The sequence below is a fragment of the Nelusetta ayraudi genome, unplaced genomic scaffold (assembly GCF_046127955.1).
Source record: "Nelusetta ayraudi isolate G7.1 ecotype Tasmania unplaced genomic scaffold, CSIRO-AGI_Nayr_v1 ptg000057l, whole genome shotgun sequence".
Taxonomy (NCBI): domain Eukaryota; kingdom Metazoa; phylum Chordata; class Actinopteri; order Tetraodontiformes; family Monacanthidae; genus Nelusetta; species Nelusetta ayraudi.
In genome coordinates, this window is record NW_027466107.1 from 1,598,387 (window position 1) to 1,666,830 (window position 68,444).

General features: G+C 46.9%; 6 protein-coding genes across 14 annotated transcripts in view; 4 read left to right on the plus strand and 2 right to left on the minus strand.

Annotated features, from left to right (window-relative positions):
• Positions 1 to 6,762: 6,762 nt before the first annotated feature.
• Positions 6,763 to 8,721, plus strand: LOC142896816 (uncharacterized). The gene is made up of 3 exons (XM_076038738.1): positions 6,763 to 6,906; positions 7,189 to 7,297; positions 8,175 to 8,721. The coding sequence occupies exons 2-3, from the start codon at positions 7,194 to 7,196 to the stop codon at positions 8,596 to 8,598; spliced, it is 528 nt and encodes a 175-aa protein (XP_075894853.1). The 5' UTR covers positions 6,763 to 6,906; positions 7,189 to 7,193; the 3' UTR covers positions 8,599 to 8,721.
• A 1,291-nt stretch (positions 8,722 to 10,012) lies between these two features.
• On the plus strand, positions 10,013 to 12,288 carry apnl (actinoporin-like protein). The gene is made up of 3 exons (XM_076038731.1): positions 10,013 to 10,169; positions 11,215 to 11,335; positions 11,444 to 12,288. Exons 2-3 carry the CDS (start codon positions 11,232 to 11,234, stop codon positions 11,901 to 11,903), a joined length of 564 nt encoding a protein of 187 aa, XP_075894846.1. The 5' UTR covers positions 10,013 to 10,169; positions 11,215 to 11,231; the 3' UTR covers positions 11,904 to 12,288.
• A 6,624-nt stretch (positions 12,289 to 18,912) lies between these two features.
• On the minus strand, positions 18,913 to 24,196 carry ramp2 (receptor (G protein-coupled) activity modifying protein 2). 3 transcript variants are annotated; one of them, XM_076038793.1, is made up of 6 exons: positions 23,984 to 24,196; positions 23,159 to 23,221; positions 23,045 to 23,074; positions 21,110 to 21,142; positions 20,778 to 20,952; positions 18,913 to 20,669 (listed from the first exon to the last, which is right to left on the minus strand). In XM_076038793.1, exons 1-6 carry the CDS (start codon positions 24,033 to 24,035, stop codon positions 20,420 to 20,422), a joined length of 603 nt encoding a protein of 200 aa, XP_075894908.1. In that variant the 5' UTR covers positions 24,036 to 24,196; the 3' UTR covers positions 18,913 to 20,419. The 3 variants fall into 3 exon arrangements, with proteins under 3 accessions (XP_075894908.1, XP_075894910.1, XP_075894909.1); XM_076038795.1 differs by lacking the exon at positions 23,984 to 24,196 and adding an exon at positions 21,407 to 21,931 and having other exon boundaries at positions 23,159 to 23,210; XM_076038794.1 differs by lacking the exons at positions 23,045 to 23,074; positions 23,159 to 23,221; positions 23,984 to 24,196 and adding an exon at positions 21,407 to 22,389.
• Positions 24,197 to 26,830: 2,634 nt separating this feature from the next.
• On the plus strand, positions 26,831 to 40,534 carry ezh1 (enhancer of zeste 1 polycomb repressive complex 2 subunit). 7 transcript variants are annotated; one of them, XM_076038786.1, is made up of 21 exons: positions 26,831 to 27,182; positions 28,320 to 28,512; positions 28,616 to 28,741; positions 29,007 to 29,129; positions 29,218 to 29,335; positions 29,546 to 29,812; positions 30,862 to 30,964; positions 31,256 to 31,419; positions 31,703 to 31,794; positions 31,887 to 31,950; positions 31,993 to 32,103; positions 33,626 to 33,816; positions 35,244 to 35,335; positions 35,620 to 35,648; positions 35,738 to 35,863; positions 36,846 to 37,024; positions 37,319 to 37,414; positions 37,501 to 37,582; positions 37,694 to 37,777; positions 37,866 to 37,950; positions 38,455 to 40,534. In XM_076038786.1, exons 1-21 carry the CDS (start codon positions 27,172 to 27,174, stop codon positions 38,513 to 38,515), a joined length of 2,397 nt encoding a protein of 798 aa, XP_075894901.1. In that variant the 5' UTR covers positions 26,831 to 27,171; the 3' UTR covers positions 38,516 to 40,534. The 7 variants fall into 7 exon arrangements, with proteins under 7 accessions (XP_075894901.1, XP_075894902.1, XP_075894903.1 ...); XM_076038787.1 differs by having other exon boundaries at positions 31,996 to 32,103; XM_076038788.1 differs by having other exon boundaries at positions 31,999 to 32,103.
• A 2,679-nt stretch (positions 40,535 to 43,213) lies between these two features.
• On the minus strand, positions 43,214 to 56,429 carry cntnap1 (contactin associated protein 1). The gene is made up of 24 exons (XM_076038737.1): positions 55,742 to 56,429; positions 51,873 to 51,974; positions 51,491 to 51,684; positions 51,044 to 51,197; positions 50,242 to 50,445; positions 49,972 to 50,156; positions 49,723 to 49,872; positions 49,343 to 49,604; positions 49,100 to 49,249; positions 48,836 to 49,010; positions 48,640 to 48,746; positions 48,431 to 48,553; positions 47,621 to 47,824; positions 47,365 to 47,521; positions 47,140 to 47,267; positions 46,887 to 47,060; positions 46,586 to 46,804; positions 46,236 to 46,475; positions 45,852 to 46,091; positions 45,637 to 45,764; positions 45,445 to 45,538; positions 45,129 to 45,359; positions 45,005 to 45,049; positions 43,214 to 43,424 (listed from the first exon to the last, which is right to left on the minus strand). The coding sequence occupies exons 1-24, from the start codon at positions 55,800 to 55,802 to the stop codon at positions 43,225 to 43,227; spliced, it is 3,927 nt and encodes a 1,308-aa protein (XP_075894852.1). The 5' UTR covers positions 55,803 to 56,429; the 3' UTR covers positions 43,214 to 43,224.
• A 10,755-nt stretch (positions 56,430 to 67,184) lies between these two features.
• The window catches only part of plekhh3 (pleckstrin homology, MyTH4 and FERM domain containing H3), a 31,886-nt gene continuing 30,626 nt past the window's right edge, over positions 67,185 to 68,444 (plus strand). The window contains exon 1 of the mRNA XM_076038514.1: positions 67,185 to 67,939. Within this exon, the coding sequence (XP_075894629.1) occupies positions 67,805 to 67,939 (135 nt within the window). The 5' untranslated portion in view covers positions 67,185 to 67,804. The remainder of the gene's footprint in view (positions 67,940 to 68,444) is intronic.

Genomic DNA, 68,444 nt, shown 5'->3' on the forward strand with positions numbered 1-68,444 from the left:
CAGGATCGACGGCACCGTCTAACTGTAGCGCTGGCTTTACAGGCCATTAGCAGGAATGTGCCTTTGACCTCAAGGCTTCTGTTGGTTGTCGGGGACTGTTGCGATCGATTGCGCTGTGTGTGTGTCTGTGTGTGTTGGGGGGGGGTGCGTGGCCGCGAATGTGTCGATGCACGAGTGTAGATCAATCTTGTCAGCAGCCTTCGCCGTTGTTTTCTGCGACCATTTCGCCTCAAAAAAAAATGACGTTTTCAAGACCGTTCATCAAAGCGCTGTGTTCTATCTTTTCCCACGAATGGAGTATTTTACAAACAGGGACGGAAAATAGAGCAAAGTTTCTTTGTGTTTTTTATCCTACCTGATGGAAAGTCCACAACAAAAGAGCGACCACCAGAAGTGATTGCTGCTTTTGATGTTTCTTTCTTTGTGTCCCGTCACCTGTGGCGAGTGCACAAAACTGTTTAACCTCTGAATTCATGGAAAGCCAAATCTCGTATTGAGGTGGCGAAAAAACGCCATTGTCGCCCGAAAAAAAAACCTCTCCAAATCAAAAAAAGGGGTCGGAGTCCCTCAATCGATGTGGGCCTGTGAAAACGCAAAAGATGACGCCGGTGAAGAAACTGTGTTTGTCTTAATCAGCCCCAAAATGGCCCTGGCACAGAGGTAGAAGAAAATACAGCAACAGCCCGCTCACTTTATCAAAAACAGAAAAAGAGAAATGGGGGGGGGAAGAGAACAAAAAAATGAAATAACCATGGAAACAAGGTGTTTGAAGATCCGCGACCAATTTCTTTTGTGCCCTTTTAAACTGTCAAGTGATTGTTGAGGATGAGGTGGCAAACTCCCTCACAGCTCAGCACCCATCACCTCACAGAAAAGGCAAAAAAATAAAAAAAGACTGAGGAGGAGGAGGTGTGTGTGTGGGCATAAATGGGAGAAAATAAAACATTTAAAAAAAATCCACATTCTCGCCTGGATGCGCCCGTGCGGCCCGTCGCTCCCGATTCCCCGTCAGTCTGCGGCAGAATGTCGCACCTTTCGCCCTCCGCACCCCCCACTCGCCCTGAGCCACGACTTTTAATTGCGCCGGTGGCTCGCGTGGTTTCACCGCAGCAGCCCTTCCCGGCCCGGCCCGGCTCGGCCCGGCCAGGTGAGGCCTAATAGCAGCCTGAGAAAAAAAAGCAATAAATCTGATAAATGATGCCAAGTCGCAGAGACTGGACCACCGCCAACTCTGTCAGTCTGTCTCACTGGTACACTTCTCTCAACCAGCCAACAGTGCAAGCAGCACCCACTCACCCCCCACCCCCAACCCCCACCCACCGCTCCCACCCAGCCCTCCCCCTCCCCCACCACCACGCCTGCCCGACTCCTCTTTGGAGGACTGGCCAGCGACTATCGAGCGCTCGTCTGTTTACAGATCAGCGCTTCTCATCGGGTTTTCAGATCGATCGGGATTATATTTCTTATAAAGTGGGACGGAGCAGATGAAGGTGGGTGGTTGGTTGGGTTGGGGGAAGGCGGGCGAGAGAATGAGGCGGAAGGGGGCCAGGTGGCCCCGCCCACCACTGAGCCTGCTGTGCCGGGTCTTGCTGGGCGGACAGGATGACCTGCAAGTGGCATCTTTTTTTTTCTTTTTTTTTTGTATTTTATTTGCTGGGAGGATGGGGTGAGGCGGGGGAGGATTGAACGGAACAAAAGCCAATGCCTGCAGATAGGAGGTAGGGGGCGGGGGGGTTATTCGGGAGGGGGGGGGGGGCTTGGGGGGCTTATCGATCTGCTGTCTGTCTCCTCTTCAGAAGATCGGCGGCAAACAGAGGCCCTGGTGTTTATAGAAGTCAATGCAGGGACGAGGGCACTCCGTCTGGGGGCGAGGGAGGGGGAGGAGGGATGGTGGTGTGTGTGTGTGTGGGGGGGGGGGGGGTTCTGGCAAACTCTGCAGCATTTTTGAGATCTTGAGAAACGCACGTGTCATTTTCCCATCTCTGAAGGGAAGGAAGGCTCGGAGCCAAAAGTGGCAGTTTTCCTGGCGAGCTGCTACCAGGCTGAATATTCATGCTGGTCAATTAGCGGCAACGGCGGCAGATTGAGACCCACAATCAGGACGACACGTTTGCTTTGGCTTCACTCCTGTTCGCTGCTGTTCATCACGTGGAAAAATAACACGTTGGGTACTCCTTTTTTTTTTTTTTTAAATTACAATCTCTCTTCTCCACGGCGTCCTGACAGAGCGTTTCAGCCGCGTTTCCCAGCACCTGGAAACAAACAAACAAAAAATGAAAGTCATGCTAAACAACCCAGTCCCTCAACGACTCCTCTTCCTCAGGATTCCCGCTACAAAGGTCAAAGCGGCGGGCGAGCGCAATGCCAACTGGAGCGGCGGAGGATCTGTCTTTAACATGAATGATGAATGCCGTGCATACATTTGCATGTTTTGACTGATCAAATGCCCGAGCTTCAAAAGTGCGAGATTATGCAAGTGCTATTTTGGAGAAAGCGTATTTAAATCAAATTGAGCTGCGGAGACGGTGGAGGGAGAGAGACGCGGGGACTCCTTAATTACAGGCAGCCCTGCACAACTACTCGTCTAACCGGCTCGGCTGATGGCTCGCTTTTTAATCACTTTGATGTGTTTTGTCTCGACCCGCTTCCGAGCCGTGTTTTCATTGTCCCCGCGAGGTGACACAAATGTATTCCGATGCTATTGATTTTTTTTTTCTTTTTTTTTTCTCAGAGGTCGGAGAATTAATCCACGTTGAGCACAAATCATCTTTGAAGCGGGCATTTATTCTCGCTCACCTCTAGCGCGACACCTGAGACAAGGTTTTTTTTTTTCCTTTTTTTGTCGGCCAGTAATTTAGGCGCTGGGATGCGCTGGCATGCTCTGTCAACTTAAAGCCCTCATCTTCAGTCTCGGCCCTCTTGAAAAAAGCTACCCGGCTCCACATAAACATGCACACTTGAACCCAGCTCACAGATTAATGTCAAGGACTTTCCAATTTAGGATTCTGAAACATCACACATGCAGATTAAAGGCACGTTCCACCTGCTCTGTTCGGACTTTTATTTCCTGTCCTCTTCTCTCACGCAGTGGCGCCCGCATGTAATCCCCCCCTTAATGGATGTGTAATATTTACACTTTTACCATAATCGCTTCGACGTTCATTTAAAGAGCCATTTTTGCTTGTTCGCCGCCCTGACAGCCTATTTATCAAAAAGTAAATGTGCAGAAGCCAACGGCTCCTGCTGCAATCAATCAATATGCTCCTCTCCGGGCTACCATCAGCCAAGATACGTCCGGGGCTAAAATTAATCACTGTGAGCTTTGCATAATCCCCTCCCTTCACCAAACCCATTACCCTACGATTGAGAACCTTTACCTTTGAAGACCACTGTGATGACAAAAGGGATTAATCAAAATCTCTGTTTTACTTTTTCCGTATTTTTTCCAAGGGTAGCGAAAACGTGTAACATAGTGCAGGGGTCATGTACTGTTTTTATATCCACTGATTGGACGCCTTGTTTGAACAATGGAAAGTTTGTTCAGTCTTAGGCAGGGGGATTATCTCAGGAATTTTAAAGAGGTCACGTTATACAAGAAGGATGTCAAACACTTCTGACTTTATACCAGCTTAGCTTTCTCTGTTGTTGTACATCAGAGGTTAAGATCTGACAGGTTTTGTCCTGAAACAATAAAGGACCGAGAAGTGAACCCTGAGGAACTCCAGATGAAATTGCTTTCAAATTAATGCCTTTTTGTTTGTTTTTTGTTCATAATGAGGAGGAATTCTAAAGGTAAGAGCAACAAAAATATGCATCCAATTATCAGAGCACAAGCGTTCTTCACGTAAATCAGACAAGACAGAAGATTCTCCAAGAAGTCCAATCTACCATAATTTGACAAACTTTTTTTGTTATTTTGTTTGCTGTATCTGCTCTGCATTTTACTGTAACAAATGCGATTTTTTTTTTTTTTTAGTGGCGTCAAGCTATACCTCGCTCTTTGTAAAGCACAGAAATGTCTCCTCTGCCGCTGGTAAGATCACATGTTTTTCCATTAAGTATGTTTACTGTATGTAAAGTATGTGCCACTACATACATAAGTAAATGTGTGCACAAAACAGCTGCTGAGTGCAGAGTAATTCAAAAGCAGCAAACATCTTTTCACATGACAAGAATGCAGTGTATGCAAATCTGCAAGCAGCCTGGAATGGGAAGCACTATGTGCAGTGATTGGACTAAAAACTAAAGACATTAAAATGTGGAAGACCGGGGGGAAAGAAGTCTGCCCTCAAAAGTAGTTTCAAAAGTTATTGTGACTGTGAATTAGTGTGATTACTAAATAAATGATTGAAACAAATTAGAAACAACATTTCAGCCTCGTGTTCTGATATTGTTTCAAATGCAATGGTGGGATTCGAGGGGTACAGATTTTCTATTTGCACTCCGTCCATCTATGGACGGCAGCAGCCTTCCAGGAATAATTGCCAAACATTACCAATGTCCTAAAAAATAATAGATTTTAACCTTTCCTAACATCCTCCTCCTGGGCTTTCCTGCTCTTGGTCTATCGGTGACCCTTGTGACATCACAAAGGGCTGATTTTGAGTGTTTCACCATAGGCAAGTAGTAGTGGTAGTGCTGGCAAAAGTAACAGGGTGAACTTTTCCAATTTCTCTACAGTTTGTTCACATATTGATGGAAAGCAGTGATTCTCACATCGCATAACACCTTCAGGTAGAGCTGAGACTGACTCACAGCAGCCCGGCGGGCACTTCAGCGGATGGAGCAATTATTTTACAGAGGTGTGTTGTGTTTTTATTCTGCTGTCTATAAAAAGGAAAAAAAAAAGAAAATGACTCCAGCGCTATTTTTAGTGCAGCTTTAGCGGCACTGCACGCTGATCTGACATTTGACTTCACCGCCCGAATGGATTAATTAAGAGATCCGATGGGAACCAAGTGTTCAGGGATATTTATTAAATATTTGCTCAGATTTGAGATGACTCCCGCAATCCAAAATGTGATACGGGCAAAAATATATCCGTGTCGTTAAAGTGACATTGGCTCTCCCTTGCAAGACCTAACTTGAACCGGGTGACGCGGAGGTGAAGATCCAGACAGCGCGGCCGCCGTAATTAAATGAGAGTCCACTTAGCGCGCATTTATCTCTGTCATCACCAAACTTCAATCCGCCAGCAAACTATGAATATATATCACTGACATTCCTGCCTTTTATCACCTTATTAATAGCTTCTCCCTGATCTCAGATGACTGTCGTGATTTCATTTAACAGCGCTGCTTTGTAAATTAGGCGGAAAATACGCAACTGCCAACAAAGTGAATTATGATTGAAGATGTCAATCCTACTGTGTGTGTTAGTGTGTGTGTGTGTGTGTGTGTGTGTGTGTGTGTGTGTGTGTGTGTGTGTGTGTGTTTTTTTATTTATATTAAAAAAATGATGATGTACATACATACATACATACATACATATTAAAAGTGCAGAGCTCTGTTTTCTTTGTCAGTTATACTCAGAGATTTTGCATGTTCAGTTTTCCCGACTCCTGTGTGGTCACAGCTTACAGCATCTAGTACAAATCCTGGACTTTTAATGAGAGACTCAACTGACTGTCTAAACTGCAGCAGGACTTCTGTTTGTGTGATACATCATAATTTCAATGAAACATCAGGACACCAGAGGTCACTGCAGATGCAGGTAAAAGCCTCTTGTCTCCTAACGAGTTGAAGAATACGTTATGTCAGACAAAGTAGAGATTACTTCCCCTTGGAATTTTACCACTGTGTTCCTGAAAATGATGCAAACTTTGGCCTAAAATGCGACTTTCTACTCACCACACTGAGTCACTTTATTTCAGCGTCTCCAATCTTCACTTGATTGCCTATTTTTGACCACCACAACTCTCTAAACGTCATTTCATGGCCTTTTCTCAGGACATAACAACGTGCCTGCTGAATCTGAATTTCTGTGAGAGGTTTTCTCTCATGGTCACTGGCCAACCATCAGAAAGCAAGCGCTGAGTGGGATTGGGAGGAAGGGGGAAAAATAAAGTCTGTGTAGTGTAAATGTATTTTTACAAATGCATGTTTGGTGCCATCTGGTGACTTCAAGCGCTGAAGTTGAAGGATTTTCCAGCGCCTGATGTATGAAACAGAACAGCTGCCATAATCTAACTTGACTTGACTGGTGAGATAATGAAGGCGTCTGAAAGCACGCTGCACATCTGCAAAACACACATTTGTCAAGACCTCTTTTTGCGAGGCCCGACACACTGTCATGTTTTTTTTTTGTTTTTTTTTTCAGCTCTTAAGCCGGTCTTTCTAACTGACGCGTTCATGTCGAAACAAAGCAAACGGTGACTGAATACGTGACTGAATAGTTGGGGGGTGACTCCCACAGGAATCCGTCGCCAGTCATCACCTGTAGTTCCAGCAGCCAACGCCTTGCAAAACGCCAGAGTGGGTTGGGATTTGTTCAAGACCCAGCATGAAGCCCTTGAGAAAAAAAGATGATGATGAACTTATCTGGAACGCAGTCATTAATAAAAAAAATAATAATTCTGAATGACAGAGTAGACGATTCAACGGGAATCTGTGAGGACACACAGGTGGTGTCAACACTTTGAACTGACATTAAAGGGGGGAAAAATGTTGACTGAGATGTTTAATCAGCCTGTAATTCATTCGAGTTAGCGCTGTTTGCGCCTCATTGTTTTTGAAACACACCAGGTTGTCCTGAGGGATTGAACACAACCGAGGGGTGGAGGAAGCTGAGGACACGCCCATCTGCTCACTGGGGTTGCAGCAATCAAGACTCCTCCCTCCACCTCTCTGCAGGGTCTGACACACAGACACTGTCGGCTGGAACTCAGCGTCGGTTAAACTCCAAACGGTAAATATACACACACACATACATGCACACAAACACACACAAAGGTTTATTTCTGACGTATCAGCATGTATGTATGTATGTATGTATGTATGTATGTATGTATGTGTGAGACGTTTCACTTGACCTCAGGCAGGTAGCGTAGACTTGTGATGGGAAGTAGAAGTTGACAGGAATGAATGCTCATGTAAGAAAAGGTGCGCAGTAACAGCACAACTGGTTGTGTGTGTGTGTGTGTGTGTGTGTGTGTGCTGCGTGCGCGTGTGTGTGTTTGCCCACTTGCAGTCAACATGCCGGGAAAAGCGGAGGCCGTGTCGGCCACTCTCGAAACCAACAGGAACTGCACCATGGAAATGATCAACGTCACCTCGGGCTACTGCCTCATCAACCCCAAGTAAGTGTGCAAAGGCTGTTGTTTTGCACCTCCTCTCTGTTTGTGTGTGTGTGTGCATCTGCCATTGTTGCTTTGCTGTTTACAAGGTGCATCTGTCAGTTGGAGGTCGTTGCAGATCACTGTTCGTTCGCCGCCTCGTTTCTTTGAAATTCCTGCTAACATCTGCGTGACTGAAAGATAAAAAATAATAAAGGGAGTGTGAACAAGAAGGATTTCTGTATTAAAGGCCCGGCAGTGTAAGGCTTATTACCTCTTACTGGTCAGAGACCATATTGCAAGCGGTGCTAAAGTGGATCCATATTTCCCTGATGGATCTTCCCATTGCAGCCGTGACGTCAGAGTAAAATCACCAAACCCTGAGCAGAGTCACAATCCCGGGCTAAAAACAACAAACATACACACTTTCAATGTGAGACTATGGGCTTTGCGTGTGTGACTTCTCTTTGTTTTTCATAACTTGACACAAGCAAAAATACCGCAATGAAATAAATATTTTTATGTTTTCGTGATTTTTAAAAAAAAAAAAAGCCTTGAGTCTCTAGGAATCCCTGCCACGCCTCCACATTTATCTTGCCGTGGCAGGACAAGCCGTTATATTGGATGTGTGGTTTTCATGTGTGACATCACTTTGCTGAGAACATCCACCTATCCATCACGCCTTGACACGCACTGCCTCATTGCACACCCGGCGCAGGTACACCCGGCGTCACTTAGAAGTCCGCAGCGGCGCTCGTACAGTCACACTCCATCCATCAGCATAAGATATCTGGGCTCCACCGGAGATACCCGCTGCTCTCGAAAGTCGCACTGACAATCTCCGGAAAACTTCGAAAACTCTTTTTTTTTTTCTTTCTTTTTTTCATCCCTATCCATGAAGGGTTTACATGAACAGCGGCTTCTCCCAGCACCCGCCGCAGCCGACCGTGCACAGCGCCGAGCCGGTGGTGTGCTCCTTCATCAAGGACGACCACACGGCCACGGGCGCCGTGGGCCTGCTGACCTACGACCTCTTCCACAAGGCCAGCAGTGTGTGCAGCAAGCGCATAGCCATCATGTTCTCGGTGCCCTACGACCGCAACCTGTACAAGAACCAGCTGGCCGTGGGCGTGTTCGACCAGTCGCAGGCCTGCGACAAGAACCTGTACCAGCAGATGTACGACGGGAAGGACCAGAGCTGCTTCAAACGCTCCGAGGGCAGCGGCTCGTGCCTGGAATACCAGGCAGAGTACGTCACCTTGAAGGCCACCATGTCCAGCATCGGAAAAGCCATCGTTAAAGTAGAGCTTTTCGACAAAATGTGAAATCTGAGTGTGTCTGTGTGCTTGTAGTTGCCTCGACCTGCAGAATAAATTTAAGAAACTTCGTCCTATTGGACCTCTGTTGCATGTTGTCTTCTAAATAAAATGGTCTTAGTGTCACATTTATTTTGTGTTCACGTAAAATTTAAAATATCATGCATTTGTGGCTTTTCTCATGCTGGTAATCATTCGCAGAAGCAAAGAATTCCACACAGTTCCGGTACAAAGACGGCCAATGTGGGCCATAGATTCCAAGGAGTAAATCTAGAATTAATAAATAAAGAGGATGCGCAGTGGTTGCCGCTGCCGCCTCACAGCAAGAAGGTTGTGGGTTCGATTCCGGGCCTGGGGCCTTTCTGTGTGGAGTTTGCACGTTCTCCCTGTGTCTGCGTGGAGACACAGGGAGTCTAAAACCATGCAAGTGAGGTCAATGGAACACTCTAAATTGTCCGTAGGTGTGCAGGTGAGTGTGAATGGTTGTTTGTCTCTATGTATGAACTGGCGACTTGCCTTCGCCCTATGACAGCTGGGATAGGCTCCAGCAGACCCCCGTGACCCTGAGCTCAGGAAGAATGAAAATAAACACAGAACCAGGCAGTATTATGTCCTCATGTCAGCTCAAACACAGCCAGTTTCAGCAACCTGATGCATCAGTGGAGAAAATGTCAATTTTGAGCGTACCGTCTCTGTAATATCATCCAGGCGGCTCACTGTTGACTCTGTGAACGCTTTTTTTTTCTTTTTTTTTAATAATTTTTTTTTTGGACATGGTGCATTCCCGGCACCCTGTTCTGTGATTATGGCAATAAAATGTTTTAGAGCCCCAACGTCTGTTGTTTGCTTTGGGTTTTTGTTTCCACTCGGTTCGCCTTGCGAATGAACAGTAATCATTTTTTAATCTGCTCGCCGGATCCATCCAGTTCTTATGAGTGGCAACAGATGGACGAGATGTTTTTTTAATTGGCGCGTTCACAATATTGGTCCTCGCTGACTGAGAGATTCTCAGTCTCGCTCTGAAGAATTTCTTTTTATCACTATTATTTTTTTCGTTATCAATAGCCGTGTGGGAATCCAGGAGGTCGAACAGGCAGAGGAGTGAAAAAAAAAAACACACACAAACACAGAGTTAAGGCGTCGCTGCAGACCAGGTCTGTCTTAACTTGCCTAGTAGCTGTTGCATAAAATTCCACTCAGCGTGAGCTCAAAAGACCACCTCAGACAAAACTGTGGCCGTGATTGAGTAAGATTGCAAGTAAATATTGACGTTGTCCTATAGGAACGTGTCAAGAACGCCGCCCGGCAACAGGGTGTGGTGCAAAGTGGGGAATCCAGGGGCATTCGTTCTCACGGGGTATTTTTTTGTTTTGTTTTTTCAAGTGTGTTGAAAGAGGATGTGGGCTGTTGGACTGGTTTTATGTCGCAAGAGGGGGAGGAGGAAGAGGAGGAGGAGGAGGAGGAAGAGCGCGTCTGGAGCATCTTTGAAGTTTTTTTTCACTGCCGGCACCTCCCTTCCTATCCAGGTAACTCTCCCCACTTCGGGACGCGAACGCACCGACTGAAGTTCGTAGCAGCAGGTAAGTCACCTGAAAGAATTGAATCTGCTGAAGACCTGAAATGATTTTAAGGCTTGAATAACAGGCAGCAGAGTAAGTGGCTCATTATCTCGTGACTCTGGAAGAGAAAAGAGTCATTTGCACAAGCCTGATGGGGCATTCGTTTGATTTGTATCTTATGTCCGTTGATAAAATGGGTGATAATAATCTGTGTGTGTGTGTGTGTGTGTGTGTGTGTGTGTGTGTGTGTGTGTGTGTGTGAGAGACAGAGTGAGTTTTTATCCTCCTAACTTCATTACCCCCACGCTGCTTAGTGCTGTAATTGAAGAGGTACCCTTCCTAATGAGTCTGCAGCTATTCTCTGATTGTTCACAACATTTTGCAAATCTCATTAGTCGCTGGAAAAGCATCATTCACGGCTTCTGCCAGCCGATGTGCACTCTGGTGAAGGTCAGTCGTGGCATCGATGCAGCGGGGATGTCTTAACCCTTCTCAATCCCCACGTTGTTTGTCGTCCACACTTCTGGCACGGAGACGCAGTTGGTCAAAGGGAAGGACGACCAAACAGAACATTTAGCCCTCTTTTTTTAGCCTCCTTCGGTGCTGCTAACACTGAGGATTTGTTGCGCCCAAATTGGCAGAAGCTGCCTGGCAGCCTGGGTGTGTTGTCACCAAACTGTGCCCTTTGTGACATCATTAAGAGCTGGGTCCTATCACAGTATGCTTCAGCATAAAATGGAGTGCGTTAAAGAGTTTATTAATTTGATCATCTGAAAAAGCACCGTCAAGGGAATTTATTATTTAGTGCATTTTCATCTCATGTTGACGTCATTGTCAGTGGTGGGGACGCCAGCACCCCCACCTGGCCAGACATCGTACTGCATAACTTTGGTTGCCTGCCCAGCACCTTTCTCCTTCTCCTTATTCACACAGAGGCCAGTTGGCTGGCTTCTTGTAGCTCAGCAGGACGCGCCCTTATTGTTGGTGTGTCGCCGTGAAGCGAGACACGTGAAGCCATAAGTTGTTGGTTTGTTCATAGACGGATAAGTCACCTCTGTTGCCACAGACAGCAGCCACTCCAACATGACTGAGTCAGCAGAAGCCATTGCAGCCGATGTGGACAGCAAGAGAAGCGTGACCATAGAAATCTCAAACCGCACGAACAACTGGTGCCTGATGAACCCCAAGTGAGTCCCAACTGTGCCGGATCTCCTCAGGTTTTGTGCGATACCCACTTATAACTAAATGCTTGTTTTGTTTTGTTTTTATTACCAACACCGCTCTCCCCTTACCAGGGTTTACCTGGAAAACGGAGAGACTTACAACCCGCCTCAGCCCTCAGTGCGCCCCCTGATGACCGAATGCTGCACTTTCACAAAGTCGAGCAGCTCGGCAACGGGCACCATTGGCGTCCTAATGTTCGACCTCATCGGGAGGTCGAACACTGGGCCGCCGGAGAGCTTGGCCATCATGTTCTCGGTCCCCTGGGACTACAACCTCTACAAGAACTGGTTCGGGGTGGGCATCTACAAGACGGACCGCAGCTGCGACAAGGAGCTGTACAAAGAGATGTACTACGAGAAGAAGCAGAGGGAGCACGGCTTTGTGCGGGAGGAAGCCGTTGGGTCGGGGATCAACTACATAGGTGCGCATCACGATATCAAGGCCACCATGACTCCGCTCGCCAAGGCCATCATGAAGGTGGAGGTGTGGGACAAGCTCTTCACCCCAATGGGCCAGCAGTCTTTCCACTAGACAAACCTCACCTGTTTCTTTACATATCGTGAATTCGCTACCAGTCAAAAGGAGTGATTGGACAGGTGTACTGTTGCTGATGTGTGTGCGCGCATAGCCGAGCATTATCCTCGAGAAAATCAGCTTAAGATCAGAGTTTAGCTTGTTTAGAAATACAGGCGGAAATAACCCCCATTTGTCGCCGCAGGCTCTGTCTGTTTCAATAGCGTCACGTTTTTGTTGTTGTTGTTGTTTTTTTTTAAATGCCATCCTTAGAAATGAAAATGAAAGGATGGCTCACAGGAGCGTGAGGCCACAGAGCTTAAAAAACACACTGAGAGCTCGGCTGCATTTACCTTGACACTATCACCAGAGGAATAAAATAAACCTGTTTCTGCTAAAGCCATTTTTTTTGTGTGTGTCTCCTGACTGACTTTGTACAAAAAAAAACACACACACACACAACGTGTTTCAAAAGAAATAAGACTGCACTTTTTCTTTTTTTTTCTTTTAGAGAAAATGTGCTTGTGTGTATGCAGGAATTTCCAGTGTGGCCCTACTTGTTTGCAGCGGATTCAGAAGGCTTCAGCGAGGCGAAACAGTGAAATCTGTTTGTTTTTTTTGTGTGTTTTGTTTTTTTTGTTTGTTTTTTTCAGAGAGGACAGAGTTGTGACTAAGAGCATCATAAAGGGAAACGCCCTCTTCTTGTTGTCTAGCATCAGGTCTCTGTGTTTACAGTGCATTTTTGTTTTATGAAAAAAATAAGGAAACACTTTGTTTATAATGTAATTCTTTGATTCCTTCCATGGGTTGCTTTTGTGATGCTGAGTTGACCCTATTTCTCTTATGTATAGACGACTCGAGCCAAATTACAGAATTTACAGAAAAACCAACAGCACTTGAAGGGAAAGAAATAATCCCCCCAAAAAAAGATGTCAAAATAACTTTTATAAAACTCATTTGCTAACTGTAAATCGAAAAGGCACTTAAATTGGTCATTACTGATTCTAAAATGCTTTTCGCCGTGACAAAATATTGCCAAGTAAATGATACAATTTAGCAACAAAAAGAAATGCTGTGTTTTTAATCTAAAAATGTACATTCACCAAAGGAAAAAAATATGAAAAGAAAACCTTGATGTATATAGTCAATTTGATATTTTTACTTTTATTGCAAATGAGGTGTTGCCAGTTGTAGGGGCATCAGGTCCAAGTAAGAAAGGGAACCCTAACGTGTTACATTCTCAACATCTTGCAAATCAAATACAAAAGCTTCACACATCCTTGATTGTGGGGGAGGGACGGGGACATTAGAAATTTGAGGCGCTATCTCGTCCTCAGACAACTTGTCTCGGAACGGCGGCACGGCAATCCCTCGCAGCCACAACCATTAACCCGAGGTGAATGCGGCTGTCTCGGGCCGAGGAGGAGGCGCGTCAGCTGCAAATTCACCTTCCGAGCGACGTTGACAGGTTTTCTGCTCCCGATTCCATCACAATCCCCCCTAGATTCTCCGCCTCAGCCCTCAGAATGCGGCGCGCTCGCCCTGCAACAGAAGGAAGCCCGGATCAAAGGTTCACTCGCTGTCACCGCGGCATTTGCATAAAGGCAATGAGACATTATCGAGGCCTCAAAAAAAAAAAAAAAAAGAGAAAGAAAGAAAGAAAGAAAGAAAAAATACTGCGCCTGTTTACGCTCAATCCCCAGAGCATTGTTGAGGACTGTATCGCAGATGTGACACACGGTCCCTGTAAACAGACAGATACTGCGAGGCGGCAACTTTTGTCAACGAGCTTTAGAGAACGCTGATAAGTTTTCTCCACTTTTCATTTGAATAGCCCCTCTGTGCTTATACCTCACCTGCACATAAGTCTCCTTTCATGCTGCGCATTAGCCACCTTGCGGGAGAAGCTCCTGCACGCCTGACATGTATCCGCACATACCGAGCTGGATATTTCACATCAAATGCATTCTTTTGTGTGCGTGATTTTGTATTGTGTGTTGCAGCTCTGAAAGAATTCCCTTTCTTCTTCTTCTTCTTCTTCTTCTTCTTCTTCTTTTTTTTTTTAGGGTGGAGGGTGGGATGAGACGTCTTAAACAGGAAACAAAAGGAAAGATAAACTTAAGCAGCTCTGCGTTTGAGGATCGGCTCATTTGTGAGTGAATTTAGCTTTGTTTTGTGTCAGGAAAAGCTTTGGTTTAAAATATTGATGGTGGGTATTAAAGGGGAATAACTCAGGTTCTCCAGCTGGTATGTTCTCTGTAGAGAAATGAAAATCTGCTAAACAAACAGGAAAGTTAAGCTTTATTTAAACAGCCAGTAAAGAGACAGAGCGGTAAACATAGTGGGGGAAATGTAAACGAAACCACAATAAGATAGAGCCAGCACTCTGAAATCATAATTAGTGTAGGCTACTTAGTTCAACATAATTATCTGCAGTGACTCAGAGAATAATTAAAGAGGAACATTAAAATTGTTTATTTTCTTTTTTTTTTATTTCTGAAAGCATCTGCAGCTGATCCAGTGCGTCTCGTCAGGACAGTCTGCTCTCAAGTGTTGCATCAAAGGGGTTTGGATTCCGCGGTCTCGAACGGGCTGAGGGGTCATAAAACCGCTTTGTGTGTTGAACCCACAGAAGGGCGTGTCCACACGGAGGCATCAAATACATCTTAAGGCCAGAGGTTGTGCCGAAATGCAACACATTAAGCCTCCGCGTGGCAGTGACAATCAGGGATCAAATGAACGTGACGTTGCAAAAGGGAGGAGAAATGTGAGCAGGCGCTCTGATACTGTATTATGCGCTCTCAAAGACTGCCATCTAGAGGCCAGGCTTGGTATGAAGCGCAGCTATTCTGTTCAGCCAGTTATCGAGCGTCGATTTTTCATCTTGATAGACAGATAGATAGATAGATAGATAGATAGATAGACCTGTGTTTGCAGGCTGTATTTGCAAATAAAATAAAGTCACATCCAGAAATAAAAAATGCAAGCGAGACAAAGACAGCAGTTTTAAATGCACAGTCACAGTCATTACTTAAAGATACAACGGGTGTAGTTCTGTATCTTGTAAGTATCATCATTAAAAATATTATTTTCACCCTGCCTTGATGTGTCAGGCTGCTAACAGGCGCCTGCAGCCCTGTCATGTAAGCTTAGTGACAGGCCTCATTCAGGTTTCCTTCTGGAGGGGAGGAGGGGTTAGTAAATAGGGAGGGATGGTGATATTAATAAAGTCAGGCATTTTTACAGGGTCTTCAGGAGATGCATTGCTCTATGCGTTTAGTTTTCAAAATTTCTTTAGGGTCTTCATTTTGCAGTCTGGTAAAAGGTCATCTTGTGTCCCTGGCAGGCAACAGATACTGTCTCTTCATGTTTAGCTGTTTGTTTTTGAGACTTGCCATCGTTCAGAGTGACGCAGATGTGTGCCATGTAGCAATTACAAAAAAGAAAATCTTGAGGGCGTGAACTCAAAAGACTTAGACTTTCTTTATTGTCATTATGAAGAAAAACACAGCAGTGGTTCAATTCACAACGAAATGTCATTGCCCAGTTCCAGAAATACAATACTAAAAAATCTATATACAAGCTGAGATAAAAATATAAAAACATGGGAAATATGGGAAAATCTTGAGGTAGAATGTTGGTGGTACATAAATAAATAGGGTAATGTACATTATCAACAGTATAAACAGCATAAACAGCGACGTGCGAGTATAAACAATATGAACAGTATGAACAGAGTATACAGAATAACAGTGACCAAGTGGAGGGGTGTGTACGTATGTTCCAGATAGTCCTGGAATAGTCCCCCAAATTATGAAACCTGTTCTTGTCATGTTCTGGATGGGCATTGGAATAAAAACACCTGCCTAATTAAGATCTGTTTATATGATAACAAACCAAAATGTTTGCGTAACCCAATAGAGTTCCGAGAACAACTGGATTGAGTTATAGAGGTACAGTTTGTTACACTCAACAACATTTTGCCTCCCAAGTTATTCGATCACGGGGTACAGGGCAGTAATTTGATGCGGAGCTAAATTATTTCATATTCACATAATCGATTACACACATCGTCAGCGAATGGCAAGTGTACTTTTTCACAGTCACATCATGTGTTGGCTTTAATGGAATCTGTTTTTGACGTCATAGAAAAGTCAGAGCGCGCCCTCCAGTGGTAACATCAGTAAATTGTATCCATGGACCGTGCAGAACTCACATTTATGTTTTCTAACGATAATGACCTGATGTTAAATAGTTTTCTAAAAAAACAATCGACTAACTCACACTTTTCGTGCACTTTAAATTCTTTTAAATCACTACTAAACAGTGCTGCAGCTGCATACTACTATTTTTAAGTACATTTCCAACACACTCATTACCTACAGTGATAATCACCACCTGCTGCTCATAACACTTCACTAGATTTGCGGTGTCACTCATTTACAACAATAGAGTCAAAAAAAAAGAATTATTTTTTTTTTTTTAACTTTTGATGTCAAACCTGTCCAGAGGCACCACCATGGTCTGCCAGCTAGGTGTCACCTGGCCCACGGGTCATCTCTGGTCACGGCCGTGGCAGCCACCTGGATCTCAAGTGGCGGCGTAATCACTCATGTCACACCTGGCGACTTGCTTCAGCGAGCGCAGTCTTTTTAATTTTCTTCAAGCCTGGCAAAGCCTCAGTGAAACCCCACAAACTTGGAGAGGAGACAAATAAGCATGTGGCACAAACAGATGAATGAAGGCATCTGATGACCAGTCAATAAGTCATCAATAGCTAGAGTCCAAGATGAGGGGCCTCCTCTGGCCAGCTGTGGAGGTCGACCAACTGTCAGCGACGCTCCCCGCAGCCTTAATCATTTCCTCAGCCAAAGTCAGAGGCAGCGGAGTCTGCCAGAGAGGCAGCGGTTGATGTACAGATGCCTTTACCTTCTGTCCTTCCAACCTCTCTGCCAGCTCGTCCGGGACATAAAAGTCATCAGTTCCCTGGGTGAGACGACCCAGGGGCCCTCGGGTTGAGGCCCCCGACCCAGAACCTGCCGCAAACCGAAGTCACAGCTGCTTCTTGGGAGTGAGATCATTACTGAAAAGAAAGGAGAGTCTTTGGTGTCTTTTCTAAAAAATATACATGCAGGTATCCTAGGGTGTGTCATATATTTTCATCCAATAACTAGCAAGTCGCTGGACCCAGGGCTACCCATTTTTAGACCTTTATCATTTCACACTGGACTCTGGTGGAAGAGCCTTCCTTGATTACTTATGCGGAAAGCTCTTCATAAAAACTCCATATTTAGCCCCTTGTTTACAGCCGCCTACAAAATTTGTCGTCTCCTTTCACATGTTTAAAGATGGACCAGTAGGTCTCAAACAGCAGAGGTGGAGATGTTGCCACTCACCTCTCGCAGGTATTGGTCGAGTACCAATTTCCTAAATGACATCACAAAGGGATGATTTGAAAAGTGGAGCAAGACAAAAGCATTTATTGTATGGATATTACCTAAGTTGGGGCCTTTAAAAGTTTCCACTTTGTCCATTTTTTATTTTTTTAACAATTTCATTTTATTAACTTTGCAGTGAATAAAAGCTTCAAATGTTTCAGTCATTTGATAAGTTTTTTTCTCTTTTCTTCAAAACTTTTTTGACTTTTTGTCACAGCTCCTATTTCAATGGTTTTGCTCTTCCTTTACAATCAAACTGCTTGTCAACATTTTATGCTAGGATTATGCTGCTGTCATTTTGTGCTGACAGCAAATAAGGTTGACGCCCGGGTCGTTATCGACCAGAGGCTTTAGTCAATGGGGATTTTAGGGGTGTCTGATTTTTTACATAACAGAATATTCCTGGAGCTCCGCGGGCTTACTGCCTCGTCTCCGGGAACATATCCGCTGCCCCGCAGGATCCCACCTCGGTGTCAGCACAGATCACTGAAACCGAGGCCCATGCTATTGTGTTCGGATCAGGTGATTTAAACTCGAGCTCAGGCATCTTATGCAACCGCGCCGCGGGATGGAGAAAACAACCTCCTGGGCTCCGATCAGCTGCGCAGGGACCCTGGTGGTGAAAGCAAACTTCTGCAGTTCTGTGCCAAAGAGTTCTCTGGAAGCGTCCAAGCACACCCGGACTGACACGATCATACTGACACTCACGTAGCTTTACAGCTTTGACTTGGCTCTACATTTATGAATTCACCACCATCGATTCACCTAAGCCACTTCCTGAGTTTGTTTACTCTTTTTTCGTTTTGTTTTTTTTCTCTTCTTGCCTCAAACGGGGCCGACAATGTGAGGCTGAACAGAGGCAGAGGTCAGCTGGGAGCAGCAATTTCCCAGATATAGATATAAAAAAAATATAAAATGTATTTTATAGAAATAAAAGTCCTGCTGTGAAGGAAAACATGAGTCACAAAGCAAACGTCCGGCAGGAGAAACAGGGGAAGGTTTCTGAGTAGCATCAAGCTTGTTGACTGCCGACACAATGGGTTTGTGTTATTGCTGCGCATTGAAACACTATCATCCGTGTGATCCGACGGACATGGGCGATAAAATATATTCGGCTAACAGTAAACTTTTTTTGTTTATGTTGTCTTACAACTTTGCCATTTTACACAAATGCATCATAAAAGATTAATGGCCTTTTGGTAGTTGGAGTTGCGTTGCTAATGGATGAGATCAGATTGTGGGGTGGGGGAAGTGCCGATGACCCCAACATCTAGAGAGGAAAAAGGTCACCAAACACAGTTTCCCACCCAACCCTGCCGCACGCACACACAGAGCGAGGCCCACCCTGCACCGGTGCCTTTGCCAGATGACGGTGTGATGCACGATCGCTGTCACTGATTCCTACAGCCACAAAAAAAAAGGCTAAAAACACACAGCGGCTGTCTGAGGACACAATAAAAAGCAACCAGAGCCAAAAAAAAAAAAAGAAGAAGAAAGAAAGCAGTGCTCCCTCTGTGCATTACGTCCACAGATAGAAGAGTTTTTAATTGTGTTTCAATCAGGGACAAGAAAAACCATCCAAATCCATGAAGTGTTGTTTTCTTTTATTATTATTTATTATTATTGTTATTATTATTATTATTTGCTGTATATGGCCTTGATTAAAAAAAAATGTGGATAATAAAATATTGCTGAGAATAAAATTAAAATACGTACAGTACATGGTGTAAGAGGAAGGGGGGAAACTTCTTCCCTCAAACCATACAGTAAATTTCATTGTGCACGAAAAACAGATACAAAGTTCATCCACATTTCCAAGCCGTGACAACGGCCTCGTCGTCGTTTAGTCAACGCTACATGCGGACTGTGTTATGATCCAGGCGAAAGATAAACCTCGGTTATCTTCTTGTCTTTGTTCAGCTTTCATTACTTCATGTAAGTAAAAAAATAAAATAAAATATATATTTTTTTTAATTCTCTCCGTCAGTATTAAATGAAGGCAATGGCTGTTTTTCCAATGGAATGTTAGAGCTTGGTAATCAACGGGTTTCCCTTTAAAAAAAAAAAAAAAAGACAATGCCAGGAAAGAGATCCTCTTTTCTGGGTGTAACCCACTCTGTCCCACCTGTGACTTCTGACCCTGAGCCTTACACATCCTGTGCTTTCAGTTACTTTAACCAAACCCATGCATCACACTGTACTCATTTCCTTCTCCTCCCTTTAAACATATGAGAGGGGGTTGGTAGGTGGGCGGTGGTGGGGTCGCTTTCAAACATCAAACATGGACACCTGCATCCAATTCAGACGTTGACAATTTGGCCGTACTTGGCCTCTGCGTGTGCGCCCTAACAATAATTAGCCTTAAAAGCAGAGTTTAGTGGTGGTAAAAACACAGTAGACGGAAGAAGAACAGATAAAAAATCAGCAATTTTATGGGGGGAAAATTGCCTTGTCTGTCATTGTTATAGCTGCTGTCCAACGTAATAGGACGCGTCAATAAAAATAGATAGTGTCTTTATTTTTGCAAGCCCCATATGGCTCTTGTTACCACGATCCTCAAACACTGTATGAACTACACCAAAAAACAAACAACAAACAAAACACCAATCACGGCCACAGTTGAGAAAGCTCAGGCTTGTGTGGATTGGCCCTGGACTCACACAGCCATTGGCTCCGCGGGGGAACGTGAGTGCCAGCATCATCAGGTTTCTCTGCAGAGTTTTGCACCCACATCTTGTCACTGGCTTCCTTGTTTCCGCTAAATTAGAATCTTCACACGTGATCTCATAAGGGAAACAACAAATATAATAATAATTTGTCACAGTGTGAAATGGAGAAGACTTGGTCACAGTCGGGCTGGTCGGGTTGATCAGGCTGTTATCAAACAATCTCAACAACAGTCTTTAGACTCAATTCTCTCACAGGTTCTTCTCAATGTGCTGAGGCCCAGGCAAGAGCAGATGTTGAACTATGCGCAGTCACCAAGGAGATGAAAGCAGTGCAGCGGCGATGAGTCCAAAAAAACAGACAACAAAAGCTTTGAGTCCTGAAACGTTTGACACCGCTGAAGGCAAACAAACGGGCACGTGTGGCTCTTCAGGAGCTGCCGTCTCCGTTCTTGGTCTTGAGCACAACGAGGCCGACCATGATGGGGATGAGACATATGGGGGTGATCACCAGGGCGAGGATGATGGCCGCCGGCGGGTCGCTCAGCTCCTCGATGGGGCAGTCCATGAAGAACTTCTCGTGGAGTTCCACAAACCGTCTCTCCACCAGCGGGTTGGGCCACGGGATCAGCAGGCAGTCGGATATCTCCTCCGTGCAGTGGCTCAAGTTACTGTAAAAGCTGCCGGGGGGGGGGGACACAATCGTGCGGTCAGATATCTTCATGCGCTTGTTGCCCAAAAGAAGACTATTCTCCTTCGTGCGCGCACCAGCAGCAGGAACAACTCACCCATTCACGTTACGCCATTCGCAGTGGTCGGTGCTGTTGAGCTGCTCCATCGAGTTCATAAATTTGTTGAAACACGTGAAGTTGAGCAGAAAGTCGAGACAGCCCATTGGGTTTTTACCGCCAAACTCGAGACAAAAAGTGCAATAAGTCAAGCAGTTGTTGCCTTTCCGACACTCTGCATAAAATGAGAGAGTTAAGAAAGATAGAAAGAGAGAGAGTGAACCAAGGTTTGAAAAAAAAAACACACTCTAACAACACTGAGGCCTTGGTTGACCCGTTTGAAACTAAGGGGAGCGTCACACTGTATAAGTTTACAGAGCTATGTCACTTACCGGAAGGCAGAGGAGTCTGTCCATAAGCTGTATCTAAAACAGCGAGAAGGAGGAAAAATGGAAAAGTCATTAAATGAAACACCAGCGCAGCGCCTCCTTGACACAAACCGCTCAGTCAAATCTGCAAAGTCAACGCGCGCGCGCGCATACATCCTCGCAAAAACACCCGGACAATGACTGCGGCTCCTCCAACATGTGCGGCACTGCTGCAGGCATTTGCAGCTGCGAGAGAGAGCAGGAGTGAGCGAGGGAGGGAGGGAGAGAGGGAGGGAAGAGGGGGGAGACCACACAACTCACCGAGGAGGAAGGAGAGGAACACCCCGACCAAACCCAGCGCTCCCTTCATGTCAGAGACGGCCGATAACGGTGCGTCTCTGCCGGCGCGGCTGACGAGCATGTACGACACGTCTGAACTGCTCCGAGTGGGAGGCGGCGGGGCATAACAGGAAACCCCGGCAGGACCGGAAGCGTAACCCTCCCGGTGAGCAGATGTCCAAACAGGGTTACCCACGGTTAGCAGATGTTCGGCAGGAGATCCGTCTTGCGGGGCCCGGTCGCGTTTGGCAGCAGCTCCTCGTCCCCCCTCTCAGACACACGTTGCTTTGGGATTTTCTTCCGTCTTTAAAGGGGTGGAGGCAGCCGAGATTGTCCTCTCCATTCTTCCCCCAAATAAAAAGGGGAGCACACCCAAGCTGGGCTGGACTCACATCTGAAAACCCTTTAGTCTTTAACTCTTGTTCTGCTCTTTAGTCTCAGTTTCTCACAGTTTCTCAAGGGCCGGGCCGGCTCACAGCACGTGATTTATTTGCCTTTCGGGGCTGCCTTCGCCAAATAGGAAACATAAGTAAACATTTAGAGGCTCGGCTTTTGTGGGGTGGATGTAGTCATGACTCTGCGGGGCGCACTCCTTGAGATTGTCATATCTGGGTTAATTCGAGCGCGTCTGGGAGAGGCTGTTAGTCAGAGTCCGTCAGCTGTTTTCAAAGGCCGACCTCATGGGGCAGTAAAAGAAAGAAAAAAACGCAAGAAAGCTCAGACTTGTCACAAGGAGCTCGTCTGTACGAGAAAAAGAGACAAAGCGAGGAATCGCAGCGTGTGCCTCAGATTTTTTTTTTTCGGTTTGGTTTGGTTTTTTCCGCATGAGCAAGCACCCGCAAATTTCCACCAGCGAGTCCGCATGCATGCAGGGGCCTCGCACAACATCTGTTTGCAGCGGGGCAGGATTTTGATTTAGTAATGACATCAGGAAATGTGTCTTTTCAGCAGAGGAGGAGCCATCGGGTGAGGGGGACGAGAGGGGAGTGGAGGAGAGAGGAGTGGAGGGGAAGGAAGGGAGACAGTCAAGAGAGACGAGGAAGGGGCGGGAGGGGGGGGTGGGTGTGAGGGTGGGGGTGGGGGTGGGGAGAGGCAGCAGGATGAGGAACAGCGAGAGGGGCTCCAGAGCTCCAGCGGTTTCACAACACCGGGGTTCATGTGTTGATCGCAGACGCTGCATGGGGCCGATGACGATCAGATCCAGGGAGTCGGACCAGGTGGGGGCCGCTTGTAATGAGGTTTGAGTTAACCTTCAACCCCCCCTTCCCTGCCCCCCTTCCCCCTCCTGCTCACCCACCCACCCTTCCCTCCAACCATCGCAGGGCCTGATGTCTACTGCCGTTGACCCCACACGGCTCGGGACCTCCCCCAGAGTTTGTCTTGGATTCTCATGGCACCACACACACACACACACACAAACACACAGACACACACACAGGACCTCAGCACTCGTTCAGTTCCAGGCCAAGGAGTTGAGAAACGTTTTGTGGGCACAGATAATATTTTGTGTAACACTGAGATTTGTTTTCATGTGCAAGTGGATTATTCAACAAAAACAACAATGAAATGACGGCGGTCTAAAGAGAAAAAAAACAAAGAAACATCAATTGTTCAACTTACTGGCAGTGGCCGTCACCGTTGGATAATACCCTGTGCAGGAAACAAGATCAGGTGAGTCTCAGTTTCTCGGGGGTTCATGCATGAGACAGACGCGCAGTATTTTTCTTTACGTACCCGCAGTCGTCGCAGGTTGCGCCGCCAAGTTCTCGGACAGCAAACAAACCACCGCTGAGCATCCTGTGTGAGGGTAAAAATAACACACACACACACTGATAGAGTTAAAAAAAGAAAAACTGGCGGGAAACACACATGTAAAAGCCATAAAAGCACCATGATGCTCTTTACATGTACACAACATCACTCATCAACATCACTTACACACATCAATCACAGAAAAACGAAGTAATACATTTTAGTTTTATTCATAAAGCACTTTTCATTATAAAATCTCAAAGTGGTACAGAAAGAGAAAAGAAAAGAATAAAAAACACGTAAATCAACACAATTAAAACCATTAAAACTTAATCATCACTCAGAGACGGAGAAGCGGCAACAAACATGCCAACGTATCTCTTCTCCTTCACCTTGAACACTCAAAAGCCTTTATGAAAAGTTCTGCTAGTCTTAAAGTAAGGAGCCTGAGGAGGCAGAACCGCTAATGGAAATAACAAGGACAGATTGTGTGGGCAGTAAACAGGCCGGTGCATCCTCCCTTTGTCCGCCCCCACTCGGAAATTAAATCTCAAGTATGTGCAAAACATATTTTTAGATTTCCCCCGTAACGTGATTAGCAGAAACCCGAGAATGCGAAACTGTTAAATTGTCTAAAACTCGGTCATGGGACCAGCTAAGCTCCCCTTCCAGGAGTCACCCCATCACCGAGAGCCCCCCCACAACATTCCTCATGAGAGGTGAGACAGAGGCCAAGTAAAGAAGCTCTATCACCGCGGCGAGCAACAACAGGGCCGAGCCGTCACATTGGATTCAAAGTGGACTTACCCCAGATGAGAAGAGTCATGAAACAGCCAGAGAACATTTCGCTGAGAGTCATGGCTGTCACTTTGGGTTGACAGTGCTGCGTCCGTCTTCCCCCTTCGGCTAGGGATTACATATCTCGACCTTTCTGTAGGAAGGCTCTATGAAACAACAGGAAGCGCCCATTTCCTAGTATGGGCGTACTCACACAATAGTGCAGAGAGAGAGAGACTCTGATAAGGAACTCCTGTGGCCCACTGGTGCAGAATCATCACACTCCCACCACTCTCCTCCGGCTGTGTGTGTGTGTGTGTGTGTGTGTGTGTGTGTGTGTGTGTGTGTGTGTGCGTGCGTGCGTGCGTGCGTGCGTGCGTGCGTGCATGCGTGCGTGTTTATCTTCACTCATCCCAGCCTGGAAGTAGCTCCACCCTCTAACTTTTCTCTCTTGCTCTGTCGTGACTCTTACCTTTATTAAGGTTTCCATCCAAACAAGCAAATAACACAGGATTTAAAAATAGTATACACATTCCCATTTCATTCATTGTTGCTGACCAACCTCTGAGCCTCACTCTCAGGTAAAGAGCCCACTGATGGAACGTCTGTTTTTTAATCTCAAGTCTCATCTCACTGGCTTTTTGCCTTCTTCTTTTGCTTTTAAAAACCAGAGGTAACATGTTGCTCCCTGATTTCTTCTAAAAAATATTTTATAAATTCTATTCAGAGGACCCCTCCGTGTCGTGACCCCGGGCCTACATCACCCACAATTCAGCTCAACAGCACAGAGATTCAGGTGCTGCTTGTGGTAGCTGGTGTCGGAGTCGTTTCTGGCTCATGGCTCGGAGCAGCGATGAGAAGTTACAGATGTCTGCTGAAGCTTCTCCGAGGACCAACGCGGACTGAAATGACGTTACTCGGGGCACATCATCAGGTTGCAGGCAGCTCCCTGCGGAGCCACAAAAAGGATTTACGTAACAACGCTGACTTGTGTGGCGAGATTCTGCAAGACCTGTAAATACACTCACATGTGTTTTTTTTCCTGCTCTTACTCTTCGACGTGTCATTATTTCATTGATCAGACAACATATGAGTAAGTTAGTCTGCTGAGTCAATCAGTGGGTCAATTAACATGATAGATGACAGCGATTTTCTATCAGAACTTGACGTCAGGCCGCGCGCCGGTGATGGACGGAGCAAGGAGGCAGCAGGGATCTCCAGTGTGAACTGGATGCAACTGTGCACGTCACCGTCGGACGATATCTCCTCCTCAGCTGCCGGATTTGGGACGGAGCCACGGCATTGCGCAGGGGCCAAAACTCCTTCCACTATTTATTTCAGACGGGGGAGGGCCACTCTTACATAACAGGCCTAATTGGAAAAATCTCACAAACACACAAGCCAAGAGATCTGAATTGGACATTTCAGAGTGTCTTGGGTTAAAAAAGGCCAACGGCGGATTTGAAATGAAAAGTGGAGAAGCACGGTGGAGGTACAACATGCCCCTCCTTGATTTGCAGTAAATTGTGCATAACTTAGTGATTTTTTTTTCCCCCTTTGAATTTAAAGGCCATCAAGACAAAGATGAAGACATTAAGCGGCGCCGAGACCAGCACACAGTTTGAGTTTACTTGAAACTTCCTGTTTTCAACCCCTGACTCAGCGAGCTTTTCAGACTGTGTGTTTGCTTTTGTTTGACATCTCACTAACAACACAGCGCCGGCTGTGATACTTTTAGTCACCAAATACTGGCTTAAAATTAGCAGACAGGATATGACAAAAAGCAAAGAACCAGAGGAGGGAAAGGGTCATCGGTGAAGAGAAACACACACAGACGAATCTGTGTTGATAAGGTGGGGAAACGGAACCGAGCACTGCCAGGTTTTTTCGTCCAAATCAAAGTTGTTGGGTTTTTTTTTTTGTTTTTTTTTTTATTTCAGGATGTGTCATTGGAGTCGAGAGGCAGCTAAACAGTGCCACCGTGTGCTCCAAGGAGGTAAACATGCATGTTTCGGTTATTTCTCAACCCTGACATGTTTTCCACTAAATGTGTGGAAATACGTGTGGAAATTCACCTTAGAAGAGTGTTTAGAATTTTAGCAAAAATGAAACCCTCTGAGATGTGTGAAGTGCAGCCACGCAAGCTGTAGGTAAAGTAGCAGTTAGAACTTTGGTTTGGTTTGGCTTTATTTTTGTTTTATAAGGAAATAGAATAGAGTTTTTGGACTTGAAATTGTAACTGTGTTTTTTCCAGCTTTCGGTTTGGAAGAGAAGGCGGAGAGAATTTTGAGAAGGATTTTTTTTTTTTTTTTTTACTCTTACTTGCTCCACTAACATGGAGTATTTAGTTTATGAAGACACACACCCACTAAACGGGAAATACTCATTGAGAAGAGCCCCCCCTAGAGGAGAAGGCCAGAACAGCACTCCTAAGTCTTTACCGACTCACACTTTCCCGGACGGCAGTAAAACATAATGACAATGAATTCTTTTATCAATCAGGCCAAGGCTTCCGGGTAGTCATGAATAGATGTATTGTGTTTATTACGTCATCTCAATGTTCCCCACCACTTCAACCAACGTCATCGCTACAACGTCGCTGTGGTCGCTTGCACATTTTGTATTTTCTCGTCCCTTCCACACCGACCCATCAAGCAGCCGGAATAAAAGCAAAGCCACATGTGTGTTGTGTGGACCTCACGACTTCTCGCGGACAGCTCGGTTGCATCAGTTCCTGTGTGCGTGTGCGAATGCCTGCGTGGTACTAGTCTGGTCGCCTCGCTCTCGCTACTTTTTTTCTTTCTTCTTCTTCTTTTTTTTTTTTTTTTTTTTAATAAATCCCACGACTCATAAATCCTCCGCTGCCGAGAGAGGAGGCTGGGGGGGGAGAGGAGGAGGAGGAGGAGGTGCTGCTGCTGCTGCTGCTGCGATCATCACAACAACAAGGACGTCACCCCCTAAGAAGTGGCTCGGCCGAGCCTCCGCCGAGCCAACTGCGCAGCTATTGGCGAGCTCCGACGACACCAGCGCCGAGCCTCCCGGAGCAGCAGCGGCGGCAGCAGCAGCAGGAAGGTACCATGCCCGCCGCCGAGGACGCCCGGATTTCTGCGAGGTCCCTGACAACTGCGTCACATCCATGGCAGACGCGGCGTTAGCGGGCAGCCTGCGGATTCTCTCGAGCTGATCGCGTTTGCGGGGCTGCCGTCCGCACGACGCGGATGATTCGAAGGTATTTTTTTTATTTTTTTATTTTTTATTTTCTCGCTTTTTGTTTTTGTGTTTTAATAACTGCGACACTGGCGGAGGAAAAGCGCGTTGTCATCGCTGGCGCTTTGCAGTTAAAAGTCTTCCACGTTTTTTTTTTTTTTTTTTTTAAATGGGCGCTGCTTGCGTCTCTGTAAGTGTGTGTTGCGTGTGCGTTTGCGCACGCGCGTGCTCGTAGCTGCAGCCACAGGCTTCACTTCATAGCTCAAAACGTGTGCGCACGTCTCCCACCAACCGTCCGCCACCAGAGTCCAAATGCACCGTAATGCATTTGCCTTTAATTCGACCGAGCTGGTCTTGAATTCCTCCTCGTGTTGACGATACAATGTTGCGCGCGGCGGAGCTGGGAAAGTTGACGGTGGCGTGTGCCAACGTGGGGAGCAGGAAAAGGCATACTACGCACTTTTCTGCTCCGCTTAGAACTGCTTTTTTTTTTTTTTTTTTTTTTTTTTATCGTGGCACGCCCACTCACGAGCAACGTGGATGTCCCGTTAGATTAAGAGAAACTTCCGCCCCTCGTGGACACGCCACGGTGAATATGTTCGACGGTGACGCAGTCGCTTCTCTGTTGTGTCTCGAGGGGAGAAATTAGGCCTTGCAGAAATCCTAACCTGAGCGGTTTAAAGCGCCCGTGCGAGTGTTTTTTTTTTTTTTTTTCCCCCTTGTGTGTGTGTGTGTGTGAGTGAGTGTGTGTCAATTTTGTTTTGCCAACAGTAGGGGGCGACCTCACACGGAGACCTGCATGCAGCGTGAGAGAATGGGGTCTGTGTGAGGCCAAAGGAGTGTCAACTCCAAGTTATGATGACCTGCACATAAAGCAGGGAGGGAGGGGGAGGTAAAGCAACGTCCGGCTATAAGGTGCGACTATGGACGGGTTTATGGGTTATGGCTGTTTATGCTGGTTATTTAATTGATTGGAAGTGGAAGATTGATGTGAAGAAGGTTGTTTTTTTTATATTGTATCAGCTCACCAGTTCATATTTATAATTATTATGTTTCTCCAGTGAGTAGCAACCCTTTTTCAGATGTTTATTTTCTTCATTCTGGACTGTAGTGTCGCTCACTCGTCACTTGTCTTTCTTATTGTGTCTGTGGTCCAAAGAGTCATGGAGGCAACAGCTTCTGCGGCTCCGGCCCCCGGCAGTGGCGGCGGCGGCTCCGTCCCGCCGGCCCCAAGGCCTCCGTCGTCGTCCTCGGCGTCCTCCCACAGCCTGCTCATGTGGAGACGGCGCGTCAAGTCCGAGTACATGCGGCTCCGTCAGCTGAAGCGGCTAAAGAAAGTGGAGGAGGTCAAGGTGGGCCCGTTGGACTTCATTTGTATCTTTTGGGACAGTTTGCTTCTACCTGCGCAGCCCCACCTGTGTAACATAACATCCTGCGTGTTGTCTTTGCCTCCAGACGCTGTTCATGTCCAACAGGGAGAAGATCGAGCGGCAGACGCAGCTCCTGAACGCCGACTGGTCCAGGCTGCGCATCCAGTCCATCCCCCTGTCCACGTCCGGCGGAGCTCTGGCCGGCAAGAAGGTGAGCAGCGTGTTGACGCAGAGCAAAGTCAAGTCAGTTCCCCTGCAAACCGACTGTGTTTATACGTTCTCCCAATGCCGACCTTGCTGTCAGGTGCTACTTTTTACTAAAACTTTGTGGTGGGTACAACCACAGTTAACCACTTAACCACAGTACTCTGTGGCTACTCTACTGGCTTTCTTTTCAAAGTAGGGGATGAAATGAAATTTAGAACGGCAGAAATACACATTGCTCCTCTTTTCTTGTCCTCTGGTTCCTGTTTCAGATGTGTTCCGTGGAGTTTGGATTCCCAGGTTTTAAAGCTCAGGCCATCGCCATGAGGCCTCTGTCCACCGTGGCTGGAATTCCCTTCATGTACTCCTGGTCACCTCTGCAGCACAATTTCATGGTATCAAATGAGCATCAATTGCAGGGCAGGACCCTCGTTACAGTAAAAAAAAAATTCCTGGATCTTGAATTTCCCTTTTATGTGTCAGGTGGAAGATGAGACTTTCCTCCACAACATCCCCTACATGGGTGATGAGGTGCTGGAGCAGGACGAGGCCTTCCTGGAGGAACTTATCGACAACTATGATGGCGTCCATGGTGACAGAGGTGCGCCTTCAGTCTTCTGTCGTGCTCAGTTTTTTTTTTTTTAGCTGGAAGCTGTAAACAGAGGGCTAAAATGGAATTGTGTACAACCTCAACCTGGAGGCAGTCGAGGCTTCTGGCTTCATGTTCTGAAGGGTTTGAGTTTTTTTTCAAAGTGTCAGTGAAGGATGTGAACAATCAAGCAGTCGGCGCTTTTTCCACTTCTGCACCCAGAGGGCGGCTTCATTAGCGACGAGGTCTTTAAAGAGCTGGTGGAGGCCCTGAGCCAGTACTCTGACCAGGAGGAGGAGGACGAGGAGGAGGCAGGAGAGGCGGGGGAGGCGGCGGCGGCGGCGGCGGCGGCGGTGGCGGCGGCGGCAGCGGGGAAGAAGGACGAGGAGCGGGCGGCAAGGAGGAGCTCGGCCGACGGTTCGGACGAACCCAAAACCGGTACGATCGCCTCGTCGTTCGTCAGGAGGAAGAGGAGGAGCACTGCCGAGGGTGAGCCTGTGTGTGTGTGTGTGTGTGTGTGTGTGTGTGTGTGTGTGTGTGTGTGTGTGTGTGTGTGTGTGTGTGTGTGTGTGTGTGTGTGTGTGTGTGTGTGTGTGTGTGTGTGTTCAGACTTTGTCCTGGGAGGGAAGAAAAAAAAAAAAGGGCGGCAGTGTGAACAAGGCTGCTACTGTTTCTGTCTCCACACTCTGTGCAGCTGCTGCAAGGTCGCAGCCACAGCGGCTCTCACCACTGGCTTTGTTTTCTTTAAAATTGTGTGTGAGTGTGTGAGTGAAGCTGTTTGTCCGTCACACTGATAAGGCCCGGCTCTAATAAGATGATGAGGAAGTGGTGCCTGACAAAGTGATGGAGAAACAGGAAGTAACTGCAGGTGCTGCAGGTGCTGCAGGTCACTTTGAGCTGTCATCATGTTACTTGTCAATTTCAATATATTAATGTTTGTTTTGGTGCAACCTTAAAGCTTTTTGTGATGCATAACGCAACTCATTAAATACTGTGTGGAACAAAATGAAAGTTCTGCAAGTGTATTTTCTTCCAGAAAAAAAATAGTAAACTCTCTCTTCCTCTGCTTTCAGTTGAAATACTAGTATATGCGTTCTTGATTTATACCTCCATATGTAACTTGGCTCGTCAGCAGTTGCTTCCAGGCTTCACTGACTGAAAAACAATCTCCGTTGGAGGTTGGCAAGATGGATGAGCAAGATTTCAGAGTTTAAATCTCAGCGATGCAGATGCTGCTCAGGGGTCGCTGGGATAATATCAGTGTCTTAGTAATTCCAAGAGCAAAACTAATTCTGTCTACACATTAGCCTCATTGAAGCCACAGGTATCGTCCCCCCCTGCCCCCCCCCCCCCCCCCCACTCATTTCCTACTCAGAACTGTTTTCAATCAGTCTTCCTAGTGACTGGCCTAAATCTTTGCAAAAAAAAACAAAACAAAAACCTGACACCGCTGTTTGTGATCCTCAGTCAGAACCTGATGCCCGGACGGCGGTGCCGTGTCTGTGTAACCAGCGGTGCTTCTCTCCTGTCTCCCAAAGTGAGGGACGTGTCCAGCAGCAAGAAGGTCCCCAGCGACAAGATATTTACAGCCATCGCCTCGATGTTCCCTTACAAGGGCACCATGGAGGAGCTGAAGGAAAAGTAAGAATACTGGGCCCTTTTGAAACTGAGAGGGGGGTGGGCTTCTGTGTGCTAAACAGGCCATTGCTGTGTCTTCACCATGGCGACGCAAGCTGTCTGGGAGGAGAGTAATAATAGTGCTCTCCCTCTCCAGCTCAATCAGCCGCTGAAAGAGCTCAAAAGACGGAGTGCGTTTGGTTTTGCAGCGCGGCCGATGATGGAGCGATAAAAAGCACGTTTGCATGTGTGATGAATCATTTCCGCCAGACAGACCTGATCTCATTTTTCTTTTTCTTTTTTTTTTTTTTGCAGATACAAAGACCTCCTTGAGCCCCCCAGCCTGGTGAAGCTGCCTCCGCTGTGCACCCCCAACCTGGACGGACCCTTCGCCAAGTCTGTGCAGAGGGAGCAGTCGCTGCACTCCTTCCACACGCTCTTCTGCCGGCGCTGCTTCAAATACGACTGCTTCCTCCACCGTAATTGCCCCTATTTCAGCTACGTAGCAACCTCAGAGGTCCCATATTACTCGTAGTTCCAAAGTAGAGCAACCTCACACAACTAATCCCCACGCCTTTTATTTAGAATGTGAGTTTTGCCTAATGTGGGACCGTCAAGTGAAGCTTTTGCAAGCTGCTGTAAATATCAGAATGCAAACAAGACGAGAAGTTCCGAGGCTCATTCGGAGCCTCAAACGCCCCCAAAGCTGTGATCTTGTCATGCACAGCAGGCTGAGTGTCTCTCTCTGTTCCCTCCTTCCAGCTTTCCACGCCACGGCCAACGTTTACAAGCGGAAGAACAAGGAGATCCACATAGAGACGGAGCCGTGCGGCGCAGACTGCTTCCTGTTACAGGTGGGTCACAGCTTCGCCGTTCCATGACCCGATTGTGCGTCGCTCAAACTGAGCTGCGTCGTTGTTCACCCACCCGTGGTTCTGTTGTGCAGAAAGGGGCGAAAGAGTTTGTGGACCAGAACATGTTGCGCTCGCAGAGGTCACGCCGGCGCCGGAAGCAGCAGCCGCAGCCACAGCCGCAGCAGCAGCAGCAGCAGCAGCAGCAGCAGCAGCAGCAGCGATCGTCCAGTTCCAACTGCCCCGGGCCGTCTGAGTCTGCAGAGGAAGCCAAGCAGGGCGAGAGTGACCACGAGACCACCTCCTCCTCAGGTGAGGCCCTCACCTACTCCTCCTCAGGTGAGGCCCTCACCTACTGGCTCTGGGTTTTTTTGTATTCAAACCTGCATTTGTCTTGTCTGATAATGTTTTTTTGGGTTTTTTTTGTTTTTTTAAATATATGTGCACTACCAGTCAAAAGCTTGGACACACCTCACCTTCTCATGCTTTCTACACTGCAGATAGATACTGAAGACATCAAATATATGAGCGAGATATATGTAATTATGCAGCAAATGTCACATTTTAGAACCCCGTGTGGCCCCGCCAGTCAAAAAGTTGCCCTTCCCTGATCTAATGTATCCGTCTGTTCGAAAGCCCATGGAAAGCATTTGCCAACCGCAGGCCAAACTCTCACATTCAAGCCAACTAATCAGATTTCTTAGCATGTTGTGTCTGATGAAACGGCGTCGACGCCTGAGAAGAGTCGTCAGTGTTTGTTTTAGTGTCAGTCCTCTCTTCATGCGGTCCAGATTCCAGGCTGCTTTGAGTCTTTGTGTTCTGGCCCGAGCATCTCGCAGCTCTGTCACTTCTCACCCCAGTAGCTCCCGCCTCTCTTCATCCTCAAAGGAATCTGATTGGTTATGGATTCCATTGAAGTAAGACCGATCAAAAAAGCAGCCGCTTTGGCAAGATGCACGAGTGAGATTTCAGACCCATTGATCAATTGCAATTTCACGCTGGAGTTTTATTCTCCTGGCTGAGTGAACGTTGCAGCCGCAGCAGTGACTGGATGCATTAAACTCCCCCGGAGCCTCGGTTTTACTGGAAAAGGCCGAGAGCAGAGTGAAATTTGGCCGCAGATGACAGTCTTCCGATCACATCCCGCCACTGCCTCGCTCTTCCTCCCTTCCTTCATCTGCGCCTGCCAGGGAAAATAAACCAGGCATTAGTTTTGCGTGCGTCAGCCCAAAATAAACACCGTCTTCCTTCTCCTCTCTGGCTCTTTTTTTCCCGTCCAACATTTCTGTTGACGTTTACATGTGGAGGGAAGATGTCAGCGGGGCTATCTCCACTGCTTCCTCGCCGTCCTTCTCCTCTTTCTCTCAGGTTTTTTTTTTCTTTTCTCCATCGGTGCCTCAGTGGGAGTCTCTGTTGGTTTTGGAGAGCCGCTGCTGCTCAGCCGGTGACTCAGCAGACGCTCTGGCACATGTCGAGAAAATGGAAAGAAACCAGGTTGCTCTGTGGGAGACACTCAGCGCTGAGGCACGTTGCCGCTCTGCGTTTTTTTTTTTTGCATTCAGGCCCAGAAGAATTCAGCAGTGGGGTTTAGGAGCATCAGCCTTCATTATCGGATGAGCTAAATAAAAGACCGATTTTACACAAACGGTGGCCGAAAATATCTTTTGCATGTTACAAGCGAGTTATTTTTGGTTCAGATATAAAACTGTAAAAAAAACCTAAAAAAAACCCTTTGATTTGGCTGTGAAGTGGCTGAGTGTGAACGCAGCTCAGCGTCCTGCGCTTCAGAGGTTTCGGTGTGACGCTCAAGTGTTTTTCCACGTGTGCCTCGCAGAGGGGAACTCGCGCTGCCAGACTCCCACCAAGCTGCGGCCGGAGGAGGACGCCGGCGAGCCGGAGCAGCCGCAGTGCTGTGTGGTCCAGTGGAGCGGTGCCGAGGAGTCGCTGTTCAGGGTGCTGCACGGCACCTACTTCAACAACTTCTGCTCCATCGCTCGACTCATCGGCACAAAGAACTGCAGAGAGGTAAAACACGGAACCGAGCCGACGCAGCCGAGGCCTCGGGCAGCTTTAGGAGGGATGAGTGAATAGATGGATGTGCTCCAAACTAGTAGCCGCCTCAAGTGTCAAACAAACAAATAAATAAATAAAAAATCCTTGTTCTTGTGTAGCAGCGGCTTCGCAGCAACCACTTCAGAGCAGAGTTGAACTCAGACCAACGCACGTCTTGGAAAAATACTTTTTTTTTGTTCCAACTTAACTAAAACATACAAACAAAATGCAGCTCCATCGCATTCACACGGTTGAAAAACTGTTTGCTGTATTGCTGAAACATTATCAGACTACATGTAATCCTAATGACAGAAAACTAAAGACATTTTTTTCCCTACCACTTAGCATCGATATTTCTCAGCATGCATCTGCAATGTGACTTGGCTTGCATGTCGTGCAGGTGAGCGTGCTGCTACATTGAGGTGAAAAGTACCCATAAACTCTGTTGTTATGTTCAAATATTTCAATGTTTTTTAAAATGGGTTGGAAAAAAAGAATCATTCATGCAAAACAAGGCCACGATTTTCCAGAGAAGAGTGTGAACATCTTGGGTTTAGTGGTTTCGCCAGTGAAACAATAACCTCTCAGCAGCAGCTTCTACATGGGATGCGCGGTTGGTTTGAAATGGCGAGGACGACGCTCTCTGGTAGCGTCTGTTTGGCCGGTGCTTTTATGGCGTGGGCGATTGTGCAGGCGACAGAGTGTGAGAGCGGCCTGCGGCACCGTAAACAGGGATGTTAGCCAGATGTTCCGTCTCGCACGAGTCCTCCCAGAATCATCACACCTTCAAAATTTTGGATTGTACCACTTTTGGCTTTCTTTAGCTTCATTGAACTAGAATTTCAAAGAAATTGTTCATCCAAAAATGATATTTCATCCATTTGCTACTCATCACTTTGTTGGCGGGTGGGATTTTTTCGCGAGAAACATTGGAACCGTGCCGCCGTTTTGTGTCAAATTGGACTGCGGCGTCCAAGAGGCTCTTGGATGAAACGCAGTGGTAATCAGACGGTGTGTCGTAGCCCTGCTACCTCCCAAAAGCCCCACACCCTCTGCCCACCAGCTGCCTCATTACGGATGTCTGTGTCACTGTGAAGAGGCCAAATCAGTTTTTTTGGCTGCAAGACACGGCTCTAAGTGTGTGTGTGTGTGTGTGTGTGTGTGTGTGTGTGTGTGTGTGTGTGTGTGTGTGTGTGTGTGTGTGTGTGTGTGTGTGTGTGTGTGTGTGTGTGTGTGTACAGGAGGCTGGAGGCCAGATGTTCAGTGCCGTAATTGCGCCAATGTGCTTTTTAGCTTCAGCAGTGCCGCGTTACACAACACCGTTCGGCGGGCGGGGGAACTGCAGACAAATTCTCTGTGAAAAGCTTTGATTTGTGAGTCATTAGCCGCATCTCTTGCAGGTGTATGAGTTTGCCGTGAAGGAGGTCCTGATCCATCGGGTTCCACTGGTCGATGGAGGGATCTCGCCTCAGAAGAAAAAGCGGAAGCACAGGTATAAAATCCTGTCCAGTTTTTTTTTTTAGTCCTGCTGCTGCTGGAGCTGCTGTTGCAACAACCTTGACTTACATACCCTGTTTCCTTGACTATTAGTGTGAGCGGGATTTTTAAGGGAGGCCTTAAACAGACGGGTAAAACGGACGGTTTTCCTGTAGACTCGTAGTTTCACTTTTTTTTTTTTTTTTTTTTAAATAGGACCTTTTAATATAAAGAAATGTCTAGCAGCCAATCATCGGTAGCCTTTGAAACTAAATGTTGTCATTGCCTTTTTTCCACCAGGTTATGGGCAAAGATTCAGCTTAAGAAAGGTAAATTCACCCTTAAAACAAAGAGCACCGTCATTTGTGCCACTACGCTTTCCTCTCACTGCCTGAGCTGCTGTCCTCTGCTGCTCCAGATAACTCGTCCAATCAGGTGTACAACTACCAGCCATGTGACCACCCGGACCATCCCTGCGACAGCTCGTGCCCCTGCGTGATGACCCAGAATTTCTGCGAGAAGTTCTGCCAGTGCGAGCAGGAGTGTGAGTGTCCCAGACTCTTTCCTTTTTCTTTTGTCCCTTCTCTCTGTTTACCCACTGACGAAATAAAATCACAAAGATCCTCACTGTTGCCGTCCAGCGGTGAGACTGAAGTGCCGTGACCACATTTTCCACTGACGCCGCTGCCAGTTTTGGAAGGTTTTGGCTGGAAAAGGCCACGGAGGAGCTGCCCAGCAGCATGTAAAATGGTTCTGCTGCAGTGAGAGGAGGGGGTGTCTGCGGAAAAAAAAAGCACGATGCATTCACAACGAGCCGATGACACGGAAGCGTGCTTCTCCTGTGGCACGTGATCCTCAGGAGGGTTTCTTACAACTGAGGATGAGGATAAACATTGTTCGCTGTGGTTTCGACAGATTGACTTTGCCTCACTTGTTCGTCTGTTGTGGTCCAGACGCCTTCAGACCTCCCTCCCTCTCTCCTTCTCTCCCACGCCTTTTCCCGCACGGCCGGCAGAGAGCCTGGCCAAGCAGGAAGCAGACCTCCTCTTCCACATGTGCGTCCTTGGAAAGTCGAGGAGAGAAATGAAAGAGGTGCAGCCAGCCGCCCGGCTCTCTGCCTGATATAAAACAATGTCAAACAACAGCGGCGGGAGTCAGAGGGGCGCCGGCAAAACGCACCTCGATGATACGAAGCCGTAAATCCCACACGGGCTGACAGCAAGAGGCTGAAACAGCGCAGGAGGAACGACAGAAGCCCTCGATGCATTCCTCCCCCAAGCACTCTCTTAGATATCTGCCCAGAGGCGGTGGAAATACGCCACGTGAAAGTGTAGTTCCTCATATCTGCCAGCAGAGGGCCCTGACAGATGCATAATGCGCCACAGCTTGGCTCTGCCTCGCAAGCCTGTGCTGCAGAGCAGCATGGGGCGGAGTTATTAATCACGCACATTCCGCCAGAGTCTCACGAAGTCCTTAGTCCTTTTTTTTGTTTTTTTTTAAAAAGCTGCTGTGTGTGTGTTTGTCAGGCCAGAACCGGTTCCCGGGCTGCAGGTGCAAGACGCAGTGCAACACCAAGCAGTGTCCGTGCTACCTGGCGGTGAGGGAGTGCGACCCGGATCTGTGCATGACGTGCGGGGCGGCAGACCACTGGGACAGCAAGGGAGTCTCGTGCAAGAACTGCAGCATCCAGAGAGGATTGAAAAAGGTGCACAAGGACGCGGGAAGGTCCAACCTGTTTTATGCATCGCATCATGTGGTGGCTCTAAGCCAATCAGTCACTAGTGCTCCGTGTTCTTTATAGGGCCCAAATGACACCCATTTTTGTATCTTTTTAATTATGTATAGCTCATCCTTAGCCTTGTGTTTACAACCTCCTGCAAAAACACTAGCTTGAAGTTTATTGTTAAATATATTTCTGTGCAAGGTGGTCTCAAAGGGACAAAGTTGCCAAAGTGCACTTCATTTGGGAGTCTTACTTCTGACCTTTGACCTCTCCCAGCACCTGCTCTTAGCGCCGTCAGACGTCGCCGGATGGGGCACCTTCATCAAAGAGCCGGTCCAGAAGAACGAGTTCATCTCGGAATACTGTGGAGAGGCAAGTACTCCAGTCCAGTGTCTAAGAAGCCCAGTCAGGCTGTCTGGCTGTGACCAGAGCGGAGTGTTGACTGGCCGTGTGTTCAGCTCATCTCCCAGGACGAGGCCGACCGGCGCGGCAGGATCTACGACAAGTACATGTCCAGCTTCCTTTTCAACCTGAACAATGGCAAGTATTGGAACCCGCCGTGCTCGCAGCGCCTACCCCCTCCACCCCCCTAACCCCCCACCCCCTTTCCCCTCCCTAACGTCATCTGTGTCACAATCTGTCTGCTCTTAGTAGACTTTGTCGTGGATGCCACGAGAAAGGGGAACAAGATCCGCTTTGCCAACCACTCGGTGAATCCCAACTGCTATGCCAAAGGTAAGGCGTGCGACTGCGGCTAAATTCGAACGCCGACGGCGACGGTGAAAAAGCGCCAGTGGCTGAAATTGAATGCGGCCCGTTGCAGTGGTGATGGTGAACGGAGACCACCGCATCGGAATCTTCGCCAAACGTGCCATTCTGCAGGGGGAGGAACTCTTCTTTGACTACAGGTACGAATCCCGTCTAACAAGTGAAATGTGTCTCTGTTTTTACTGGATACTTTGTGATAAACTCTTTGATACATATTTTAGTCAACGCATTAGTTAAACTTAAGAATCCTCAATTTTTTTTTTTTTTTAGTTTTTGACCGTCTCTGAAGTTTTGCAGTTTCAGGCAACTGTGTAGTCGTGCAATTAGAATGTATTTATTTATAAATACAGGAAAAGAGTAGCATGGGATCACTGAGAGCATTTCTTATTGGTCAGTGGGAGCAGCGTTCTAGCAGCAGCGACACCAACGGGATGCTTCTCGTTGGTTAAGGAGAAACACACATTCGTCGGGAGCATTCGGAGCTTCGCAAATCGTCGTCATTGTCACGATTTGGTTTCAAAATTCCGATTGTTACTTGTGTGTGTGTGTGTGTGTGTGTGTGTGTTGCTGTGCAGATTCATGAAGCGTCACTCTGTGCGTCACTCTTACACTCTCCTGTCCTTTTAATGCTCCCCACAAAACAGATACAGCCAAGCCGACGCCCTCAAGTACGTGGGGATCGAGAGAGAAGTGGACATGGCTTAGCGACGGCCGTCGTCCTCCCTCCCCTCATTGTCACCCGTCCTGATCGGCTGCTACACCCCCACCCCCCCATCCCCCTCTTTCTCCTCCCTCCCCCGCTGCGTTAAAACCCTTCAGGCCTCGCTCACTTCCCACCTCGCCTCTGCCGCACCTCCAAAAATAGCAAGTCCCTCCTCATCGCTTGCAGGTGAAACGCCGGTTCTGCATCAAAAAAATACACACGGCATCGGCCCCCTCTAGTGGCAGGCCTCTCATCTGGCAGAAACACACCCCCGCCTGCAAGACTGTGTACGCAACAACAACAAAAAACAAAACAAAACAAGGAAACCCTATACAGAAGGAAAGTCTATTTAAAGTGAAAATACTATTTATCCGTGTTGCTTCCTGTGCCAAGAGGATCACATGCTTCTTCGTCTCGTTCCATACCGTCAATACAAGCCGCTGGTTACAAACCTACAGTATATCACAGTATTGATCTTTTTCTCTCTCGCTCTACAGTTTTGTTTCCGTACTTATAGACAGTTTTTTTTTTTTTTTCTGTTCTGACCTCTGACCCCATGACACAGGCTTTTACATTGTACCTAATGACCAGTGAAATGCATGTGTTGTCTCTTGGATTAACGGACCGTTAAAACATGTTTAGCCACAGCGTTAGCTTCCAGTTGTCGCGTTCTGCATCGGCCGGCGCCACTTCTCCGAGGGCCGAGATAGGTTCCGGTGCGTATATAACCGTTGTTCTGAATACAAAAGAAATAAACAAACAAAATAAAGTAAAAAAAAAAACAGGCAAAAAGACAAGAAAACCGACTGACTGAATGTAACCCGGTGAAGAGATCTCATCCCTCGTTTCATCTCGCGCATGAACCCAAATCTGTTTGGTTAAACGCGGGCACTCAAACCGTTTCGTCTGCACATTTTACAATTGGGGAAATACTTGTAGGCTTTTGAAGGGTCATAGAGTGACTTGTCTTCCTCTGAAAATCATACATGCAAAGTGACACACGCGCAAAACAAAAGGCTGCCATGCACAGATAACAGAGATATGTTAAAGGAAACCTTTTGCAAGGTTATGACTACAATAACGCTAAAACTTTCAGGTTTGACCAAATATTAAAATCCCCCACATGTGAATGTAAACTATTACCATTTGACAGCTTTATTTTTGATAAGTCCCAGTTCATTATTCACCTTTTTCTTTTGCCTTTTATGAAACGCCATAGCCCAATTTGAAATGAGATCGCTGGAGATGAGAAAAATGGAGTTTACTGCTATGTACAGTGTTTGCCTATAAAAAAAATTAAAGTTTAACTTTATACTTAAAAGTGCATCCCTGTGTTTATTGACTGGTCTCAATACACTTTCCCAATGTACTCCAATAATCATGTGTCTCTGACAGTTGAGTTTTCACTGGTGCCTGAAAACAGAGGGCCAAGTATGCTGTTCCATTCAACGCCACTGAAGTCTGGGAAGAACAATAAAGATATTAAAAGAGCCACAGTATGATCTTTCATCGGTGAAAGCACACACACACACAAAAAAATGTATTTTCTTCAAGCGTCTTTTTATTGAGGTGACAGTTTGGCCTTGATTTACACAGTAATGGTCATTTACAGTGAGTCTATTATAAAAACAACTCCAGGCATACTGAAGAACAAAGACAAAAAAAAGAAAATCCTAAGTCTCAGTGTGACCACAAACATAACTGTAATGTTGATTCCTGTTGCTGACAGACACAGCTTGATGATGAAGACTAACCTGGTGTGACCTGCCAAAGACTCACTCGGGTGCCCCCCCCCCAAAAAAAAAAACAACACATTATTGATGATGACAGGGTATTTGGCAGCTTTTAAAATAAACTGCAGTATTACTGAATTTTAACTCTAAAGCACCGCTTTTTTCCATCTAAAAAAATAGTAGGTTCAATAATTTTCAAAGAAAAAAAAAAAATTGGCATTCCAGTCACTGACACAGCGCCCCCACCTGGCCTGCTGTAGGACTGTATATCTGTATAATCTTAAGGGGGGGCGGGGCGGCAAAAGGAAAAAAAAGAAAATATTTATTTACCATTCATTTCAATAATTATATTAATTTGAGGGGAAGCCCGGCCAAAGCAGCAACATCTGGCGACCATACTCCCTCTACTGGCCACTTTTTATTTTATCAATCGCTTTTCTCTCTTCATCCTTAAAACTAAAAGTGATTCAGTCGTGTTTGTGCACTACAGTGAGTGCGCTGGATGGTTGGCATCGTTGCACAAGTTTGTTTGTTTCTCAATGCAAGTCAACGTTTATCGATGTCCTATCTCGGTGTATCTCGGTGCACGATTGATTACGCTGGAACAAAAAAAAAAAGAAGAAGAAGAAGAGGGATTTGAAAACCCGGTCACACACACGCACGCGCACGCTTCAGGGACCACACGCATGATGTCGATGAGAGGCAATGAAGTGACACAGCCGAGCCAAGACAGTGGCAGCCCAGTGAGTACAGCGTGGTGTATAAATCTATATAATACATTAGTCGACTCCTTCCTCACCAAAGAAACAAAACCACCACCACCACAACAACAACAACAACAACATGACTTTGACAACCTGTGGTGATTGTCGGTTGAAACACACAATGTGTCGATCGCAAAAAAAACAAACAAAAAAAAACAGAACCCCACAGTTTCACTCTGCTCACGCTTCATTCGTCTTATCAAAGCTTTCGCGGAAAAAAAATATATAGCCTGTAAATGCCACTTCTATGGCCACATCTGTACACAAGTAATTCCAGCTTTTTGTACATTTTCTGTACGTCTCTGCACGGTTCTCTTCATCTGCATCTGAGACAAAGTTGTTAGCTGAGCTCTGGAAGGTGTTTCAGTGCCGGCAGAGAACAAGAGTTGTACCTTCTTTTTTTCTTTTTTTTTTCCTGAGCATTCTTAAAAACCACCGTGAGTACTTTTACCACCAGCGCTAAACAGGATACTCATCAAGACAGCGGTATACGCTGTACCAGAAATATACATTCAAATTACTTGTTTGTTGTTTTTTTTTTTTAGATTTCCATTCAAAAATAAACGTTAGGACTGAAAAATAAAAGTGTTTCGACACAGTATTTATATATTTCACGGGTACACTTGTTTTTGTTCTATTTGCTATTGTGCATTTGCTAATGCAACTGAGACTGTTTTGACGTCATTGGTGGTAAATGGAAGCTCATATACTATTATTCTGTGGTACTGCAAAGTGTGCTCATGCTCTACAAATGCATAGCTAATATATTTCACAAATGTTTTTTTTTTCTTTTTAATTGATCTCTTTCTCTCTCTCTGTGCTACTAAGACAACAGTGCTCAGTGTCCAGCAGAGCTGCACTGAGCCTCGCTAACTCTAAGCCGTCGTTGCGTTACGCGTTTAGCGAAAGCGTCACCTTGCCAGAGTAGATTGAGATTTTCTTTAAGTTTCTTTTAGTTAAACAAGCAGCAGCAGCAGCCTGATGGCGCCATGTTGAGGCTACCTCTGTCCTACGGCGTGACACAAACGTATTCAAGCGGCAATGAGTTAGAAGTAAAATATTAGCGTTTGCACTCTTGTGGTCCTCTGTACATATGTTCCTTTTTGTGTGTGCATGTGCGTTGGTGTTGTCGGTTATGTATTCTTCTCCTCCACGTGGCTCTTGGAAAGGCGCTAAAATTCTGAAATGATGCTAAACTTTTGAAGGTTTAGAGGAGCGAAGAGGCGGACTTGTGGAAAACCGCCACGAGAAGTAAGACAACAGGAATGTGAATTTGGACACTAAGGTCAATCCGTCCCCAGGCGAGCTTCATCACCTCAGCCTTTGCGGCGCGCCAACGCCGTCAGCATCTCACACGATGGAAGGGATCCTCATGTCTCTCTCCCTAACAGAGCTGAAACCATGTTGCTAGCCTGAGCTGTTTTACTGTGGAAGCTTCTACCTACTGACACTATGTTGCGGTCTGAGTCGCTCCATCTAGGCAATGCACTGTTATAGGCTGCGATACAACATATATAAGCGTTATATACCTCTTACAGTCGTCAGGCCTCATGCTTGTCAGTATACTTGCTCTTTACTTGCTTGTGTTTTTTTGTTTCTTTTTTTTTTTTTTTTTTTTTTTAAATTCATGGTTCGCTCTACCGGCTCCCAGATAAACTCGCCGCTCAAACCCAAGAGGGACCAAGAGAACATGGCATTAAAAATAACCAGGTCCGTGAGAGATTGTCAGAAGAGATGTTCTATAGATGGCATTGGATCTATACAGCAGGGTATTTGTAGTTTTGTTTGGTCTAAAAAAAAAAAAAAAAAAATGGCTCAGGACGACGACAAAGACAAATAATAAATAAATCCCTATTTTTTCCTTTAAAAAAATGGCATTAAACCTTAAAATCCCACTCCCGCGGCTTCTAGTCTAAACCCAATCTGAAAACTGTTCTGGTTTCTTCATGTCAAGCTTGCTCAGATGAGGCACTTCAGTATTTCACCCTGTGATACAGTGTGACACTCGTTGAGCTTTTACCAAAATACAAACTTTTGTAGAGCACCAGGCGTCAGATCCCACCCCGACTGGAGACAGAAACGCAAAAGACGTAAATATGAAAGAAAAGAAACAGAACTGTTAGAAAACTTAACTTGGGTTCTGTAAGTGCTATCTCCCTCCCCCACCAACCCTCCGTCAAACCCACCCCCAGGCCCCCCCGAAGTCTTGCGTCACTAGCCACTCCTCAGGTCCTCTTCAATTTCTGGCAGGTTCTTCTTTTCCCTCCTCAGGGTCTCAGTCAGCGGCCGAGCGCTGCTGGGCGACTCCAAGTTCTTGGGTTCGTTGGTGCGGTAGCTGCCTTTCTGCTGGTACGCATAAACGTAGATGCTGTACAGGCCTCCGAAGAGCAGCAACAAAGCCAGGATGACGATGACTGAGAGATAAAAATAGCAGAGTTAATCCGCGGCGGTGCCGGTGAGAGATGAGAGTTCCTCTCCTAAGGTGAGCAAGCGGTGAAGCAGGCGCCGATTTAAAGGGATGTGTTAGCTCATTGTGCATGGGGAAATGGACTTGTAAGACCAGTTGTTATCAGCAGTAACAGTATAATATGGCCATGCATCCACCTGCACACAGCTGCTGTTTCTATCTTTAAAATATTGTTGTCGTAGCTCTTTAGGCAAACACAGGAAAAGCAAGAAAGACCAGCAAAAATTGGCAGCGCACAAGTACATTAAAAGACACTATGTCAATTCTTTCACTGGAACCGAGACGTCCTGCAGTGGATTATTAATTGCGTAGGCATGATTCTGAGTGTAACAGAGAAAAGCTTCTGCGTGTTTTTCTCAGCAAATATTGCACCAGACTCAGCACAAGATCTGAGGACACGTAGGCCGAGATTCCTCTGGAACTTTCTTTCACGCTGTCAATCAAATCAAGCCTTGTGCACACGCACACAAGAGGTCTAGTTTCTTGCACGGTGGCAGGTCATGCTGACCACCTGAATTTCCTTTGGGATTAATAAAGTTTTATCTAATCTTGTTACTTCACAGTGAAGCGCGAGATCACATTTCCCAGACCGTTCCGCCGGAAGTTTTAATTTCCACCCCGCGTTCTGTCGCAATAAAACGAGACGCAGTCTGGAGCTTGGCACTTTCTCCATCAGCTGGCGTTGAATGCAGAGCTGGCGATCACGCAGGCGTTTATGAGACTGGAACAAGTCTCAGTCATAACTATCTGCACTCAGCGGTATACGAGGCAGGGATAATGTATGTAATGTCTGATAACAACGGGGGCGGGGGAGGAGAACCAATGTTACTGCGGCCAAATTCTGCAGATGCATTAGCATAATTTGTCAGAATCTGAGCAATCTATTAAGCTAAAGCCCAATCGGTGGCGAACACTGAGCACGGCCCAGCCAGACTAAGTACAGCTGATCCGGCCAGTTTCGGTCTCAGACTGAGACGGAGGACTCTGTGTCCCTGTGCTACAATTTAATCCTGAGATGATGAAACCCAGCTGCTTTTTAAGGGAACCTGATCTTATTTCATTGCCTTTATCTCTAGTAGTATTAGTGGTTGTAGCATTTTTTTTTAAAAATCTTAGTCCATATTATTGATTAAAAACAGGTGTTATAGCAGTGCTACACCAGAAAATTATGAGTTAAACAATTCATAAAATTTTTTGTATAACCTGCAACCTCATAAAATTTAATTAATAAAAGTTAATGTGATTGTCAGTAGAGAGAGAGAGAGAGTGTTGGGATTACGAATGTCTGCCAATGTTTTTTTTCTTCTTCCCTTTGAGTCTGACACGGGCTTGAATAAACACTCAAAAGCCTCCACTGGAAGCTGACAACCCCACTCTAATTTAGGATTAAGGGCTTTTAGGGACATTTTTCAGACCTATGATTTACTACAGGAACGGCCAGTTGAGTGAGACAACGATTATTGAGGGAAGTCTTAAAAATAATTTCAATAAATAAAGTAATTCTAAAAAAGCAGAAAAGCGTGTTACCTGTTATCCAAAACAGGCCCAAGTCATCATGGATGTATATGTATTCTGAAAACGAGAGGAGCAGAGAGTGAGTTTACACACCGAATGCAAACCAAATGTGCTGCATTGTGGGGCGTCCACTCACCAATGGTGGTAAACCAGGGGTCGACCTCCCAGGGTACGTAGCCCAGGATGGGAGGGAAGGCGCCGCAGTTGGACTCGGAGACGTAGCCTTGTGTTGTTACCGGAGGGTCCGTTTCGTTGGGCCGGAACAGGGCCCTCAAAGGGGCGTAGACATTGTATCTCACGCCAGATATGCATCCAATGAATCCCGGAGAGTTGTGCCGTTGGATGTCGTAGTCGATGTCACCAACCTCTGGGAGAGTACACAGACACGTTGAGCGTGCAAATTATGCTGAAACGACGGGTCATTCACCTACAGTGACACATTAGGCACTTACCCATCACTCTGCCCAAGAACATGGACTTTGGAGAGTCAAAGCGAGCGTCCTCCACCAGCGTTATTTTATCCACTATGGGCTCCATGTAATCCACCTGAAGGCAAAGCAAAATGCATCCTCTGTCGTTGGGAAGCGAGATGGAGGGCAGATGAAATGACCAGGCGCCATCAACATCGCCTGGAGCGCACCAACCTGCGACTTGATGGTTCTGTTGTGTCTGGTTATATTGATGTAATGCGGGTATCCATCTGCCAGGTTGCGGTGAGTCAGCTGGTACTTGTGCGTTATGAGGCCCAGCTTGTACCTCAGATCCACGGTTCCTGCAGAGGTACATGAGGCGGAAAGTCATTTTGATGAATCGACATCAGTTCAGAGAAGCCAAGTGGCACTCCAGAGCTCCTTCCTACCGTCGCTTTTAAGGATGATGGCGATGTAGTCTTGGACAAAGGAGCTGATGTAGAGCAGCACAGCTGGCTTGTAGACGGTGCTGAAACTGAACTCGATGTCATCCGCCGTGTCATTGTAGCCAAGGCTGAAGTTGTCGTAGTGCGGGTCGATCCAGTTGGCCCATGCTGCCTCGTCTGATATAGGCTTCTTCCGTATGTTGTATTTCAGCCACGAGCCGATCTCGAAATAAGCTCCAATGTCTTAGGAAAGATCACACATGAGATCAGGGATCGAGGGATCTAAGTCAATGTCCACTGAATTGCGTTGAAGATGAGAGGAAAAGCTCCTCCTGAGAGCAATTTCGGCTGGCGGCCGATCCCATGAAATATACGAGCATAACTCACCTTTGTGGCAGTAAAAGCCGTCAAACGCCGTGTTGTTGCAGTCACATGTGTAGGAGGCGTAGCCCTCGATACACTGGCCACTGTTTCGGCATGGTATGGTTGCGTTGAGACACTGTCCTGTGCAGTTCCTCCTGATGCCTTGCTCTTCATTCACTTTCCCCTCCAGATCGATAGGAACGCCGTTCATCCGTAAGCCCCGAAGGCACCCAAGAAAAGGTCTCAGCGTGCGGTTGGCTGCACCTTTAGGAGGAGTAATAAGGATCCACAAACAAAATTGTGTATTGAATATGCTACATGGGGCGGTGGCACAGTTAAATTTGAAATCCCTTTCTTTACACGAAGCAACCTACCTACAAGGAGGGGATGTGAAAACGTCATGGTGACAAAGGTCTGACCCGGGAAGCGTCTGACAGCCCAAGGTTGATAGTCTACCTTGATGCGTGCAAGTTTCACATTGATCTCAGCCTGGACAAAGTGCCACTCGTTGTCATTGAGAGGCACCGGAGAGCGCAGAGTCGCATTAAGAATGCCGTCACCAACCATGAATACAAAAACAAGATTGTGGGTGGCTAAAGGGGAGAGGGGAAAAAGTTGGTGAGAAATCAGTCTGTTTAGCTTTATCAAAAATGATCCAGACACGAGCAGACTCACTATTTAGCTCTATGCGTATGAAGTTTCTGAGTTGGTCGTCAGAGTTCTCCAGAAAGACACCGTGGTCTCGATAGGTCTTGAAGTGAAAGGAGATGTCGGCGGTAGAACCTGGCTTAAAGGTGGGGAAGGTTATGTAGGTGGGCTTGACAAAAGCTATCGTGTTCCAGATGCTTCCTGCGGGAAAAGAATCTGAGTGTAAACACTCCTGGCCTATGCCGACGATCAGTAGACGTGCATGAAGGCCAGAGCTTACTGTCGCCATGGCAGCGGAGAGGCCCAACAGTGATTTGTGCTTCAGAGCCAGTCCTGTTGGTGTCGCCGACCACGACCCTCTTCACCGGGAGGTGGTCTCTGAAGTCCAGGTAGCCTTTATCCGAGAACCTGGAAGGCCGCAATTTGGATATATATCCATTTTGTTATTGCCACAAAAGTAAGAAAAAAAAAATAAACCGGGGTAATTGGTGCATTCTTGTCTTACCACTGCCGATAGTCTGCATCACAGTTGCACTGGAACTTTGGATCAACGCAGGTTTGGTTGATGGCACAGCCGCACTTTTGGACCTCTCTGAAAGTTCCTCCCCAGTAATAGTGACTCTCATTGTTACGACCAACCCAGTAACCAAATGGCCTTCCATCTATATGTTTTGAAGACACAGGAGGGAAGTTGATGTTTTTTGCTCTTTTTGCATTCTTTTCCATCAGCACATTGTGTTGAACGTGCCACTCCCACTTACTGGGGGTGTTGAGGAGGCGGGACTTGTAGCAGGAGTAGTCGATCCACTGCTCACAGTAGATGGACGTGTTGGCCAGAGCAGTGACCTCGTCCCAGGTGGCGTTCCAGTAGTTGACGTCGACGATGTACGGTCGGTCTATCGAGCTGCCGCTCACCTTGGTGCCATCGACACGGTCATTCATGATCACTGTCCAAGCCTTGTACGCTGTTGAAGGGTGTGATAGATAAGCTCTGTCAACACTGGCTTCAAGGAGTATAAGCCCTGTTTTTGCTTCGTACAGAACATTTCTCAGTTAGTTGGAACTCTTATTAATTTCCCCAATATGGGATTAATAAAGGCATTCTATTCTAACTCCAGGTTGAATAGTTGGACTAATTAGAATTAAGTGGCATAATTCTGGTACAAATGTTTTTATATTCTTCATTGCCAGTTTTGCTCACCGACTTACTGATGATACAAAACGTCCCCAAAAATGAAGGCTTAAAATCTTGATCGTCCACCGAGTGGTAAAACATTACACTCACGCTGTTCCCCCCAATCAATGTAATCACAGCCAAACTAAAATATTGTTAATATATAAGAATTTGCAACTTGGGATTGAAATATAGGCGATATCAATATAACAAAACAGTTGGAAGAACCATCAAACCCCTTTTTTAAATCCACACACGAGCCACACACGAGCATCTCATTACATGAAGTTGATAAAATTACTTCCCATCCTCCCACTCCTCCTTTCATTACCCGCCTGCAGAGCATCGAGCTAATGACGAGTGCACCGCTGATGAAGTCGTGACAGCGATTGCTTACAGTTCATCTTGCAGTACACCTCAAACGGCTTCAGTGGTCCGCTGAGATCGGGATCGATGGTGTAATTTCCAGACCAGTACTTCCCACTGAGTCTGTAGGCTTCGCATGACTCCTTGTAAACGGCTGTTTGAAAATTGAGAATATCATTGTGTGAATATCAGTAGGTAAATAGGCAAAGGTAATTTTTCTCACCGATAGTCAGCACTTACACATGTGACACACTTCCCCCTTGTAGCCCGTGTTCTCGCACAAACAGATAAAGTCGTCCCAGGACTGGATGCATCTGCCTTCATGTTCACACGGATTCGGACTACATCTGTGGGTAAAAGACATGACGGTAAAAGACGTGTTGCATTTTACCACGCTCAATATTATTTTTTATCAGCTTTTTCCACCAAAACATACCTGTCCGTGATGCCACACGTGCCCAACAACAGCTCAGCATAGCGCCCCCACTGTCTCTGTAGGATGATGTCGATATCAAGCTGCTCATTGTCTATAAAGATATGCTGCATGCAGCCGTGGAAATGGTTGAGCTTGGTCTCGCACTTCCTTATCGTGTTATTGGTTTTCGGGCAACCTGAGGGGTGAGGAGGAAAGCACAAGGTTTGACTGGTCGTCACAGCTCATGACGTCGGAAGTTGCAGAATTTTTGTTAGATGAGCTTACCTCCGAAAAAGTAGCGATCTCCTGTGCGTATCGTGAATGGGTTTGTTATCTTGAGGGGCGATTCTTTCTCCTCGTCAATGGTGAGGGTCAACAGGTTGTCTCTGGCGGTCAAATCTACTGTATGCCAGTATCCGTCGTTGAGCCTGTAACCTGAGATTTTAAAAACAAAATGCATCCATTGCTTGGGCAACAGGAAACGGAATCTTTCAAATATTTCCGCCACAAGCTTGAGTGTGAACCGACCTGCAGCAAACTGCAGCTTCTTCTTGCCGGGCTGGAAAATGGTGACGTTGATCTGGCCTTCACTGAGCCCCAGCTCCAGTGCGCCGAGATCATCAGCGAATCGCGTGAACATCAGCAGCCCCGTGTAGTCCCATGAGCGAAACATGAACTTAACAAACATGCGGGGCTTCCTGAAGAAGCCTGGCACTTGTAAGTAATTGTTGGGCCCTGCAAAGGTAATGGGTTTGAGCAGGATGTCCCTGCAGGCAAAATCCATCTTTTTCTGAAGGGGAGAGAAGACAAAGCGTAAAAATAAATCAGTATCATATAATGACAGTGGAGCACAGAGCACATGACTTGCTGATTGATCATTTAAAATGCACGCTGATGTAGGCGTCTACCTTCTGAGGAATGCGGATTTCAGGGTCTTCTCTCTTGGCCTTATCGATGATGTTGATGTCGTTGATGAAGACGTTTTCCAGACAGCCCCGGAAGTTAGGTATGGTGGGCAGGTGGGGCAAGTTCTGCTCTATGACACCCCCGATGTACAACTGCAAGAGATGTAAAAGACATTCTGTCACCGCCGTAAGACAATGAAGTAAATGCACAGCTCGTTATCATGCACAGTGGGCCGTGCACAAATCCCTTACCTGAGTGTCCAGGTCCAGGTGTGTAAAATCTCCATTGCAGATGGCCGTCACGGTCTGACTGTCCACCGTGAAGTTCACCTGCCGACCGTAGCGCTTGACGGTGACATAGTGCCAGTGGAGGTTGTCCAGCAGGCTGCCCACCGTCAGCGTGATCCGCCCGTCCACTTTGTGTATGACACTGCTTCCTGAGAGAGAGGTGGCCGGAAGGAAAAGCGTTTTATTTTCTTCAATGTCAAACTACTTTAAAAAGTAGACGGAGTCAGGCCTTACCGAGGCTAATGTGCAGATACAGGCGGCCTCTCTTGAGTTCCAGGGTGAAGAGGTCTCCCTGGATCCCCTCGCTGTGTAGCAGCAGGCCGTCCTGCTCAAGGGTCTTGAAGTTAATGGCAATGTGGTCTTCCAGCGTGCGGGACCTCTTCTCTGGGAATGTGTAGACCACTGAGTCGTCCCCGTTGTACTGCAAGACGTAGGAGTCTACAAGCAAAGTACAGTCATTTAGTACACTAGTGTATACAAGCCTTGTATGATATTATCTTTAATATGTGTAGCATTTATAGATGGTTTGAGCTGTCTACAATTCGTGAAATTGCAAAATTAAGTTTTTTAATTGTGTTAAAGTTACATTTTCCTTTTTCTTCTGTAAAACACTACCAAGTTGTGGTTTGTCAAACAACATTTCTCACATAGATTTTGCTTCATCTTTTATTTAATTTTAATGCATTTTAATTTTTTTTTTAAAAATGTATGTAATAGCATCAGTTTCAAGTGAGTCATTTACTCAAATACTTAGTGCCAGATGGGAATCTCTTCTTATTATTATTTTCATTAGTAGTGGTAATCGTTGCAGTATTAACACACACACAAAAATTGCTCAATAGACCAAATTGGTATTTGTGTCATTTATTCTGTGTCTGTGTCTGCTGTGTTTGGCACTGACATTTAATATCACATATCTGAGTCATGGCTAAATTGGATAACAGATTGTTCCTGGATGTGGTTTAGATGCACTAAAAGCTTGTGTGCCCATTATTTGTCAGTTTATTCATTCATTCATTTATTTATTTATTTTTACCATAAGGGCAGCCAAACAGCTCCAGCCTCACTCCGATCTTCCCCCCGTTCTCAGTGTTCCAGGCCAGGGGAAGCAGCCGGATGTGTTTGGCAGTGAAGGCGTAATGGAAGACATTCCTCTTCACCTGATAATAATTCCAATTCCCGGGCAGCGTCTGCAGGGAAGATGGGACAGGGGAAGTGGGGAGAGAGAGGCTTACTGAGTCAGTGCAGCGGTATTAGCGCCTTATTAGGAGACGGAGACAAACCGATGATGAGATTAGTTTTGTCAGTGGCTGAGAGACATAATATGCCGCGGCGTCTCTGTTTTCTGTGCCCGTGCCAGTAGATAGAATGGAACACGCAGTCACTGTGGGGCGGACTGTGGAACAGATTACCGCTTGACTGGTAAATCCTGGCCTAATCCCCGATTCAAACCCACCCAACACTCCCACTCTATGACACGTACAGAGTTGCCTCCTTTCATGATGTACGGCGTCCAGGAATCGGGCCGGTCGCCATAGAGCAAGGTGTACTTGGTGACCCAGTCGTAGGAGTTGAAGGTCCCCTGGGTGGCGATGGCCTGCAGGCGATACTTCCTCCCCAGGTCCACCTGCAGCCATGGCTGTCGGTCCCGGGGGGCTGGAGACCAACCGCTGCTGCCTGCGGCCAAGAAAATGCACAGCAATGACAGGAGTGAAAAAAAATTTGATTGAAAAGTGCCAGTTTATGGCCATCGGGTCTTGATTTTTGGAGTTGGAAAGTGTTTGGAAGGCGACAAAGGGGAATGGGTGGTCTCAGAAGGTCAAGCCAACACCTAATGTCACTTATCCGTTTGTCATTGTACTTACCATACAATTTGGCAAAGTTGGCCGAGTAAAGAAAGTTATATCTCGACGATGCCAGGAAGGAAGAGGCGTACAGGCTCGAGACCAAAGGATCGACACATTCTCCTACAGGGCGAAAAAAATTAGGGAGACAATGAGGTCAGCGCGTCTGAGCGGGGGCTTTTCATAACGCAGCGTTTATAAATCTCTCTCAGAATTACATGGTTCTAGTCAACAAAGACGGGCACAGCCTGCGCTGCCTGATAAGAGAAGCCATTCGCGGTTTTAATAAAACTGGCCGGTCCCTGACTAATGAAACATAGAAGTACACTTTGCATATTGAATTAAGCTAAAAAGGTGCAGCACAAACACTTTGAGTCATGTTTGCTACGCAAACAGTGAGATCACACATATCCCACCTTCCAGCCATTGGTCTATCTTTTGTCTGGAGCAACCTCAACGACTCCGTGAATGTTGGCCAAGCACAGGTTGCTATGCATAAAAATACAAGGACACATCTGGAGGACACATTGTGCAGAATGATGAGAAAGACTAGAAATAATGAAAAGGGCTCACAACAGAGCATTAAGCTTGTTGTTGCTGTTGCTACTCCAAACACTGCTCTGTTTTGAAATTCAAATTGAAAATGTTAATTAGAATTAGAGTCTACGTGAAAGATAAAGCGTGTACAGAAGAAAAGATTGTTGGGCAGAGAGTTGCTACAAGAGGTTTTTTTTTGTGCTGCCTGTTCCTGCAGTCACAGAGGTCGTCCAGTACAGAGGGCGAAGCAGCAGGCCGTGACTTGAAAACAGCCGATTATGATGCAGCATTAGAAACAGATCCAGACACCAGTGGGTGCTTCAGACACTCACATTGTGTCAGGGAGCAGAGGACCACGTGGTCAAGTACATAGACGAGGGCATAGACGGCTGCATTACGCTCGCATATAGGACTGAAAGTGTGAGAATTGACTCGGCAACACACCCTCATAAATAATGAAAACATCACATGAGTTCTGTCAACCCCCTTGAGCAAGGACAGTCTGCACGCTCAGGTGGAAAGAATGCGCTGAGCAAGGGAAACGTGACCTTGAACTCTCTCGGCTGGCTTGTCTCTCCTCGACTGTCGTTCGATCTCTCTCGGCCACCTGGCCAGACCCTGATTGACAACAGCAGTATTTAGTTGCTTATTCATTTTTCACGCACTCCGGAGTCGGTCACCTTACTTTACGGATGAGGAGGCAGGAGATCCCAGGCGCTCTGTCGAGACATTTTAAAGACTCCACTGTCAAAAGACGTCTCTTTGGAGGCTTTGTGTTCTGGGTACACTGGTGAGGTTTATTGACTGATAACAGCTCTGTGTGTATTGATTGGTTTTAATTGCTTGGTCACTACTAGAAAAGGCTGGGTATTTAACTTGACGTGTGGAGAGAACGCAGCTCCCTGTCAGACGACAGCAGATTAACCAGGAGCTTTGACTTCCTCCTCCTTCTCCTCCTTCCTCCTCCTCCTTCTCCTCCCCTTCCTCCACCTCCTCCTCTTCTCCTCTTCTTGCTCTCAAATGCCTCCTATTACATCACACTCTCCCTAATCATCGTCTTGCTATTTTTTTCCCCACTTCTCTCTCCACTCTTCCCCTCCCATGTGGGCGTCGTCATCATGCCGCAGTAGCCGAAGTGTACCTGAGTGCAACGTCGAGCACCGAGAGCCCGGCTGTTCACCTCTGCCTTTTGTGCTCCGCCGTCTCCCGTCTCTTCTTACTGCAGCACAACAGTCAACAGACAACCCGACGCTGCCTGCCATCCCCTATTTATCATGAAGGGAGCTGTGCATAAACATGTGGCTCTCTCAGCATCGCATTTGCTGAGTCATCAGTCTGCCTCTGTGAGCGAGGCTCTGTCTGCTCCGGCACATCCTCACTTGCTCGCTGTGTAGTATGCAGAGTGGCACCTCCTGTGGCTGTCATTCAGTCGGTGACGCCTCCCTGCAGCTTGAAAATACCCACATGGCAACAACCTTGTGCGTGTGGAGCTGCATGCAGATGGAGACCGAGACCAAAATCTTTTCAAAGTTGCACCACAAAACAGCACAGGGGGAGTGGCACTCTGACTTCGTCTAAAGGGGCGGGTTATAAATAATTCATGACCGTGCTGGCATCACAGTAGGTGGTGTCTGGGAAAAATACCAGGGATAAAAAACACAAACATCACGGAACGTTGCCCTGAAAGCAAAACCTATCGCAGCTTAATTTGCAGGCAGAGAGTGAGCCGAGTTTCCAACATGTTCAAGTGTTAAGTCGGTCTCTTGAAGATAATGAATCCCATCACGTGGGAACAAACAGTCTGTCTGCAGTCGCTTGTGCTGCTAACCGTGACAGGAGCGAGGACACACGAGCACACGCAATCACTTTTCAGAAATGCACACTTTTAGAGACTCAGGGCCGCAGCTCCCCCACCCAAGGGTGTGTCAGTACTGCCGCTGCACTCTGAGGCTCCATGTCCATCACCAGGCCACTTGTGAGCACAAAGTTCGCCTGAGATCTGTGAGCCACAAATCACTTAGTGGCAGCGTTCAGTGCTGCAGGCAGTGAAGCTCCCATCAAATGCAGCCTATAGCTACTGATGCTAGAGTGAGATCATGCCATTCATATCCCAGAACGCCACGTGATGGAGCTCTGAGCAATGTGCTTGAGCCCAGAATAGACCTCAGCAGTCAAAAATGAATTAAGGAGCAAGAGGAGGCAGAAGGGAAATGAAGGCCACATTATTATTATTATAATTATAATTATTATTATTATTATTATTATTATTATTATTATTATTATTATTATTATTATTAACAACATTATTGTTGTTATTATCATCATCATCATCACACCCCTAATGATGAGATGTCTTGCAAAAAGTAACAGATTGATTATATTCTCTAAATTTCAGGAGCTCGTGTGATGCTCCTCGTTTTGAGCAGTCATGCAACGTCCCACACGGGATTTTTGACGAGCAGCCAAGTCAGTCTGAGGTCATCCTGACGCCGGCAACACGCTACGCACATGCACGGCTTATATGCGCAATCGTCATGCACACGCTCTCCTCTCCGCGGCGGATCACGGCACTCTTATCGCCGCCGTCCCAACACTGTCCCCCGCTCCCGGTGAATCACGGCTCGCTGCCAGGTGAAATCGTGCCAGTCCGCAGGATGCAGCGCTTCACGGGCAGGTGGAGGCTCCCATCAAACACCCTCCCCTCCCCCCTCCCTCCTCCCCCTCCAAAAAAAAAAAGTGCTGCAGTGGGCTGGTCCCGGCCAAGATGCCGAGTCCTGCTCCCTCTAAACCGCTAGGAGGGCGAAAAAGGCGGACATATGTACAGCCAAGAACGTTCACACGTACACCGGCCAGTCGATTTTGAACATGCAAACGCCAGCGAGCCTCGAGCATCAGTGCGTCTCTTTGCGGAGAAGTGGAGGGCTGAGCCCACACGGTGCAGGAAACTTGCGTGCCGGCGCAGCGCAGGGGGAAGCACTGCAATGCAGACAGTTCAGTGAGCTGCGGACCGCCCTGCGCACCTTGCCTCCGCAGGACCGGCGCGCGACTCTCATCCGCACTTTTCTTTTGCGCGATTTCAAAGGGCGACGACGTATCCAAGACACACGCACACATATAAATATATTTAATGATACGTGGGTTAAATGTCTCTGATTTCACCGCATCTTCGGCTTTGCCCTTTAACGCCAGCATCCCATCACCGCGCGGGCTAAATTTGAAACCCTCCACTTCTTTAACTTTCTCTCCGATTCAAAACACAGCAGCACGAAATACGCCAACACTTTGCAATATGTTTAATCACACCCAAGCCGCCGACGCCGTAGACGAGGAAATTGATGTTTCGCGGGACTTACGTGACGAGCAGTGTTGAAAACCCAAAAACAAGAGGCATATGCTCAGTATTTTGCAAGTCATCCTTCACTCAGGACTCGTTTCCCCCGGCGTTCGCTGTGTCAGTCTGACCGTGGGCTGTTCTGCAGCATCCTCTCAACCCCCCTTTGGCCCAACTTTAACTAGCGCAGCTCCAACTCCTCTTCCCGGGATCTCGGGCAGCCTCTACCGGAACGGGAACGCGCATCGGATGCTGGTGCTGATGCTGCGCTGCGCCGAGAGCGCGCACCCCTTCTTCACGTATGAAAAAATATCCCTTTAAATGTGTTTTATTTCACATAGCCGTCGCGTATAGATGTCCTTGCAGTGGGAGATGAAAAAAAAAAAAAAATCAATTCTTCAGTGTTGACATTATTTTACACTGATCTCCAATCAAGTCTTGCTGTGATCAGAAGCAGCTGCGTCCCATCTTTGCATCCAGCAAATCACTGATAAGAGTTATCCTCGTTTTATTCTCTGCTGGTGCTGCGTCGTCCTCTGGCACATGTTTCAGTGATGCCAGCCGGCCGCCAAAGCGCTGTGCTCCTGAGGAGGTGCTTGAAAAGTCTTCCTCTCCAGGAATGCGGCTCTGCGCAGCCCCAAAATAGGATCCCTGGCTTCCTGTGTGAGCGGCCAAACTTTATCGGACGTCAGCGCCGCAGGCCAGCAGGCTGCACTGCTCTGCATGTTGTCACCCTGACCTTGCCAGGTAGCCGCCTCAGCCTTTTAAAATCATACAGACAGTAGAACAGGTTACGGGACGACGATGGCATCTGTGCCTGAACTCTGACTCATCCCTACTTAAATGCACACACACACACAGACACACACACACAGGGGGGAGAGGCTGCAATAGGACAGAGGGAGGCTGCAGGGGGGGATTTGAAGCAATTGATGGCACGTTGACCATAAAATAAAAAAGCTTTGGGATTAAGGAAGTAGGTTTGTGGGCCGTGTGTGGGCCATCAGCGATGATGTGAGATTGAATGCCCTCGGGCCAGCGTGGGATTTAACGTGTTTTTCAATCAAATCAGATTGTCTGTAATCTCCCCGCTACTGGTTTAGTTATCCTGAATTGTGGGAGAGTATTGAATCATAGCTGCAGAGACAGAGGACAATGGCAGAACACTAGCGCAGGACTGGCAAAAAGCTAGTCCCAGTGCTGCAGAATTGAGAAAAGGGGAAAAAATGAAGTGGCGTATTGTCATTTATTATCGTAGTGACAAACATCTTATTTCCCCCTGTTGTATTCTGGCTTTACAACAGAATTAATCATGCATTAAATATGCAATTGGAAAAACTGCTTTTAACCACACAACAATGGTTTTGCTGTTGTCCTCAGACAGCACCTGCATCACACACGCAATCTATTTGTCACATTTGCGCTTCGCTTATAGATGTTGTGGTTGTTATGATTGGGCCAGACGACCATCTGTTTCCTGGCTGACCTTTCAGATGTGACCTTATCACACGGATGGACTCTGCTTCAGAGGCTGTTTATCGGAATGGCAGGATGGAGTTAAACAACTCATCTGGGGGGTGGGGGGACAAAAAAAATACGATACAGCTCAAGTGACCAAATGATTAACCACGTCAAATCAGAGGCGGGATTTCCAATGGAGGGATTTTACAATATTGTTTTTCCAATCACTTGTTTTGTGCAAAAGCAAGTATTAGTGTTAGTAGTAAGTATAAACCCGTTGCACAATCTCTTGTTCTTGTGTGACTATAAAAGTGAGAAATACTTTTTGAAAAATGAAAACACACCAGAAGGCTTTGCTCACACTTCGATGATGTTGTTTATATGACGCATTTATTTGGAAAATCCTTAAATGTTGACCTGTACAGCTTTGAAGCTTGTCAGTTTTATACTCATTTTTAATTTCTCATCCCAGACTCCAGTGGCACAGCCTTGCACAATACAGATATTCAGGGGAAAAGTATATTTAGCCCTCTGTTCGTATAAACATTCCATATATTTATTTGTATTCCTACTAAAACTGATTTGTTGGACCATTCACATGTTTGGAAGGAGACATAAACAAAGTGCTCGTGACGTGGTCTCAAGGGGAAAGTAAGACTCGGTTTTGGGTTGTGGTTGTTGTCGCAACTTGGGGAGTCCGCTGACAGGCTGCAGACACAGATTATTGTTTGAAAACCACTGTATGTGCTAAACAGATCTTTTATTGGCAGCATTGAATTCAGAGAAGCGCGAAACGATGCACCGTGGCTGACCACTAGATGTCAGGCAAAGCTCAAACTCGGGTTTCTGCTTGTGGTCGTCTGCCTACACGTCTGACAGATGAGCTGTTGTCACTCTGTCTTCCCCTCCTCAGTTAATCACACTGTTCTTTGGACCACTTAGCAGAGCACAAACCTGATTCATGCAGGTATTTTGTCTTCAGTCCAGTCAATTCGCATCTATCAGTGACGTGTCCAGCATAGGATGTAAGAAGGGAAAGACAGACAGCTTTGTTATAGCAACGCACACATTGCACAAGGTCATGTGTCTGACATTTTTAATAAGACACAAACAAAACACTCTCAGAGGTGGAGACCCACGGCTGCCTTGTTTCTCACAGGGATTTTCTTTTGGATCAGGCTGCAAGGCTTTTTTGGTCAACCCTCATTAGCAGCCAGAGTATTTTCCATAGGGGTGCCACTGTACACTGCACAGGGCATTCACTGAGAGCACGATCATAAAAGCACACACACACACACACGCATTCACATACACATACACACGCTCTCACTCACAAACAGGGCCTTGAAGTCACAGATCACGGCCAGAGATGTTTCCAGGAGATAATGTCGCTCATCTCTCGTCATGGTTGAACGTTTTGATCGATGGGCGCCAAGTTGACTTGTGTGCATCCTGCGGCCGAGAACAATGCTGACTGCGTAAGCCGCGAATCTTAGGATTCAGCAGAAATGCACCCGAGACCTTGGCGGGGCCGCTGCCGTGAACGTGGTGATTCACGCGGCCACGCGGTCAGGCGTCCACCCACCGCTGTGGCCCCCTGCCGCCGAGGGCCAATCCCAGCTGGGCCCTGGACCCTCGTGAGGGGCGCACCGACCGGGATCCCACCGCTGGTGATCTCCGCCCCACCCCCGCCTCGGACGTTAGCTCAACTGCCGTCTCCAGGACAGCTGCAACAACCTGTTTGACCCTTTGTTTGACCTTTCACACCTCGCAGCGGTGACACACGGGCTCACGTATATAAAAAAAAAAAACAACAACTCAGGTTTGTTTGCTCACTCGCCAGCTGGACGGGGAATCTGGCGCTGCCTTTCGTATTGGCAGAGTTGCATATGTAGCCTGGCACCGCCGCTGGTTAGCCAATCCTCCAGGGTGGAAATTGGGTGGGGGTGCACTAGTGCTGGCTGCTTTTAACTCCTTCCAGCTCAGTAAACAGCGAGATCTGGTTCGTTTCATCCACACTAAAAAACCAACGTGTAAGAAAAGAGCATATCGACATTTTACGATGCGGTTTTGTGACTTTTCTGAGGTCGTCAGGTGCCAAACGGTTCCTGGCACAGAGACGCTGGCAGACGGTTGTTTCCACACACCCATTTTGTACACATACTGTACATATGAAGGAAACAAACCTGAATCCATGAGTAAACATTGACTTTATTTCATCTTTTTCAAACAGGTCAGACAGGTTAATAATATATATATATATATATTTTGTTTTAAGATTTGCCAATGTCAAGAAAATCAAAGGTTTGTAGCAGCGAGAAAGATACAAAATGAAATAGTTTCTTTTTAGCTGCTTATTTTTCTTTATCTCTCAGTCAGTGTTGAAGTGGCAACATCATCGGTGGGCCTTTTCATCTGAATCCACGTAATCAGCCCACCTTCTACCCACTTCCAGGGTTTTTGCTGCTTTGTACAATTTGTACATTTTCAAAGCTCGCAGAGGAGCTGGAGAGAGGAGGCACATGCGCAGCGAACAGGCTACACAAAGGCGACAGCGCCGGCACCTGCACCGAGTCTGAATGGCAGCAACAGCTGCGGTTTGGTGGAGATCCATGAAGCTGAGACACTTTTGTTTCTCGTGTTTGCTGCCAACGTGAGCGCACACACAGTCGCAGAGCTGCAGCCGGTGACACACACACACACGCACCAGCACGCACGCACGCACACACCAGTGGCTTGTGTTAACCCCACGCAGCAGGCAGGCCGCAGTTATTTAGTCTGCCTTCCAGTTTGTTTGCCCACTGTCTTCTCTCTTTTGTTGCGCTGCGCCGGGCCCTTGTTTGATGTGAAGTGCTGACTGTCGCAAATGACAGTCGCAGCTGGGAGGATGACGAGCGAGGGCGGAAAGGGTTCGTGGGCAAATTTACAAATTACTAACGGCGGTCGGGTTCGATAAAACAGCCCCGTGTCTGTTTGTGTTCGAGGAAAAAAAACAGACAAGTGAATGGCTCTCTTCACGCCCTGCCACGAGAAACCGCTGGGAGCTCGGCCAGACCTGGATTTCTTACATTTGGAAGAAGGTCTGAAGCAATTCTTACACTTAGCAACTACGCCTTGCCCATAACTGTTCATGCACACACACACACACACACACACACACACACACACACACACACACTGGTCGTGGGCCAGGCGGACTGCCGGTTTTTTGGAGCTGCAATAAAGAACCGTCCTCAGTGAGGCAGCAGGAGAAATTCCCCTCCAAGAGCTGGATTTATACCTGCAGGTGCTGGAGAAGACTGGGGCGTTCAAAGGGCAGCCATTGGCGCGACTGTTCAGAGAGATATTTAAAATGACTTGGCAATCACATTCTGCCTGCAGAAGGTTTTTTCACATCTAAGAGAGAGAGAACATCAGTTGCAAGTGCAGTCGATGGTGTCTGATGACAAACTCTTGGCGAACAAGGTTTAGCCACGGGCCAAAGCCTTTGGGGAGTTTTTTTGTGTGTGTGTGTGTGTGTGTGTGTGTGTGTGTGTGTGTTCACGCCACGGTGTGTGCGTATGGGCTGAGCAGGAGGGTGCAAAGATAAAAACCCAGCCCCGCTCCTCACTGGAATCTGCAAATGTTGCTCCCTGGAGGTCACGGCACCTAGCAACAGCCTGGATCTGGCCCCAGAAGAAACGTGAGGCAACGGGTGGGGATGCGTTTTGTATGCACGTGCGCGTCATAAGGAATATAATTTTTTCCTCCAACAACAAAACCACAGGAAAAAAAACAAACACGTTGCCAGTGGTATTGTTGTCGGGTAGAAACATGAATCATGGCACAGTGGATCTGGCATGACTCGCATAGAGTTCAAGTGGAACTGTGTCTCAAAGGCAGAATTTCTTATTACTGTAGAGAGCTGACAATCTGATGAATACATTTGATCCTAGTGCAAACATCACTATAATCTGACTTTCATTTAGAAAGTAACAAATGCTTTAGTAAAAACAGAGTACAATAGTTATACAGTCTTCATGTTACCATCGAAAACAAGCAGATCTTTACCGCATGTATTTTTTTTTTTTTAAATGGTAACTGTCGAAGAACTTCTATCTTAATCATCAATTAAATACTTATTTGAGTAAACTGTCAGTGAAGACTGAGATGACTCAACGACTCATCACAACCTACAGTAGCCTATTGCTGCCTTTCGCTCAAAGCAAATCAGTGTGAATTTGACAGTGCAAAAATGTCCTATCTGATCTGTCTTTTTTCCTTGTTTACGATAAGATCCTAAACACGTTAGAGTGTTCGAAGTGTCCTATTCCTTTTCCCAGTAAAGTCACCCAGAAACACTCAACAAAATTGGCGCAAAGGGTTAGAAGTTTATTCAGTCGCTGTGCGAAGGGCTGGGGACCAGACTTAGGTAAAGCAGTGGGCACTTTTTTCCATATTCAGTAATTATACTGCTTGTACTGCTGAGAGCCACTCTCAAGGCTGATATCTAAACACAGGAAACATGAGCAAGACCAAGTACAGAAACACACACACACATACACACACACACACACACACACACACACGGCTAGACTCCTTCGCAAAGTGCAGCTCACGTCCAGCGATGTGGAGAAATATCTTTTCGTCTGTCTGTCTCGTGGAGGTCGGGTTTCGTGCCTTCAGCCTTTGCATGAACACACTTCTCTGCAAAAATACACTCATGCAAATCCACGAGCGGCTTGTGCCAAGTGCACAAAGAAACCACTAATCTAGTGCAGGTTCAAGATTTGGCAACGTGTCATCAATTCCGCTTCCAGTGTACATTCACACAGCCGGTCTCCTAAAAATAGTTGAAGGACTTTGGCTCTTGGCCCGGCCTCCCTAACTGTCAATAAGTTATCTGCTCTCTCACACAAAACACTCGACTTCAACCACCACACTGACTACACACCATGAAGTGCAACGGCTTTTAACATTTCCAGAAGCCACAAGTAATCGTGTGCGTATATATATATTAACACAACACACACATATATATATATGTTTGTATATATGTTGTGTTAATGCTTTGGTTGAGAGGGAGAGGAAGATGTATTGTGCATTGACTGGAATGCTGTTTGTTTTTACATTACCTGCTGTAATGCAAAAAAAATGGAGATGGCCTATCATGCTGTTTGTGCCCGTTTGTTATGTCTCCAATCCACGTGTGAGTCTCGGCTCTAGTGCCTTTCTATCTGCTCCGCTCGCCTATCCATCTCTATCAGTTACCCATATGCCTGCCCGCGTCTTTGGTTCCAGCGGAGCCCCCCCGTCCCCCACTCACGTGGCCTCTGATGTCAGTTAAAGATAACGATGCTGTGAAATTCCTTCCAGGGAAAAATCTTTGCGCATTGTTAGTGAAAAACGAAATGATGAAGCTGTGTTTTGAAGAGTGACCACAGTTGGTAGTTGCTGCCGGATGAAACTAGCATACAGTATAATCTAATGGAGGGTTTCTCTCTCTTGAAAAATCGTTTGCTAGAATTCAGTTACTCGCATTTTGTCCAGACTGCAGGAGGAAAATAGCTCGCCCGCGTTCGTACAGTCAATAGCCCAACAGTGCCCAGCACAGATGCTCCTGGTATAGAATGTCAGCTGGTCTTAAAAAAAAAAACCTGAGAAGCCCCATTGCAACACAATTATTCATGCGCGGCACGGGTTTTGCAAGAGGTTTGTGTGTTGACAGGCCAAGGCGGTGCGCGGGGGGGAGAGAGAGAGAGAGGAGGGTTACTGTTTTATAGTCGGCAGAGAGGAGTAAAGGGAGAACGCCAGGGGTTAACTGGGGCGAGGGGATCAGGAGTTGAAGCCGTGGAATGTTTTTCCCCTGGCCTGGCCTTCCCTTGACACGAGTCCACATGTGCCATATAGTCCGCGGGAAATATGTGCCCGTCGCCGGGGCCAGGAAAACCCTTCCTGTGGCGTCGGAGGACGGGACAGGAAGTAGGAGGGCAGCAGAAATGGTGCTGAGGAGAATACAGCCGATCACTGAGTTTCCTCCTTCTTCACGTGCTCTTTCCCTCGCAACGTCTTTTTCACACGTCACCCATTTGCCTTTTCACCCGCCGTTTGGACGGGACCCATGCTCACAGCTGGATATTTCACAGTGGGAGTCGAAGGTCAAGTGGCAGGGTGGTTAAGGTTCTCCACAGCAGCCCCTATCCCATTACATGGGCCAATGGTCATCCAACAGCAGCCCTCTGTTGACTAACCAAAAGCATGCTGCACCAAACACTGGGCTCTGTCCATCCAAAAGGGGGTTGGGTGGGGTTTGGGGGGTCGGGGGGGGCATGGCAGGATGGTGGTGAAGTTCAATGGCAGACGCAGCGGGGAGGAAATCCTGTCCGAGTCATAGGTTGAGGGGGTCACTACAGGTCCGCTCCTGTCCTAAATCCTAGGGTTGGTGTTGTCAGATAATCTCTGACCTTGGATCACTCTTCTGAAGGGGACTTCACACATCTGTCCTGAGTAGTGGTCGAACTGCTATTCACATTCATATTAATACTGAGCAAATGTCCTCCTCCTCTTCTGGTATTTGAAACTGTAATTTAAAGGTGAACCAAAGAAGTATAAGGGTAACACCAAAGTCAAACTCATACAAAGCATCGCAGAACCCTAAAACCAAGTGACTCTGAAGGCGGTTGCAAACAGAGGGTTAAATGTGCTGTCTTGTGGAGCTGCCAGAGATTTTTTTTTTCCTTGTGGGTGGTGGGGGATGGTGGTAATTAACTATGCACAGGGGCTCCTCTGGAGCCTGGGATGAAAAAAAAAAGTTCCAGAAGATGTGTATGATATTGGTGTTGTACAGTTACTAACACCCAGGAGAACAAAAACAACAGCTTTGTATCAAGTAGGAAGCTGCTCGGCCATCAAGGTTTCACGTTCCATTTTTGTTGACAATCAATCTTGTTTGCCGACATAAAAGTCTGGCTGTGATGCAGGCTACAGTGAAACCGGATCCCGCATGCAAAGACTGAATGAGTAGGAGGGAAAGACAGAGAGAGAGGGGGAGAGAGACAGAGAGAGAGAGAGAGAGAGAGAGAGAGAGAGAGAGAGGCAGAGTTGGGGAAGCCAACGCTGCTCTCCGCTCCGTCAAAGATCGACTTTGACGTGCGTGACCGGTGTTGATGTGTCTACCCTGCGTATCCACTGGAAACCTAACATGCCAATTTTAAAAGTCAGTGGGTAGTACTATGTCAAAGTAGAAGAAAAATAAAGACGGTGTTTGTTGGAGAAAAGGGAGGATGAGTTTTTATCAAAGCAAAATAACACTCACTTGTAAGAGATCTAACCCCATTCTGCTGCTTGCTGGGAGAAAAAGAATTGTATTGTCAGAGAAAGCACATTTCGAAGGTTTCCCACTCCCCCACACACCTTGCATAGACTTACTATCTTATTATAAGCCTGCAGCAACTCGGCTTTACCCCCCCCCCCATTTTCACTGCAGCCCAGCCAGCCATGCATGTGTTCACGCTGGGAGCCCGACCAAATCATATGCCCTTCTCCTGATCTGGTGGCTCAACCTGACACACGGTATCAGGTTGTCTCCTGTGTGCGTGTCCAAATGTGTGTGGGTGCGTGCATGGGTGCGGACGTGCATGTGTGTGTGCATGGCATCTGTGCGTCTGTGAGTGTGTGTCTGTGTGTGTGTGTGTGTGTGTGTGTGCTTCTAAAGAATGATGTGTCATCTCCAGGAAAAAGGGAGAAACCCAGGAGAGGTCAGACAGAGAAGGTGAGACACAAAAAGAGACCAAAGGGAGGCTTTTTCTTTTTTTCTTGATCTCCAGTCTGATTGACAAAAAAGGGAAACAGCAGAAATCAAAGCGGAACTCCGAGGAGTATTCAGAAATCACATTAAAATGTCTTTTGTTGGTGCGACTTCTGCTCTCTTCAAACCTGAGCCGAGGGCTTTTCTTCCTTTTTAACTTTACCAGTGTGGGCAGAGCAGAGCGAGCTCTAAAAATAAAACACATGTTCCTCCAGGTCTGTGGGAGCAGGGGCCCCCAGCGTATTGTTTTGGGATATGGGGGAGGACAGCCAGGATCTGGCCTAGACAGAGATTCTGCAGAGTGGATCCAGAGAGGAGGAGAGTGGTTGGGGGCAGGGCTGCTGTACTTTCAAGAACCCAGTCGAGGGAATACTCTCGGCTGCACGTGAATCTGGCCAGGGATTTCTCTTTTGTTGTTGTTGTGTTTGTCTTTTCCGTACATGCAAACGTTCAGCTTAAAATGAAAATAGAATAGAGGGAATTCATTCCAGTTCAGATGCACAAAATAGCCATCTCTTCTTCTCCTGTCGCCATTTGCGGTTGAAATGTGGGGCAGAATGCTTTATGTGTGTCCGCTGAACGCGTGTGTGTGTGTGTGTGTCTGAGATGGGGTGGGGGTGGTCAGGATTACTGTCCATATCACCGAGCACAACCCAGCTGAAAAGATGCGTCCAGGAGGTTTATTATTGATTTTTGAAACCTCCCCCTGGGGAACGCAAAGGGTCAGAGGTTAAAAGTATCTGCAGGGTCGCCGTGCTTATCTATGCACGATGCAAAAAGTGTGTGTGTATGTGTGTGTGTGTGTTCCAGGGAAAACACAATAATGAAAGTGCATCTACCAGACTGAAGTGGGCTGACCAAGAGCTGGTGAGGAAGGAGTTAAAACCAGCTGACTGAGATGTGTGTATGTGTGTGTGTGAGAGTGTGTGCGTGTGTGGGGAGTTGGCACAGAGTGGAGAAGGGGAAATGAAGGGATATTAAGGGAGAAATGAGCATGAGCACTGAGGGGGCTGGATGTATCACGTGTCTGGATTTAGCAGCAGCAGTCCTCCAGCCTCCTACTGCTGTATCTTTGTAGACTGTTCAGCAAAGTGGAAAGGGGGAGAGTGGGGGAGGAGCGGCTCGGTCATAGTTTGGTATCAAATTGTGGTTCTATCCCCTCATTTCCAGTATTTTTAATAACATCTGATCCCAAGATATTTAAATCCTGGGACATTTTTTTTTCTTCTTCTCATCTCCGTCCAAGTGAAAATAGCACCTGGTGTTTTCCCTCTGCTTTCTTATGGCCGGGAAGGAGCTCTGGTTGGCCTTGGCTGCAGGAATGGACACTGGGAGGCAAGTGAGACGTGAAAAGTAGTGCCACAGAAGTTGAAAGAATGCTATAAATTCATCAGGCGTTCCAGATGTAGAGAGAAACGTGTGACTTCAGTTCGCATCATATGTGAGAGGTTGAAGCTTTTTCTCTCTCCTCTCCTCTTTTTTTTTTTTACTTATCATTTCTCACGCACACTCAAAAGGAAGAGGATTAGGGCCACAAGAAGAGAAAAAACATTACAGGAAAGATTTTTTTTAAAAGTTGTTTTCATTTCGAGTTTCAAGTTGAGATTTAGTGAATAAAGTCGACGTTAAAAAAGACGAAATTTTGTGAATATAGGCGAAATTTCGTGAATAAAATAGACATTTCATGAATAAAGTTGACGCAGATGAACGGGAAATTTTGTGAATACAGTGGATGGTGTATTAACCCAGTTACCCACAGCTAAAGTAAACTAAAGCAAACGGTGTATCCCACCAGGTTCACCCACAGTAATCAGGAAACTGGCGAAAACGGAAGTACTTGCGCCAGAGCCTTTCAACCTTAATCTCGACATTTTGAATGCCATCATGTTGACATTAATTGCAAAATTTCGATTTTATTCTCAACATTTCGACTTTAATCTCGAAATTTCAACTTCATTCTCGAATTGGAAACCTGAAAAAGACATTCTATCTAATTATTTCCCTCTTCCTGTGGCCCTAATCCTCTTCCGTACGCTCACACTGCCGACAAACACTCCAGCCGCCGTATGACGCTGTCAACGTCAAACTGGGCGTGCGCTGTGGGCGCGGCCACCCTGAGGAGTGTCTGCGCCCGACCAATTGCAAGTGCAGACAGGAGGCCGGGGGGCGGGGCCTCTCCCTCCTCCCACACTAACCCTCCTGTCCCCAGCTGCAGCAGCACGCTTTTGTTCAAGGCGAGCAGTCTGGCGCTCGGCGTCCCCTACGGAAGATGTCTTTGCGTCGCGGCGCTGGCGATACGTGTTAATTACACCTTAGCAGCGGCAGCAGCAGCAGCAGCTCCGGCGCATGTCAAGCGTCCTCGACTCGACGTCGTCCAACCTGTAGCGTTGGTTCGGGGAAACTGCGTCACTTCTGTTTTTTTTCCTTCCTTAATTATTACTTCATCGCCTTTTTTTTTTTTTTTTTTTTTTTTTCTTTGACATCTCTCACGCAAAGTTTGCTCGCGGCCGGGGCATCAGCGAGACAGTCAGTCCAAGGAAAAGCAACTTTCTTTCTGTCCTGTTTCCTTTCTTAGAATTTTTTTTTCTCCTTTAACGTGCTCTATACAGTGAGCACATCTGCTACCATGGACGCTGACTAGACGCCACACATGTCCATTGACGCCAAGGTGAGGTCGAGCTTATGCTGCCCTGCGTCCTCGTCCTCCTCCGCCGGATATCTATGGAGAAGGCGCCCCGTGCGCTCTCACGCAGCAGCTGTTCCTGGAGTTCCGTGCGGCACCGTTAGTGCTTGGATTGATCCATCGACCCGGACAACGACAACCTAAACCCGATTTGAATGCCTTTGCCAGGAGTTTGCTGGTTTCTGTGCTGCAGGCAGGGCTTCAGTTTGCTCGGACGGGACTATGGGGAGAAAGAGGAGGAAGAGTCTTTCGAGCTGCGCAACAAGGAGGACCTGACTCCCACTGGACGGGTGAGACTTGGACTCCCACCTGCGACACACACACACACACACACACACACACACACACACACACACACACACACACGCAAGGGAGGGAGAACGAGCAGCGTGAAGCATGTGCACCGTTTTACGCATTCAACGTTTGTGCTGCAAAGCTTTTAACCACCTTATTACTACTGCTAGTCAGTAGCAAATATTAACCTTTCAGTGATTTATGATATTGATTTCTGTAAATGTGAACATTCAAATTCAAAAAAGATCCCTTATATTCAATTCCAGAGAACTGGTGTATCCATATTGAATCTGTTGACTGTATAGGAACTATCAACCTGTTCAGTGCCAACCGAACAGATGATAGAAGACATGCGCTGCTGTCTGCTGCTGCTGCCATCATTGATGTGTGAACACGGTGGTGTAGGCTTGGGCGGCAACATTGAGCAATCATCACACACACACACACACACACACACACACACACACACACACACACACACACAGATGCAAACTGTAAAAG

Bases quoted from the DNA above. Each gene is read 5' to 3' on its own strand.
- LOC142896816 (XM_076038738.1), top strand. From the start codon at position 7,194: ATGCCGGGAAAAGCGGAGGCCGTGTCGGCCACTCTCGAAACCAACAGG. The intron at 7,298-8,174 runs GTAAGTGTGCAA...CTATCCATGAAG, and splicing joins TACTGCCTCATCAACCCCAA to GGTTTACATGAACAGCGGCT.
- ramp2 (XM_076038793.1), bottom strand. From the start codon at position 24,035: ATGACTCTCAGCGAAATGTTCTCTGGCTGTTTCATGACTCTTCTCATC. The intron at 23,075-23,158 runs GTACGTAAAGAA...TTTCCTGCACAG, and splicing joins GCAACCTGCGACGACTGCGG to GGTATTATCCAACGGTGACG. The intron at 20,670-20,777 runs GTGAGTTGTTCC...CCCCCCCGGCAG, and splicing joins GAATGGCGTAACGTGAATGG to CTTTTACAGTAACTTGAGCC.
- cntnap1 (XM_076038737.1), bottom strand. From the start codon at position 55,802: ATGACTTGCAAAATACTGAGCATATGCCTCTTGTTTTTGGGTTTTCAA. The intron at 51,685-51,872 runs GTAAGTACAATG...TCTTGGCCGCAG, and splicing joins CAACTTTGCCAAATTGTATG to GCAGCAGCGGTTGGTCTCCA. The intron at 48,554-48,639 runs GTAAGTGCTGAC...ATTTTCAAACAG, and splicing joins GGGGGAAGTGTGTCACATGT to CCGTTTACAAGGAGTCATGC.
- apnl (XM_076038731.1), top strand. From the start codon at position 11,232: ATGACTGAGTCAGCAGAAGCCATTGCAGCCGATGTGGACAGCAAGAGA. The intron at 11,336-11,443 runs GTGAGTCCCAAC...TCCCCTTACCAG, and splicing joins TGGTGCCTGATGAACCCCAA to GGTTTACCTGGAAAACGGAG.
- ezh1 (XM_076038784.1), top strand. The intron at 28,742-29,006 runs GTGAGCAGCGTG...TTCCTGTTTCAG, and splicing joins GAGCTCTGGCCGGCAAGAAG to ATGTGTTCCGTGGAGTTTGG. The intron at 37,583-37,693 runs GCAAGTATTGGA...GTCTGCTCTTAG, and splicing joins CCTTTTCAACCTGAACAATG to TAGACTTTGTCGTGGATGCC.